The 60,948-nt window shown below is 46.4% G+C and overlaps 3 long non-coding RNA genes across 3 annotated transcripts; 1 reads left to right on the top strand and 2 right to left on the bottom strand.

Annotated features, from left to right (window-relative positions):
- Positions 1–401: 401 nt before the first annotated feature.
- Positions 402–29,161, bottom strand: LOC140640147 (uncharacterized). The gene is made up of 3 exons (XR_012036816.1): positions 28,897–29,161; positions 16,788–16,933; positions 402–701 (listed from the first exon to the last, which is right to left on the bottom strand). It is a non-coding gene; the product is annotated as an uncharacterized lncRNA (long non-coding RNA).
- A 2,414-nt stretch (positions 29,162–31,575) lies between these two features.
- On the bottom strand, positions 31,576–37,174 carry LOC140640143 (uncharacterized). Its single transcript, XR_012036812.1, has 2 exons — positions 36,044–37,174; positions 31,576–31,861 (listed from the first exon to the last, which is right to left on the bottom strand). It is a non-coding gene; the product is annotated as an uncharacterized lncRNA (long non-coding RNA).
- A 2,471-nt stretch (positions 37,175–39,645) lies between these two features.
- On the top strand, positions 39,646–55,713 carry LOC140640145 (uncharacterized). The gene is made up of 4 exons (XR_012036814.1): positions 39,646–39,858; positions 42,190–42,343; positions 48,988–49,251; positions 55,329–55,713. It is a non-coding gene; the product is annotated as an uncharacterized lncRNA (long non-coding RNA).
- The last annotated feature ends 5,235 nt before the right edge of the window (positions 55,714–60,948 follow it).

The raw sequence follows: 60,948 nt of genomic DNA, 5'->3' as shown, positions 1-60,948 counted from the left end.
ATATCAAGCTAGTGGGTTGCTGAAATAATGACAAAGTGCAGAGCCTGGGCTGACTTTGTCTCAAGCACTAGTCTCTGTGAAAGGAGTTAAAAAATCTATTCACATACCAAACAGATGCGTTTAGCCTCAGTGAAAACAAGTGATAAGGGACAGAAGACCTTGACCCAGGGTTTTGGGATTAGAGGTCCCAGCGTGTTGTCACTAGCACGGAGGTGTACGGGACTCTTGGTGTAACCTTTTCTGGGGTTTTAGATTGTGAGAGCTTGAAACCCGGCATTGACAGCAACAGTACATTTACGATGCCTTTAAAAGGGCGGCATCTACCAACCAAATAGAACAAGAGTCAATAAACTGATATGGTGGCTTAAGAAGAGAGATGACTAGTGTAAATCCGCACACTGTTCAGGAGTCTTAAAGTGATTTATTTAAAAAAAAAAAAGAAAAACAAAAAACCACCCAGATTCCTATCTGCTATAGTCAGGCAGGTTTGGAGACAATGAAAACTAGGTTAATGGTTGCTTCTAGTGGAAGGCTTGCTTAATTCTTCTGCTTTTGCCTGAGGATTTGCGGGTGAGGAGGGGTCAAGGGAGAGGTGACAGAGTTTTCCCGAAAGAGTGGCCAGGGCCATCATCATTGAAGTACTTCCTCACGCACACCAGGGTCAATTCCTTCAAAGCTCAACTCCAGTGGGTGGGTCTCATCTGAAAGACACAATTTGAGGAAACCTAGAGGGTGGGTCGTAAGATGAGGAAACACCTGGGTGGCAGGTTCTCGATAAGGAAACAATCCTGAGATACCACTGCGGCTGCTTTGCATGCATGACCTGTGGCCAATCAGACAGCCGCCTGCTTTAATAATCATCATCAAAATAATAATAATAATAATAATAAAAAAAAGGAATCACTTATCACCTAATTAATTTACTTACCAGCTGGCAGATTGGCAGAGAATAAGTGCCGGCAATGCACAATAATAACCCATTTAGAAAAAATGCAAAGAATGGAAGCCCAGAGAAGAGAAACTAGCACGGGCTTGCCATGTATGTGTAGCCATTCATGTGCATACAGTCTCATTTAAGTTTAATGACAATTCAGTGAAGTTGGTGGTGTGATTATTATTCCCATTTTGTCGACGAGAAAACTGAGGCCTGAGCAGGTTAATTCACTTGAGCAAGATCCCATAGCTGAAGGTAGAGAGAATTGGGTTTTGAATCCTATCTGATGATCTTAGATCCATATAACAGCCACTTTCAGATATGAAATCTCACTTGATTCTCAAAACCACTTATTAAGGCAGGAGATTATTTCTGTTTATAGCCTCAGAAGCTGAAGGTCATGGAGTTTAAGTGACTTGACCTAATCACAAGACCAGTATGTGGTAAAGCTGTGACTGCTCTGGGGCTTTTCCCACTGTGGCATGTGGCCTGGTCTCGAGTTCCATTCTTCATAACTCTAAGAAGATTTTAACGTCCGCCATTCACTCATTCATTTATTCATGAATTCATTTATTCATTTAATATTTCATATTATTCATTTATTACTACATTTATTCATGTAGTCATTCAGCTAATATCTGCTGAGAACCTGTCACAAACCAGGCATCGAGGGGAACAGAGAACGAATGAGATTTTTAAAAAGTCTCTGAGTAAAAGGATTTTGTAACCTCACCGTCCTGTGTCTGTAGTTGTGGCTGTCAGTGGAAATCTTCCGACATCAATGAGCTGAACCGTGTCTCATTCAACAAGCTGATACATTTACAATGGGAGAAGGCAAACAGCAGGCATTACTGAATCACAGACAATCCCGGGACACCTCACTCTTTAAGATGGACACAGTCATTCAGCAAGCTTTGGCTGCACTCACGGTGACACTGGAGTGGAGGCAGAGGGAAATGAGTCCTGGCCAAGGCTCCCTGGGGCCCACGTTCACACAGCACCCCCAGCCTAGCAAGCATTCCTGTGTCACTGGGTCCGTGGACTCCGTTGTGAGGGGGCCCTCCCAGGGACAAACTTCCTCCCCCTATCTGATTTCACGGGCCAGCTACTTCCTGAACAGACCCAAATACTTATCAGATGCCTACACTTAACGTCGGCCCGAGTCAGGCTTTATGGGCCCTACTCACCCATCTGCGCAGGATTACTTTTTCAAGCAGATTTCTCACATGCAACTACCACTACCACGGGGAAAACCTCGCTCCCCAAGTGACACAAGTCACCATAATATGTCAAGGGAGATCAGAGCCACTTAAAGATAAACGGGATGTGGTAGTTGCCTGCGAAGAGCATGCAGTTTCAGGTGGGCCCATGAACAAAATTTCATCCTGTCCATGTGGCCTGACATTTATTCATTCATCTGGGTCACTGTGCAGGTTTTATTAGAGCACAAGGTGGAGGGAAGCTAAGGAGTTTCTACAAGGAAAACAGAGGTGATCAAGGAATGGGGGGTTGGGAGGCAGGCAGGCCTTTGAAGAGAAAGTGTTGATTGAGGTATTCATTCAACACTTACATATATTGAGTGTTTTCCCTGGGACCTGGTCCTGCTCATGTTTACGTACCACCCAGTGCTTAGTAGGATCCTGTGAATTGAGGGCAGCACCAGGTCGAACAGGCTCTCTTGGAAACAGGGGTTGACCTCTGAGAAGGTAGAGACTGGATGGGGAGGAAACATGAATGCCTAATGCTAACCTCCACCTCCATCTGCAAGGGGTTTGCTGCTGAAAGGCACCCGGGAGACACTGATAGACACAGTTGCCCTCTGTGACAGGAAATAGTCTAAATTTTAGAGACTCGATTAGGAAACCCTTCACATTCTTTTTGTAAATGTTAATGGCACTGTTATTCATAAATGAGACCCAAACTTTTTTTTGTAATCTTTCACATTTTGCTCTCACTTAATTTTATTGTTTGGGATCTCTGCCTCTTTTTTCTTCTGCCTAGCTTCCCCTTCTTCTTCTTCTTTTTTAAAAGATTATTTATTTGGGAGAGATAGAGAGAACAGGAGCAGTGGGGAGAGGGAGAAGCAGGCTCCCTGATGAGCAGGGAGCCAGACGACCTGGGGCTCCATCCCAGATCCCAGGACCCAGAGATCATGCCCAACCACCTGAGCCACCCAGGCACCCCTTAGTTTCCCCTTCTTAAGTAGGACTGCTAGATTTAGCAAATCAAAATACAGTACACCAAGTTGTAATTTCAGATTAACGACAAATACATTTTTTAGTTTAAGTATGTCCCAAAGAATGCATGGGATATGCTTACACTGAATAATTATTTGTTGTTTGTCTGAAATTAAAATTTAACCTATGTGTCATGTATCTTATCTGATGACACTTCCCCCCTGCCTTCCACGCCTGAACCTCTTTGGGTTTATTTATTTGGATTTTTATTGCCCGTATCAGCTTGTCTCAGGGCAAAGAGTTTCCAGGTTTGTTATCTTCTGTGTGAAGGAGTGTCATGAGTTGTCTTCACCTTTCTTCACTGTCTGTCCCTTTGCCAGAGATTTCAGAAAATGATGTGTTTCTGTGGAGTTTATTTTCTCTTTAATTCTATGGAGGTCCATGTTCACATTTGCCTTTCCAAATAGGAAAGTGCTAAGTACATCAGATGTTCCCATGACCAGCTTCTGTATTTCTCCCATTCTTTCTTTTTTTTGGTGGTGGTGGTGGGGTCATCATTCCTCAGGTATTTGATAGAGACTTTAGGATGAATAACATTTGATAGTACCGTGAATCTAGAGGCAAAGACCCAAGGGGATTAAATGTCAGCAGGATGAGATTCAAGATTCTCTGAGGTTTCCTTCCTGATAATGCCCACATTAGCCAAGAACCAATGTTTCCTGGGCAGATAGAAGATTGATAAGGGCTGTAAGGCAGCGCAGGTCCACTCGATAGAATCCTTGAAGTCTGTGTATTTTGCCTTTTCCTGTTGTGTGTTGTTTGTGTTATATGTGTGTGTGGGATGTGTGTGTGTGTGTGTGTGTGTGTGTGTGTGTGTGTGTGAGTCTGATAACAATCGAATAAAACAACTGAGAGAGTAGAGGAGGTAATACAGGTAAGAAAGATAATGTGCTCCTGACAGTGCTTTCAACACAAGATACTACACAGTAGAGATGTGTTTGGAGGCTTAAATTATGATTCTTCTCTCTCTTCTGTTTTCCAAACCATGCAATATAGTTCTTGGAGTTTTTAAAAAAGATTTTATTTTTGGGGTGCCTGGGTGACTCAGTCAGTTGAGCACCGACTCTTGGTTTCAGATGAGGTCATGATCACAGGATGGTGGGATCAAGCCCCGAGTCAGTGTCCCTAGATTTCTCTAATTTAAAAATAAACCTGGGGGCAGCCCGGGTGGCGCAGCGGTTTAGCGCCGCCTGTAGCCCAGGGTGTGATCCTGGAGACCCGGATCGAGTCCCACATCAGGCTCCTTGCATGGAGCCTGCTTCTCCGTCTGCCTGTGTCTCTGCCTCTCTCTCTCTCTCTCTCTCTCCTCTCTCTCTCTCTCTCTGTGTGTTTCTCATGAATAAATAAATAAATCTTAAAAAAAATAAAATAAAAATAAACCGGGGGTGCCTGGCTGGCTCAGTCGTTGTGATCTCAGGGTTGTGAGTTCAAGCCCCGTGTTGGGGATACAGCTTATTTAAAAAAAAAAACCACACACACACATCTTTTGTTATTTATTTTTATTTTTAAAAGATTTTATTTATTTGAGAGAAAAATAGAAAGAAATAGGGAGAGAAAGCACGAGGCGGGGCGTAGTGGGAGAAGGAGAAGCAGGTGGGGCTTGATCCCAGGACTCTGGGATCGTAACTTAAGCCAAAGGCAGATGCTTAACCAACTGAACCACCGAGGTGCGCCTAAGTCTTTTAAAAAATAAAAATAAAACCAAAAATTTGAAAGTGTTCTTAAATATTCAATTTTTTAAAAAATGCAAAGTCTTGCTATTAAAATACCATTGACTATAAAAAGAAAACATGACATTATAAAATTATCAAAACATGTAAATGCTTTGTAAACCTCACATATTATTTTCTGAGTAACTGTTCCATGATTCCATGACGAAATGGTAGTGCTGCTGGAACTGGAACTCATGTCTGCCTGGCTGAAAACCCAAGCCCTTCCACTGCATTGTAGTAGAATGTACTAGTTGAATCTTGTAGGAGTGTGTCTGTTCAGAGTCTCAGGAGTAATAATCACATGGATTTCAACACTTCATTATTAAATTATGTCTCTATACTCTGAAAGCTTACACTGCCTACCTGCACAATAATTGATTTTTCACTATTGATTCTTCTGCACAAAATTTATAGGGCTTGTGAATAAGCCAGCAATGGAAAGTCAATTATAATAACAGCCACTGTTTCCTGGATGCCGCATATCAGGTGCTGAGATGACATTTTAATCTGTTTCACTAATTTAATCCTTGCAACAATTCTGAGGTCAGTTCTAGCCGCATTTTATGGGGGGAGGAAATGGAGATTCAGAGTAAGATCCTACAGCAGTAGGTCAGGAGACTGAGATTCAGAATGAAGAGCCTAGTTAGGTGCAATGTGTTTCCTTGTATGCTAATCCTTTTAAAAATTCCATCACCCCTACAGAGGGTAGTAACTCTCTGCATTAGAAAAGGAGAGTACTTTCCTCCCATCCTCCTTCTCTAAGCTGTGAGTAAACAGTTCCCATCTTAATAAGATCCTTAAAAGAAGAGAATGAGAGAGGACAGCTCAGGAGGAGTCACAGTCCGCAGAGTCGACTTAACCCTTTGGATGCCTGCAGTTCAACTCAGAAACACTCACTTTCTGAAGGAGCTTCAAATCTGACATCTATCTGATGCACCCTTTTAAACTGCTCCTTCCCTTGGAGTTTGTATTGTGAAGGTTGCAGAGGAAATCTGCTTCTTCATTTCGTCCCAGGCCTCGGGAGGATCATTTTCCATATTAAACAAAGCATCATACATTCCTGAGAATGCCTCTCCCACAGACTTGTTTTGACAACCAGGAGGGAAGATGGGAGGCCCCAGAATGGGCTGCATGAGAACCCAAGAGGACCTAGGAGAGCCCTTTGCAAAACACTGGTTGATTATTTCCAGCTCCCTATCAAGCTGCACTTCTCAGAGAGCAGCACTTATCAAAGGGGAGACACCTGGTTCTCTAATAACCTTCCCCGTGTCGGAGGTGTGTTCGGAGCCTTTATCACCCTGATGGTGACCTGCGAATGTCCATGCTTCTGGCCAAAGGTTTGTTTATGTGTTTCACCGAATAGGCTGAGCATTTATCAACCATTATTGGTATTTCATAACTGTTCCTCTTGGTGTCGTAATTAGAATTCTTTTTGCATTCTCAAATTTTGACATATGATTGTTTTTGTATGGGATACTTTGGTTTCAAAACCACTCAGTTTTCCCCTTGTGTGTGTGTATGGGCATGTAAAAAGGAGCTCAGGAGATAGGGTTCTCCTAGGACTTTCAATCACAATGCTTTCTTTCCAGAAAGTCCATTTGGCACTGTTTTGGTAATAGAGTCTATCAGTAAGTTATGGGTTTCCCTGCCTTTATATCTCTGTGGCAGGCATTACTTCCCATTTTATATAGGCGAGGAGAGATTATTGCTTAAAATCTTAGTGATTTTGCTTCCTCTCCAGAATAGCATTTTTATCGTCATGTAGCAAGAATATCTACACAGATTTATTTGGTAAAGATTCTATTCAAAGGTCTGGGTACTGATTAACACTGATTGGCCTACTGAACAATGGGTGTAACCTAGGCTTGATAAACCAAATAAGACCTTTGTCTTGTTTTGCTGGCTGGCAAAACTGCCTGTGCCATAAAATCCTTTAGCCTCCAAGAGGAGGCCAGGATTCTTCTTGTTATGACCTGGTTTTTATTTCTTGTCCCTGATGGGCAGTTACATCAAGGGAGGTGCGTGCTGATAGGAAAGGCCTTAAGGACGTGTGTGTGTGTGTGTGTGTGTGTGTCCTTGTGAGTGTGTAGATGTCTATAACATAACACACTTGTGCACATGCTCACAAACATACCACCCACTGGGATCCCAGCTGTGGGAGATGGGATGGTGAAGCAGCCAGGTGAACATGGATTGTTTGTGCCCACTTCTCGCTCCAAAGTATTCACTTCCTCTTCCTCACCTGCACTGGTCTGGGTCACTTTGCTCAGGTGGATGAAACAAAGGACTAAGGAAATTCCAGCTCAAGTAGTTTCCTGAAAGAGCTACTCTGGTATCCTCATTGATATCTGGAGGATAGTGAGTTTGCGTATGAGAATAGACTAACACAAACCCACCCCTCTCTTGGGAAAACTGCTTGGGCTTGTTCCAGAATGGGGTCACCAGTGTCATGCTTATTTCCTAAAAATACCTCTACTTGCTAAAAACTAAAAAAAAAAAAAAAAAAAAAAAACCCAAACCCCGAAATCCTAATATGCCATAGTGTAGGTTTTACAGCCCTCAGGATCCTCCCTGTATCTTTGCGTGTATCCTTGAGAGTGAGTTCCTTGCCCCAATTCCTGACATGGATCTGGTCTTCAAGAGGAGAGAGACCAAAAGCATTAGGAAGACCCCACTCCAGTGAATTTGATGCCTGTCTGTGGCTACTTTTTAGAATGTATTATTTGGAGGAACTGAGGATGCTTGAGGGAGGGGGACTCTCAAAGGGGATCAAGCTTATAGCTTTAAAATACCCAAAGGGCTGCCATGGTGAAGAGGAAATAGACTTATTTAAGGGTGGAAGGGTTGAAGTTTCTGGAAGGAGTATTTTGGTTCGATATAAGAACAATTGTCTAACAACCACCCAGCAATGAATGGAAAGCTTCCTTGAAGGTGCAGAGAAAGGGCCCAGTCTCAGGACACTGCAAGCAGAGGAAAACAGGGATGTTGTAATGTGGATTCCAGAAGTACATGAGGTTCAGCTGATGACCTCCAATGTTCCTTCCAGCTCTAAGATTATATGATTCTATATCTGTAATTTTCCATTTCCCTATTAAGAAGAAAATTTTCCACATTCAAATTTGTTTTAGTATTTGATAACGGTTGTAGGATGATTTCAGCTCTCGTTGCTCTAACATGGGGCTTACTCCTTTGCATTATGGCTTAGCAAGACATAAGCACATCAGTGCTATTTGTTGGACAGAGGAGATGGGAGTTTACTGTGGAGTGGGAAAGTGCTGGTTACATGAGTCCTACTTTGGAGAAGTTGAGAACTCCGTATCTTGTCTCCTACCCAGTTTCTTTCTTCCTTCCCTCCTTCCTTCCTTCCTTCCTTCCTTCCTTCCTTCCTTCCTTCCTTCCTTCCTTTCTTTCTTTCTTTCTTTCTTTCTTTCTTTCTTTCTTTCTTTCTTTCTTTCTTTCTTTCTTTCTTTCTTTCTTTCTTTCTTTCTTTCTCTCTCTCTCTTTCTTTCTTTCTTTCTTTCTTTCTTTTTAAAGATTTTTAAATTTATTTATTCATGTGAGACACAGAGAGAGGGAGAGGGGCAGAGACACAGGCAGAGGGAGAAGCAGGCTCCATGCAGGGACCTCGATGTGGGACTCGATCCTGGGAATTCAGGACCTCGCCCTGGGCTGAAGGCAGGCGCTAAACCACTGAGCAACCCAGGGATTCCTTCCTACCTAGTTTCTGAAATTCCTCCACCCAAAGGATATCTTATCCCAGTCTTGGGTGGTGGACACAACAAAAGCAGTCTGGAGCCTGACTGTTCATTATGTCTACTACCTCGACAGTTCCTCTATCATTCTTCCCACCCCCCACAATTCCATATCCTTCTCATGGACCCTGCATAATACAGATTTCCTCAGGAATCTTTGGAAACTCTTACCTAACTTGAGGACAGACTGAACTTTCCTTAAAAACTCTCTTTCAAGTGCTCCTTCCATTGAGCTATTATAAAGAATAAAAACCTTCTATTTAAAAAAAAACCCAAAGAGAAACACTAGCACTAAGCACCTATCAAATGCTAGATTAAAACTTTGACTTTAACTCTTAAGTGGAATGTTCTTTTGCTTCAACATAGTTAAATCTTTGCCTTGAAGCAAAGATTGGTTGATTTTCTTTTTCTTTACAGTTACTTTACGAATATCCTTTCTCTCTCTCTTGGGTTAAGGATATGTTGCAAAGAGAGTTCTAGGAGTTGAAAGTAAAACCTGATAATTCAAAAATGAATAAACTCATACAAACTGATTTTATATCAGTGTTCACTTCAATTAGTAGTGTATCAAGGATCTGAGATATAAAGACCTCACCCTTGATAGAATCCACTGGGGGAACCAACCCTCAGCTCTTCTAGTGATAAGCAAGGAGAGGTAAGTATTAGCTGTCAAATCCCTTTAGCTAAATTTCAGACGAAAGGCAACGAACAAAGGTATTCAACATAACTAGTCACCAGAGGACTATGAATCAAAGAGACCTTGAGATACGCATCTATCAGAATGGCTAAAACTGAAAACGAATGAGATATTCAAGTGCTGGGGAGGATGTAGAGCTACTTGCAAACTCTCATGCACTGCTGGTGGGAATGTAAATTGGTACAACCCCTTTGGGAAACTGCTAGGCAACATCTAGTAAAGCTAGAATGCCCACGATCCAGCATTCCACTCCTAGGTATATACCTAAGAGAAAGGAGTTCATAAGAAATGTGTACAAGACTGTATTTGCAGTTTTATTCATAGTATCCCCAAATGGGAACCACCACAAATGTCCACCAGTAGGAGAATGGATGAATAGATTGCAAGGCAGCCATGCAGTGGACTCCAACACGGAAATAAAAAAGAACAAACAGCTGAAATGACTGACACTGCAACATTTTTTGAATGAAAGAAGCCAGGCCCCAAGGAGTATTTCATTTAAAGAAAGTTCAAGAAGAAGAAAACAAATCTATGATGATGCAGAACTATGATGACTGTGGTAGGGGGTAGTAACAGGGAGGTGGGGTGAGGGAGATGTTCTGTATCTCAATCTGGGTGGGGATTTCATAGGTGTATGCATTAGCAAAAATCCATTACGCTGATAATTTAAGGTTAGTGCACTTGAAACAACGAGATACCACTTCATTCACTACCATGAGGAAAACAAAAAAGACAGTAACAAGTGTTTTGTTAGTAAGAATGAGCAGGAATTGGGGCACTCGTACATGGTTGGTGGGATTGTGAAGCAGTTTTTTTAGAAGATTATTTGGCAGTTCCTCACAAAGTTCAACATAGAACACCATATGGCCAGCAATTCTACTCCTAGGAATATACTCAAAAGAATTGAAAACATCTGTCCACACAAATACCTGGACATGAATGTTCATTGCAGCATTATTCACAATTGCCAAAAAGTGGTAACCACGTGCATGTCCATCAACTGATGAATGGATAAACAAAATGTGGTGTATCCGCATAGTGAAATACTCTTCAGCAATAAGAACAAATGAAGTATTAATATCTGCTACAATACGGATGGATCCTGGAAACATGTGTTGAATGATTCCATTCACATGAGATGTCTGGATGGTAGACAGAAAGTAAATTAATGGTTGCCGGGGGCCGGGAGAGGATGCAAGGAGGAAGAATTACTCATGAGTGCAGGGTTTCTTTCTGGGGGGATTAAAATGTTCTTAAATCAGTGACAATGGTTGCACATTTCTGTGAATATGGTAGAAACCATTGAACTGTACACTTTAGAAGGATGGCTCAGTCGGTTGAATGTCTGACTCTTGGTTTCACCTCCAGTTGTGATCTCAGGGTTGTGAGATGGAGCCTCAAATCAGGATCCCAGCTCAGTGGGGAGTCTGCTGGAGATTCTCTCTCCCTCTGCCCTGCCCCCCACTCACACGCTCTCTCTCTTTGTCATATTCTCTCTCTCTCAAATTAATAAATAAATAATTTTTAAAAGGGTACAGTTTATGGTATGGGAATTAAATTTCAATAAAGCTGTTTTTTAAAACAGATTAGTGCACTTTATTGTGTGTATTTGGACTTCGAAGAGAGAAGAATAAAGATGAATTCTTCGACTGAAAACAACAACAGGGAAAACCATGTGAGTTAAGAAAAAGAGAGAAGAGGCAGCCCGGGTGGCTCAGCGGTTTAGCACCGCCTTCGGCCCAGGGCGTGATCCTAAAGACCCGGGCTCCCTGCATGGAGCCTGCTTCTCCCTCTGCCTGTGTCTCTGCCTGTCTCTCTCTCTCTGTGTCTCTCATGAATGAATAAATAAAATCTTAAAAAAAAAAAAAAAAAGAAAAGAGAGAAGAGAACTGATTTGCTTGAACATCTTCCGGAAGTGCCAAGTACTTTCTGTATAGCATTTCGTTTAGTTGTCACAGAAGTCCAATTACACAGGCATTTCCACATGAAAAGTGAGGAAACTGTCTTCTTCAGTAACTTGCTAAGGTTTCCAAAGCTGGGAGTTAGGATCCACAGCTATTTATCCTCCCATCCTCTCCCCCTCAGATGCATTCCTCCAAGGGCTGGCGTTGGCCTGGGAGCTGATTTTGTCTGGAATACTCATGTGGCAGAAGAGGACCCTGAGACCTAGATGGTGATGTGGCTTCTATAAGATCCCACCGCCAGCTTGTGGCCGGGCTGCATTAAACCCGGAGCTACCAACGTAGGATTCTTCTAATAGCTGATAAAATTAGTAGCACTATATTAAGCCCCAAATCAAGTGGCTTTGTTTAGTCCAGTCATCTCAGAGACCAATCTGGAAGGGCTCAGTAGAGTGAAAATGTGTTCCCCTGGAGCCCAGAACTCCCTCCTGGGATTCTCACTCAGAGCATTTCTTGTATAGGCCATCCGGGTGTTCGCTTCAGCTTTATTTGTGGCAGGTTAGTGATCTATCACCAAAGGAATGGGTAAGTTAACTGTGGTGGGCAAATACTATGGAATATTCCCAGCTCTTAGAAGCAGGGAACTACAGGCACATTCCATGATATGACAATTTTCTTACAGCCAGAAAAGAAAAAAAAAAAAAAAGCAGGCAACCAAATGCTCCTTAGAGCAAACCACTCATAAATTAAAAAACATAACTCCCCACAAAATAATACCATATATTATTTTATAAGGAAATATGCATAAAGGCCATTTAGAAACACATTAGTGTAATAAGCTTTGGGGTGAGGACATTCTGTGGGCATGGTGATGCCTTGAGTAGAATAGCATGATTAACTCAATTCTTGACCTCTGAGGCCTTGGGGAAAAAATATTTTTATATCGGATATTTTATGGAGACAGAAATGTGTCTCCTTTATTTAATTGGTCGAGGCCTGAGTTCACCTAGAAGTATCTAAATCAAAATCTACGAACAATGCCTTTCGAAGTAAGGAGAAATTCCAAAGAGAGGGTGGTCCCTGCTTGGGTAGTTAGTGTTCTTCTGCAGATGCTGCTGGCCTTTCAAGGACAGCTCACAGGAGGCTCTTTCCTCCTTCCTGCTTTGTCCTTGACATTCATGACAAGATCCTCTTGAAGGCAAACAACCACACTGTCTTCCTCAGAAAGCCCACCAGCCTGGAAATGGGTTCCAGGTGAGGAAAATGAAGGTACAGAGTAGGAACATGATTTGGCTACGGCAGGTATTATGGAGCTGAGTTATCTCCAAAATTTGTAGGTTGAAGTCCTAATCTCTCGTACCTCAGAATGTGACTATATTTGGAGACAGGGCTTTTAAAGAGGTAACTAAGTTAAAATGAGGTCATTAGGGAGGGCTTTAATCCAATCTGACTGGTGTCTTTATAGAAAAAGGAAATTTGGACACATAGACCAGCGGGAGTGAGGGTAGGAGACATGTGCAGAGAAAAGCCATGTGAGGACACAGTGAGAAGACCTCCATTTGCAAGCAAAGGAGACAGTGCTCAGAAGAAATAAAACCTACTGACACCTTGATTTTAGACTTTTAGCACCCAGAACTGTGAGAAAATAAATTCCCATTGTTTAAGCCACTCAGATCATTGTCAGCTGCCAATAATTTCCTTACAAGTGTCACAGGTCTGAGTAAATCTGTAAATCTGTTTAATTCTGTGAGATTTTATGGCAGCCCTAGCAAACAAATACAGTAGGAATTGGCAGAGCTGAGATGTAGCCTCAAGGGATTAAAAACAAGACTTGGTCCCCAGTCCTCTGATTAGTTAAGTTGTCCTGTAGGTCTTGCCTTAGCAAAACTCTGGAGAAATTTTCCTAAAAAAGACACCTCCGGGGCACCTGGGTAGGTCAGTCGGTTTAGCATCTGATTCTTGATCTCAGCACAGATCTTGATTTCAGGGCTGGAAGTCAAGCCCCATCTTGGGCTCAATGCTTGGGTGTGGAGCCTATTTTAGAAAAAAAAAAAGACACCCCCATCTCTTGGAGGTTGGAAGAGCTGACTAAGGTGGATCTCTGAGAAGAACAAGAGATGTTCAATGAACTCACCTAGCCTCTGCACCCTATAGTTAGGGAAGCCTTGAGCAGTTGGCTGACAGACAGGGCACCTGGCAGTTATGAGTCCCCAGGTGAGGGGCAGTCATCATACTTGGTGAGAGACATTTGGCTGGAAATACCTCTCAACTGACAATAATTCCTTTTTTTTTTTTTTTAGGATCTCTTTTTTTTTTATTATCATTTTCTTTATTGGAGTTCAATTTGCCAACATATAGCATAACACCCAGTGCTCATCCCGTCAAGTGCCCCCCCCCATTGCCTGTCACCCAGTCACCCCAACCCCCTGCCCACCTCCCTTTCCATCACCCCTTGTTCATTTCCCAGAGTTAGGAGTCTCTCATGTTCAGTCACCCTCCCTGATATTTTCACTCATTTTCTCTTCTTTCCCCTTTATTCCCTTTCACTAATTTTTATATTCCCCAAATGAATGAGACCATATAACGTTTGTCCTTCTCGATTGACTTACTTCACTCAGCACAATACCCCCAGTTCCATCCATGTCGAAGCAAATGATGGGTATTTGTCGTTTCTAATGGCTGAGTAATATTCCGTTGTATACATAGACCACATCTTCTTTATCCATTCATCTTTCGATGGACACCGAGGCTCCTTCCACAGTTTGGCTATTGTGAACATTGCTGCTAGAAACATCGGGGTGCATGTGTCCCGGCGTTTCACTGCATCTATAGCTTTGGGGTAAATCCCTGGCAGTGCAATTGCTGGGTCGTAGGGCAGGTCTATTTTTAAGTCTTTAAGGAACCTCCAAACAGTTTTCCAGAGTGGCTGCACCAGTTCACATTTCCACCAACAGTGTAAGAGGGTTCCCTTTTCTCCGCATCCTCTCCAACATTTGTGGTTTCCTGCCTTGTTAATTTTCCCCATTCTCACTGGTGTGAGGTGGTACCTCATTGTGGTTTTGATTTGTATTTCCCTGATGCAAGTGATGCAGAGCATTTTCTCATGTGTTTGTTGGCCATGACAACTGACAATAATTCCTTTGCAAGTGCCACAGGCCTGAGTAAATATGTACATGAGCTTTTTTGAAAGACTGCTCACTCCAACAGCCCATTGTAGGGCTTTAAGAAGCCCAAGTTCAAAAAAAAAAAAAAAAAAGCCCAAGTTCCTTCTGCTATCAGACCAGAGATTATCGTTCCTATATCAAAGGCCTAAGGAAGGTTAACGAAGTTCAGGAGTGGAGGGGCTGAGTCTGGGTCAAGCCACAGGGCTGGGGAGGTCTCCCAGTACAGTACCGTACACCCTAGGAAAATGTCCCAGCAGAAAGAGGAGAATAAAGGTTACTTCCTGTGTCTTGAGTTTTAGCAATGTTGAGGCGAAGAAACACCCAGTATTTTTGATATAATTTGTGGTACCCACTTTCTCTCTTGTCAGTGTCATGGGTCTTCTAGGAGCCAGGGAGTTTCACTGGTAAAGGAGAATAGACACTGTACGTCTGTGTTTTGGGGGGATACCTTGTAGCAGTGGTTTGGGGTATATGGATATGATGGGAAAGTTAGGGTAAAAATAGGAAAAAGGGGAGTAGGGACCACTCAAGTTCCATTGGCTTCCCTGAAAGGTTTGAGAACCTCCTAAAACTTGGGCTTTTTGTCAACCAGCGGCAGGGCACCTTGGGGCTTGCCTTGGAGCCTCATTAATGCTCACAGGCAACACCTTTCCCACACTATTACCCTTTCGGCCCATGACAGACCAAGTCAAGTCCTATAGGATTTAAGACAGCCCAAGCCTGTCTGGGGCATCTGTATTTGTTTGCTTGGCTGGTCCAGTTGAAATACCAGTTGAAGAAGGTGTCTCAGTTTATCTTGGTTCAAGGATGTTGCCTACTTCCCATACCCATATTCAAGGCACCATGGCGAGAACCCAGCTAGACAGTCCTGGGGTTTCATATTCTATATCTACCACTTACATGGTGTGAAACTTTGGCAAACTACCTAATACTCGAGCCTCAGTTAGCCCAACCATAAAATGGGAGAATCATTTTGATTCTATAATGCTGCCAAGAGGGATAAGTGGAATAAAAATATAAAGTGCTCCTGGCACAGGGTGGGCATTTAAAAATATTAATTTCCTTCCTTTCACTCAGAGGAAGTTTGTGCCATTCATTCATTCATTCATTCATTCAACAAATGTTTATTTATTTATTAAAATTTTTTTGTGAGTAGGCTCCACACCCAATGTGAGGTTCCAATTCACAACCCCGAGATCAAGAGTCATACGCCTTACCAACTGTGCCAGATAGCACCCCTGCTCGACAAAGTTTTATTGAGTGCCAACTAAAAGGTAGCAAATGGTGCCCCCTGCACTTAGGCAACCTGGTAGCCTAGATAACCCTGCCTTAATGAAATGTTTAGTTGAGTGGGTAAAAAGCAAAGTGGAATCAGGTGTCAGGGAAATTGTGGCGTCATGTTTTCTCAGCCTTGTTCTCCAATGTCTTGTCACTTGGCCATGGGGCTAGACATGAGCATGATGCTCAGGGGAATTCTGTGAACCAACCTTGAGAACAAGACAGCGGTGACTCACAACAGGTTAGTTTCCGTCAGCAGCAAATGAAGGGCTGAGGACGAGGTCAGGGAGCCCAGCAGATGTCACAACAATCACCACCATCTCCTACTTATGAGGGACTCTTCTCCCCTTGCAAGCTAAGTGCTTTCTGGGCATTACTCAGTGAATTCTCACAGCCTCCCCAGGTGGCAGGAGGGGCGGAGATTATTAGAGATGAGGAAACAGGCACGGCCAAAAGATAAGTGCCTTGCCTGAAGTCACACAGCCGGCAGAGGCGCTTGACCCAGAATTGGGTTGCCCAACTTGGAGTCCATTGGCTCACACTCTGACCATCAGGGCCATGAGGTCAGGAGGCTGTGGGTGGCTGTGGGAGGTGGGGCTTGTGGTGGCAGGGCAGCCTTCCTGCTAGTTCTTCCAGGCCTCAGGCAGGGCTTCTAATTCTACACTGTATTCTGTTCCAGTGGCCCTGAGCGGTGCGTTCAGGGAGATTCCAGTATTGGTCTCTTCCTTGTCCCTTGATATTGTCCTTAGGATGTTAATGCGAGGGGACCCTAGAGGCAACCTAATCCAATCCTTTTGTGTTATTATGAGGAAACTGAGGCTCAGAGTGATGAAATGACTTGCTCATGGTCACAGAGATGGGAAGTAGCTGCACTAGGTCTAGAACTCAGCTCTCAGTCACCGCCAGCCACCCTCCCCACTCGCCACCAGGAAGGTTCCCAACAGTGGCCTGGTTCTGCAATCCCAGTGCTCTCTGTTGTCATCCGCCACTCCTGACATCCCACTTTGGAGTTCCAGGCCTCCGTTCTCCCAGTAAAGTGCCTCTGTGGGATTTCTCATGGAGCCCTGTCTACCTTGAGAAGCTGTCTTGGGTACTAGCTGCAGGATGGATACCTGGAGGGTCCCAGGAGGGGAGCCACAGGCTGCTCCCATACTTGCTCTTGTCCGCAGCACCAGCCCTTCTGAATCACCTTTCTTGCTTGAGTGCTGAGTGCATTTAGCACATGTGGGAATATTTTCCGATGACAGTAACTTCTTCTCTGCCGGAGATAACATCTGTGTTAGTAAACTCTTTTACCTACCAAGCTTGCCACTTTCTTCCACCACCCGGTCACATATCCCGGGGGCCTCCTCGGCTTCAGGAAGGGGCTGGCATCTTGGGCAAAGTGGTCCATGGCCTCTGTCTGCTGACTAGCCTGCCTTCTGGAGCCTCGTGGACCAGTCAGCCAAATTGCATTCTGGGGGCACCTGGGTGGCTCCGTGGTTGAGCATTTGCCTTTGGCTCAGGTTGTGATCCCGGGGTCCTGGGATTGAGCCCCACATCGGGCTCCCCGCAGGGAGCCTGCTTCTCCCTCTGCTTATGTCCCTACCTCTCTCTGTGTGTCTCTCATGAATAAATTTTTAAAAATCGCACTCTGTTTCACCCTCAGTGGTTCCCACACTTGAAGCCTTCTGGTACGAATGTGGGTAGATGGTTGTAGGTGGGAATGATCTACTTTTCTTTAAAAATTTTTTTTTATAAATTTTTTAAAAATTTTTGTTTATTTATGATAGTCACACACACACAGAGAGAGAGAGAGAGAGAGAGGCAGAGACACAGGCAGAGGGAGAAGCAGGCTCCATGCACCGGGAGCCCGACGGGGATTCGATTCCGGGTCTCCAGGATCGGGCCCTGGGCCAAAGGCAGGCGCCAAACCGCTGGGCCACCCAGGGATCCCTGATCTACCTTTTAATGCTTGTGTTTTGATCTCAACTTAGCATTTTTGGTGGTTTTTCGATCTTGTCTCTCTCTCTCTCAGGGTCCTGGGAGCAGGGACGCTTAAACTTTGTAGATCCCTGTGGCCTCATTATTCTACACTCACACGGACCTCACAGACACTGCTGCCGCTGGGAAGGTACCACGGAGGACTGCTGCAAATTGACGTCCCTGCCTCCCCATTTCTCTGCAGTCCAGCAGCCTGATCTCCACCATCCCATAGGAGCTTGCCGGGGAGGCCCTATGGCTCTGGTTCACAGGAAGGCAGGAAGGGAGGGAGGAAAGGTCCAGGAGCAGTGAGGGCAAAAAATCACTGATTCTGTTATGAAACGAGTCCCCTGTGGCCCAGAGGTGACGTTGTCTAGTGACACAGCTCTAGGATTCTACAGGCACTGATGGGAGACCTGCCCATGGAGCTGTGATAGAGCTGACAGGGTGGTGTAAAGGTATTGGCACTGGGGGCATCAGAGAGTGGGTGCGCTCAGCACATCCTGCTCAGTGATGAGAAGTCTGCTTTGGATGCCTTCTTCAGGTACTACCTGCCCCTTTGGGGTTATCTAGGCCTCTCTTCCTGATGCTGCAAGCAGTCTACATCTATCTCATCCATCTGCTAGCTCTGAGAACTGGTATTATTACTGCCATCTTACAGATAGAGAAATTGGGGCGCAGAGCAGGTGTGGCGCATGAGTGAAGTGAGGCTGAGAACGCAGGTCTGATCCCAGCTTGCAGGACATACTGTATCCTGTCCTGCCCACATTCACACCTAAGCCCAAACAGCAGGAAAAAATGGCTTAGGAAGGAAAATAGTGTTAGTCATCTATATGATGGTAAGCATAATATATATTGACTGTAAAAAATTTCAATGGTCACCAAATTTGGGATTCAGATTCCTCAGATGGGGAAGAATGAGTAGGGGTGAGTGGCGTCAGGATTGTCTGGGGGCATCAGTTGTATAATAGTAAGGCTTTCTGGTTTGGGTTTTGTTTTTTTTTGTGTGTGTGTGTGTGTGTTTTGGTTGATGAGTACATGGGTGTTATATTTTTCTTTTATTTCCTTTCTGTATATCTTAAATATTGTACACTAAACGCAAGTCACTCAGACAATCCCCAAAGCGTAAGATTATCGTTGAAAATGAAGGAATTTAAACTAGTATTTCCAAGACTGGGGGCATTAAGGATTGAAAGGATCATTTGAGGAGCCAGAAAGGGGTGTACTTCCAGTGAGAATGGAGGAAAGCGCTCTGGCAGAAAAGCAATCATGGAATTGATTATCATGAAGTAAAATAATTACATCAGGCTTTCTGGGGTCTATATGCACCAAGCACTGGGTTAGACCCTAAAAAATAAACACGTTCCTGTTCTCCTGGAGCTTTTACTCTGATGAGAAACAAAGGTAAACATAGATCAGTAGTCAGCAAAATCTTCGTACAAACTGGGCTGACGACAATAAGGAGGAGTTTAAGTAGAACTAATGTTGCAGGGGAGAAGGCCCCTAGGAGGAGAGGAGCCTCCAGTGGACCAATCTCTTGGTCCCGAAGGGTTCCTCTGTCATCTCTCACTGCACAGATTTGGGGAGCAGCAGAGCAAACTTGGGGAACAAGGTGAGGGTGGAGACAGAGCCGGTATGAGGAGCACCACGGAGGCCTAGAAGCCCCAAACTCGACCAGTCTGGTGCTGGTTCCGCCCTGGGTGTGCCCGGAGCCTGTGCATTATACTCTAATGAGGGGTTGGGCCAATGGTGGTGTATTTCTTTCTTTTTTTCTTCTTCTTCTTCTTTTTTTTTTTTTTTTTTTAATGAGGTGCTGCTTTGCATAGATAAATACTATGATTGTGATGTGGGAACCAAATGGCAGATCATTATGCAAAAAGCATTGGCAGAGGTGAGATTATGAAACCAGTTCTGCTCGAGGCCTGCTGCCTGAGCGTGGGAACTAGGAGGTGTCTGACTGTCTGCACCTCTGCTGGGCCAACTTGATGGAGACCGCCCTCTCCAGCTTGTCTCATGACAGCTGGGCTGGGACAGGAAGTGCTCCTCTTCACCGTGTGCTACAGATTCAGAATCCCAGAAGGGGGAAGCCGGAGGGGAAGGCAGGTGCCCCCCCCCCCCCCCCCCCCCCGTTGTCCCTACTGTTTGGTTGGTGGGACCAAAGCTCTGCCTTCCACTGATTCCTGATTGTGGGAAAACAAGAAGAGCAGGGGCTTTAGGTGTCCCACATTGGGCTCCAAGAAATCCTCTGCCTGGAAGGAGGCAGAGAATAGGGAAAGGAAGGATGACCTTGGTTCCGAGTGTATAGGCTGGCCTCTCAGCTGGGGTAGCCGGGTCTCAGAAGAGGAAGTGAAGACCTACAGGGAGATGCTGTTTGGGCAGCCAGAGACGAATACTCCAGTAGCCTGGAGAGAGGCAGAGAAGACAGACAGAAGACAGCCGAGGAGGGAGACCCAGGGCCCCAGGATGCAGGCAGAGGATGCTCCCGTGATGCCTCATGAAAGGGAGAGCTGCTGGAGTGGTCAACCAGCTAATCAACATAGTGCACACGGTTTGTGCTGTGATGCACCCATCCGTTTGCCTTATGTCAGGCTCAGAAAACCTGCTGAGGGTGAGCATTGTTGACAGCTCCCAAGAGGTCAGATCCAGGAGATACATAAAGCCAAGGTCAGCACTGCCAGAGGAGGAAGACATAGTGGCCTGCATCCCAGGTGTTTGCTGCAGTGAAGGCTGCAGTGAGAGCGCCCCCTACAGAGCACATCAAGGAGAGGCAGCCTGGGGAACAGGGAGCCTGAGGGTTTATCGGGGGAGGCAAAAGCCATCAATTCTTTTACTCAATCAACAACTATTTGTTGAGCAACTCATGTTTTCATGGAAGTGAAATCAGAATAACCTCCTTATGTTACACATCTGGAGAGCAACTAGAGTTTTCCTCTTGGTTTCCCCTGGTTCCTCAGCACACTGTTACAACATCAGCTCTGAAGAGGAAGTGAGACTGGCTAATGGTCTTCATTACATCTAGATCTCCCTTCCTATTTCTACCAGCTGAGCAGCTGGAAAGAGGGCAGCATGGGAATTGGGGGAGGTGGCTCCACCTTTCCCAAGGTCTTGGGACTCAGTGGGACGCCTCTGGATATTCCCTAGACATGTGGGTGATGTGGCAAGGAGTGTTAATGATGCAATTCAATTATGCCAGGCTGTTAATGAGCTAAGTGCTGTATCTTTATTATGCATCAAATACTGGAAGACATTAAGTACTTACAGTGTCCCGGGCCTTCCCAATACAGAAGAGCATGATTCTGTAAGAAGCTCGGAATCCTTACTTGCCCAACTTCTTAATGACCTGATCTTAAATTGATTCGTAAAACGAACCATGACTATTATTCCTAGGGCTCAAGAGAGTGAATTAATGGAGGATTACAGTATTCATGTTTCATGTCATCCCAGGAATGGTCTTTGGACCTTGTTCTACTCTGTTCTCCTTGTCAATTCCCACCACACCACTGATTCCAGTCCTGGGAATGAGTTCTAAGGAAATATTTCAACAGAAGCAAAAAATTGTATGTTCCAAGATGCTCGCTGCTGTTAAAAATGGGAAACAACTTAGCACTTAGTAGATATGAAATGTTAGAAAACCAGTTGAGTAGCTGATAGCAAATCTGTACATGGTACATTATACAACCACTAGAAATGGTAATGATAATGCCTTTGCAGAATGATGGAAAATATTTATTTGGCAGTAAGTGGAAAAAGTAGAATATAAGCAAGTATGTGCATTTTAGCAATCTATAAGGTATGCACTGAAGGCTGTTGGCAAAAGAGATAATTGTATTAGAATGGTGGAATGCTGGTGATTTTATTATTTTACAAAATTAGTGTTAATGTTAGATAATTTTAAAGCACTCTAAAAGAAGAAAAAAAAATACTACTTTAAAATATCATAGTAACTGTTCATGATTAGCCATTTTCCCTGACCCTCAAATTGATTCTCAAAGTGAGGCATGGGGTGACCTTGACATTATATTCAACATGTGGATTGCTGGGCCCTACCTCACCTGGGACCAGAATCCCTGGGAACTTTAATCCAAGAATCAGAAGATCAACCAGGCTGCAAAATGATTCTAATGCACATTCGTGTTTGAGAACCACTGTTCTAGAAGTTCTCAGAATCAAATTGTAAACAAATGACAAGAGGGAGATATTGATTTTCCCTCCTGAGAAGCAGACCGATTCTCTGAGAGCTAATGTGGTCAGGAATCAGTTCATCAATTTTTCAATTTAGCCAACTTACTTTAAACTTGTTTTAACAATAATCTTCCAAAATAGATTCTCTGTGAACATCCTTTTTTTTTCTGTGAACATCTGATTGCATTCTGCCTAAATATGTTAGTAACTACGCATTAAAAATATATTCTTATTCGATTCAATGTATTCTTCATGAATTTATTTCTTGCAAAATATTTTCATTAAATAACAGATTTAAAAGAAAATATATTCATAGGAAGAATGTATTGATATGAAAACTAAATCATTCTAGGTCTCTGAGCTTTTGACAAATGGAATATTCCTTAAATTGCTGTTAAGGGCAGCCCGGTGGCTCAGCAGTTTAGCGCCGCCTACAGCCCAGGGTGTGATCCTGGGGACCCGGGATCGAATCCTACATCAGGCTCCCTGCGTGCAGCCTGCTTCTCCCTCTGCCTGTGTCTCTGCCTCTCTCTCTCTCTCTCTCTCTCTCTCTCGTGAATAAATAAGTGAAATCTTTAAAAAAAAAATTGCCGTTAAGATAAAATATCCATTGAGAATATTCAAGGAGTTTTTGGAAACCCGTGAATTTAGTGAAATCAGAGTTGTCATTCAGCAAATTGATCCTTTGGGGGATTCAACTTTTGTTGAATTGACCTAGAGTCCTCTTGAAAAGCCCAAGGGCCTCTGGGCTATGCTGAAGTCCAGGAGGCTAAGGTTGGGTCAGCAGGCTGAGTAAAAATCTGGGTGCGCGAGGTCTCCTAAGAGGTCCTGATACTCACGCTGAGAGTCCTGAGGGGGTCAATGGTAGCTCTTCCTCTTTCCACATCCAGTGGGGGCAGGAGCCTGCCAGCTGTTTCATCAGAGACAAAGCAGCCCTTACCCCTGTTAGAAATATTAAGACCCATTCTATGGAGTTTCAAAAAGGAAGGTAATGGTTTGCAGTGGAATTGGAGAAGTGGGGACAGATTGCACTCTTAGAGGGAGCCCCTGTATGCCTTATTCCCCTCACTTAAGGTGGGACTTCCCCACTGAAACCTCCTTTCTCCCGCGGGTGATCTTCCTTTGTGACTCTGCCATAGCTTTGTTGCTTACACAAATTCACACATGACCACCATTTTGGGCTTCACCCTGACAGTTTAGCAGCTATTGAAAGAGCCCTCAAAAGGAGACTGTGCTGATGCCAATGGCCACAGAGAGTCTTAGATAATCCCTGACGACGTCAGCTTACATCTGTTGAGTGCTTTCCATATGAGAGTCAGTGACCTGCCAACTTCTGTGCACGGTATCACTTACACCACAGCCCTATGAGGGCTCACTACAGCCCTCAGTACAGGCCTCTGAGGCAGGTATTATTCTTATCCCTGATTTACAGATGGAGAAATGGAGACCTAGAGATGCTAGGTCATTGCTCGAGGCCTCACAGCCACTGTGCGATTGGCCTGAGCTTTGACACCAGGTAGGTCGGCTCCAGAGCTTCTGCCTCCTTTGGTTAGAGAGAAACACTCAGTTTTATTACCTGAAGCCCATCTGCTGCCAGTGTAGTCTTGAGGACAAATATTTAAAGAGAAAATGAGGAAGTGAAGGAAGAGGTATTCTCACAGGTGACCTGCCATGAGCTTGTTGACAGATTTTCAGACTTGGCCAAATGGGCTCTGGGCCTTGGGACCAATAGCAGATGAAAGTTGGTGATTCTCTATCGAATAAAAAAGGAATCCGTCAGCAATACAGGTCCTGAGGAACTCCTCTGAGTGTCATAGCCCAAGGGAGATGCAAATCACCCGACAAGGGCTTACTCTTGCTTTGTTGGGTTGCTTGAGAAAATATAGGATGTCCAGTTAAATTTTGATTTCAGATAAACAACAAATTTTTATTTTCATTTTACTTATTCATTTTCTTATTTATTTATTTATTTATTTATTTATTTATTTATTTATTTTTTACTTATTCATTTTTAAAGACTTTATGTATTTATTTGAGAGAGAGGCAGCATGAGCTAGCAGGGAGGACAAGAGGGAGGGGCAGAGGAAGACAGATAAGTAGACTCCCTGCTGAGTAGGGAACCTGATGCAGGGCTCCATCTCAGGACCCCAAGATCACGACCTGAGCCGAAGGCAGATGTCCAACCTACTAAGCCACCCAGGTACCCCAACAAATAAATTTTGAGTATAAGTGTTTTCCAAATATTACAGGGGATATACTTATAATAATGAATTTTATTACTTACTTAAAATTCAAATTTCACTGGGAGTCTTATATTTCTATTTGCTAAATCTAGCAACCCAGTTTCTTGGGGGAGTCAGCTCACAACCCAGGCAGTGTGTTAATAAAGACAGAGTGAGAAGTACAGATAATGGGGCCTTTGGAGAAGGGAGAGTTCTGGATATAAATCCAAGGAGGTTACACAATCTTCTGGGTTAACAGACTCACTGGAAGGCACTTTGTGATGGGATGGCTTCCTGGCAGAGCTGGTTTCTAAGGATAGAAGGGAAGGATCCAGAAGGGTAGAGAGGGGGGAAGCCTTTGAAGCAATGCGAGGACAGTAAGCAGACAAGGAAATGTCTAGAGAATCTTCATGCAGGGGAAGACCAGAGGTGAAAGATGGGTCTGTGGAGGGTCTTAAGTGTCCTGTAAAGGGATTTTGGACACTGTCTTTTGGACAAGGATGGGTGACCAATCAAAGTGGTATTTTAGGAAGGTTAATCTAGTGATGGCACAGAAGATTGGTGGGAATAGGGCAAGAGACTGGGAGTTGAGCGAGAGGTGATGAGGGTCCGTGGGAAAGAGTGACCAGAAGGACATTCCAAAGCAATGGCCTTGTCTTTCAGGTACAATATCCAGATGCCCATCAGGAACACAGGCGGCCCAATGTGGCTGTCTCCTGTCAAGTGGGAGATCTGGGCCCTGCTGGGTATAGAGGAGAAGGCAGCCATGGGTGCAGAATCTCAGAGGGAAAGTATTCATGTCCGAGGCACCCTCAGAAGTCTCTCACTACAGAAGATGGAGGAAGGGAGAGTGAGTGTTATAACTTGTTCCATTCTACCCACCCTCTCTGCAACACACATGCGCACACACACCACTGTTGCTTATTCGGTTTGTATAGGTTTCCAACAGAAAATGAACTCCTGTTTTAATCTCAGATAATATTTAGTAGGGATGCAATTTCAGCCTTGCATTCTATTGTTTGCTTTCCTGGAAGCCAGTCTTTTAAAGATCCATTCCACTCCCAAAGCTGTCACCAGCTTGGCATGTGACCCTTTTTCTGTGGGTCCTCCTGCAGCTAAGACAACCCTATTTCTTGTAAACGGTTTTGAGATCCTCTAAATATCCTGAAAAATATTTCAGCAGCACATAAGATCATTGCTACATGGCCAACTCATCCCTTGCCTTGGCCCTGGCACCCAGCCAATCCTGAAAAGCCCACTCAGCTGTTCTAGGTTTTCCCAGAAGAGCTACCTGGGCAAGAAAGGAGAGGCCCAGACATGTTGGAAATGGCAACTGTTCCAGCCCTTTCCTGGGACTGGGTGGGACAGAACAGACCCACAGGGGCAGGGCATGAGGGAGGAGGCTCCTCCAGCAGGCAAGGCCCTGGGTACCCTGGCTCTATCTGATCTTCTCCCTACCCTGGGGTGATTGAGGGCTGGGCTTACGGCAAGGGTGACTTTCCAGAATGGCCTGGAGCAAAGGTGTGGCCCCTGTGAGTGAGGAGGGAGAACATTAACCTCCCCAGCATGTGAAAGCAAGGTGTTCAAATCCTAACTCACCATTTCCTGCCTCCTGCCTGCATGTCTTAGGCCAGGTGACTGCTATCTCTTCCTCCCATTGGGTAGAGTGTACGTCTCAGTATCTTCCCTGCAGAACTGACCAAGGCCAAGGTGCACTTGCCAGGACAGCTTGACCTTGGCATCAAGGTGATCCAAACTTCAGTGGTAAGAATGGGGGGTGGGAGGCAATGTGCAAACTGCCCATTAATCCTCATCGTGCCAGCCACTTGCCCATGGGAAAGACTCAAAGGCTCACCTTACCCTCCCACCCCATTGCCCAGGAGCTAAACTGTGCTGCCCAGGGGTTGCACCCCAACCTCTCAGACCTGCAGCCTCTCCCTGTTCTTTTGGCAGCCCTGGCCTATGCATGGACTCTGTACCCCTTCCCTGATTGTCCTTCCTTCATCAACTTCTCTGCCTGGAGAAGTCCTTATGGGACAACTTGCTCCAAAGTCCTCTCTCCGGTGAAGCCTGCCAGTTTCCTCCTTTGACACCTTCTTCTTAGGGCCCTCTGCTATCTGGAGAGAGCACTTATAAACCCAATACTCTGGAAGCTCTGTGTCCCCAGTTTCCAGCCTTGTGCAAATCTCCACAATTGCTCCCTGCCATTTCCCTGACCCAGTCTGGGTCCACTGAATGTTTGGGGTCTAGCCTGGCTGGACTTTGAGGGTCTCTGGGAGACAGTGCCTACAACTGGGGCTTTGAGCTCTCTTTCCATTCCCAGTGGCCTCCCTGGAGGTGGGGTGCTGACAGAGCAGGAAGTGCCCGGGTCAGTGCCCATGCACACCACCTGTGGCTTGTCTCAGCCTCACGCCTGCCTTCTCTGGCTCATCTCTGAGGCACTGGGTTCCTCCTTTATCCCCCAGACTCCTCCACTGACCGCTCCCTGGCCTTTCTTGCTGAGTCAGCCCTCTGCTAATTGCCACCAGCTGGCCAGGCTGCCTTCCCAAGATGCTGCGGGCTGCCGGCTTGTGGAGGCTGACTCTGGGTGACTTGTGTGCTGGGGAGTTGACATTGTCTCCCCCAGTGAATGTTGGGGGAGATATCCCAGCCAGGCCTGGGGGTCAGGTGAGTTGGGGAGAAAGGCCCAGGAGAATGTAGGGAGATGGGGGAATGGGCCTGGGGGAGACTCAAGGGCCTCCCCTTCTACTGTCCATAGCCTTTCTTTACAGCAGTGGTTCTCAACGAGGCAGCGTGATTCCCTCTCCCCACCCTCACCTGCTTGGGGCATCTGGCAATGTCTGGAGGTGTTTCTGATTGTCACAACTGGCAGAGGGAGGGGAGAACTACTGGCATCCCACGTACAGAGACTGGAGATGCTGCTCAACATCCAGCAAAGCACAGGACAGTCCCCATGACAAAGTATTATTTGGTCCACAGTGTCAACAGTGCCAAAGTTGAAAAACCCTACTTTAGAGAAAAGAGGCTGGGGCTGGCTGGCATAGGGGCCTCACATTCGAGAGGTGGGATCAAGTAGGTTTTCATTTGTCTGGGGGATGACTTGTCCTTAGGGCACACATACAGTCTTCTCTCCCCCTTTTGCCCCCCCCCCCCCATGGAGCCATCAGCACTCTCCCTGCACTCACTCTGCTCCTTACTGCAGACCCCCCCCACCCCCATCCCTGTCTCCCAACAACTCCTGCTGGGGGCAATTTCTGCAGCCAGCAGGTATTAGATGCTGAGAAAACCTCTTACTTTCCTTTATTTTGCTCCATTATCAGCCCATAGTTTCAGAAGGACAAGGAAGCAAGGGCTTGCTTACTATTTTTCCAAAAACACTGTAGGCAAAGGAACATTTCTTTTCTTTCATCTCCTATATGATAATATTATTCACCACCATGCATTGATTGCTTATTTTGTACCTGGAACTTTCACACACGTGTTATGATATCATTGTCACAACAATGCTATGAAACAGCTATTATCACTCCTTGAAAAAAACCCAGCTGAGGCCCAGACTAGTTATGTAACTTGCCCAAGTCATGTAGGTAAAAGGGGTGGTGCTGAGATTGGGAGCAAGTCTTTGGTTCCCAAATCAGTAATTGGAACGCCCCCAAGGATTTCTCCCATAGGAAATCAGCATCACAGAGGAACTTTCTACATGAAAAGGACCACAGGGGCTCTCATTTCTGCCAGAACCATATGGGTACGAGGAAGGGTGACCAGGAGAGAGGCTTCGGGCTGCTAGGAAAGAGGAGGCTACCAGAGGACAGGACTGATTTCCGGGAGGGGTGACTAATGCTGCCGTGAGTCAGCCTGGGCCCCGGAAGGGTCCTCTTCCTCCTCCAGGGCCCCTGCTCCCTGGCCCTGGGGTTGGTCAGGTGTCTGGAAGGAAGGACCGGGCGCCCCCCCTTTCCCTAGGAGAAGTGGTCTCTCCAGGCCTCCATCCGGGGAGCTCTCGCTGGGCTGCTGAGTGCTGCCAGGGCTTGGAGGCTGCAGGAGGCAGGCGGTAAACAGGAAATGGTTAAGTCAGAGCAGGTGGAGCATGCCGGGTGCTGGAGCAGGGCAGGAAATAGCTAAGCGGCTGAATGGACTCAAAAGAATGCTCTGCCCTCCTCCCCGAGGCTTTGGCCAAGGGCTGTCCACCCACCCCTCCTTGCCCTGCACTAGCAGACACGGGCCCAGCAGCCGCCTGACCCCCCACTGCCCTCCTCAGTTCTGCTGGGCCTGGGAGGTGCTGGGGGGAGAGGGCCCAGGGAACTGGGAAGCCCAGCCAGGACGGGCAGGGCAAGAAGGAAGGGCTTCCTTCTCTCTGGGGCTGGGAGCTGGGCCTATCTCCAGTGGCCCAGGAGTGAGAGGGTGGTGCTGGGGGCTTGGGCAGCCTCCCAGGGTCCTAGAGGTTGTTTTCGTCCCCCTGGTTCTTTGTTTCCTAGAGGGAAGGCCCTTTCTACTGACTGGGGCTCCTACCCTGGGCTGAGCCCGCAGCCAGAACAGTGGCCTGGGATGTAGACAGAAAAGGCTGGATGCCCCAGGGGGCTCTCCTGCTCTCTGCTTTCCTCCACAGCAGCAGGTGTCCCAGAAGAGGGGTGGCACTATCCTGGAAGGTGAGATGAGGAACCTGAGGTTAGGGAAGTTGAGTAGCTCACACAGGGAAAGGGATCTGGGGTTCGAACCCCTCTTCTGCCTCTCTGTCCTTCCCCTGCTGTCCCTCTGCACCTCTGTGCCTCTCCTGTTCAGAGAATTTTCTTTGCTCTACCCCCGAGTAAAATCAGTGGTGCTCTGGGTACTTCTTTGACTCCTTTCTCAGGGGACTTACCCTTGTGGGCAAGCAAGGCTCTACTTCCCAGGCTCCTCTTGCAGGTGAGTTGTTTCTCTGCAGAGCAAATGGTCCCGTTGCTCTGGTCTTGAAGGGTGACTGATACGTTACTATCTGAGAGCTCTGGGCATCCAGGTATGAATACTCAGCAGGCAGGATTCCCTGGGTGCCTGAGAGCCACACAGGGACACTGAGATAGGCGTAGCCTATTCCTGGTGCCGGTTGTTGCTTGTTCTGCAGCACATGGCTCCTGGGTGCAGCTGTCTTGCCTTGGTAGGAGGAGAAGCTGTGCTTACATATTTTTCTGGTAGCAGTGGGCACCAAGGGTATCTCAGCCCCCCAAATAATGATAACCACCCAAGTTTATGGGGGTATTTTGTCCTATTTATTTATAGGAAGTATATATTTAAGTATGTACATGAATATATTTATACATATATTGATTCATGTAATCCCTACAGCAACCCAAAGAGGAGGTACTTTGATTATTCCCATTTTACAGGTGAGGCATAGAGAAGGGAAGTAACTTAACCCTGGTAGTAGGGCAGTGGTGGATTCAGGTACACTGAAATCAGCCCTGGGCAGCTGGCTCTGGCCCGCACTTTGGCCACTAGGCTGTATTGCTTGTGTGGGAGCCTTTGGAGGAGGCCACATTTATTCTCCTTGAGGTCTCTCATAAGATCCCTATTCTTTAGGAAAAATTCCTTGTCTTTCCAGAGTCAGAATTTCCCGAGCATCCTTCAATATATGTGAGGCTCTCGAGGTCTCTGATTAAGAATGCCAGAACAGAGAAGGAGAAAATAGGTGGAAAGCTCCTCAGTTCTCCCAGCTGGGCCATGAGCATGGCATCTTCCAGCTGCCACTGTTATGGGGCCCTGGGGAAATTCCACTATCAGTTCTGTTCCTTCAAGAGCTGTGTGTTGACACCAACTTTTTGTTAGTCCCTGGGCTGGGTACTGGGAGGAGCCAACTAAAGCAGACATATCGTGTGCCCTGGGGTGTTGGCAGTAGCAGAAGAGTGTTTTCATGTGTCTTTTGATTAAATGTGGTAGATACTCAGATAGAGGGAAGTGTGCAGGTAGGGAGCTCAGAAGCAGAGGACTAGTACTCAGGCAGCCTGGGAAGTCAGAGAAGGTATGCTGTAGGTGAACAGGCTGGACTGAGCCTTGAAGGAGGAAGAAAAGGGGTGGGCGTTGGGAGGCAGAGGTGACAATGCAGGCAAAGGCTTAGAGGCCTGCTAATGTTGGTGAAAGCAGAAACAGAAATACCTCAGCTTTGCTAGAGGCAGCAGGACAGGAGAGGACCTGGCGGGGTTGGCATCACAGGGCCAGTGAAGCCATATCAGAGCCCTAGAGCTTTGTCAGCCTCTGCCTCCTGGCTTGAAAGACCCCTGCAAAGAGAAAGGACTTGGAGGATGACAGCATAAGAGGTGGACTCACACTCTCTGGTTTTAAAAGTTCCTATGAAGCTGCAGTAATTGAGACAGTAGAACTGATGGAAGGATGGACATTTATAATAGTGGTCGTGGTAGAAAGTGGTGAGGGATATCCCTCACACAGTCAGCTGCATTTTGAAAAGTGCAAAGGGAATTCAATGGGGAAAGGACAATCTTCTTAAAAATGGTGCTGGAAAATTTAGACATCCATAATGAAAAAAAAAAAGCCATAGCTTCTAATGAAAAAAAATATCAGAGAAAACAAAAGAGGAGGTATGAAAGAAAACATAAAAGAGGGTATGAAAGAAAAAAACTAAAAGTAGGAAAGAAGAAAATGCGAGAGAAAATCTCTGTGACTTGGGTTAGGCAAAGTTTCTTGGTTATGACACTAGAAGCACAATCCATGAAAGAAAAATGGACAAAGGGGACTGACCAAAATTAAAAACTTTGGGTTTTCAGAAGACACTTAGGAAAATGAAAAGAAAAACAACCACAGACTGGGAAAAAGTGTTTGCAAAATCTGTATCTGACAGAGAGGACTTATATTCAGAATATATTGAAAAATTCCCCAGACTCAATAATAAGAAAATGAACAATTCAGTTGTTTTTTAATTTTTAAAAAAGATCTTATTTATTTATTTGACAGAGCACAAGCAGGAGGAGGGGCAGGGAGAGGGAGAAACAGACTCCCTTGAAGAGCAGTGAGCTGATGTAGAGCTTGCTCGCAGGACCCTAGGATCATGACCCTCGCCAAAGGCAGATACTTTTTTTTTTTTATTTTTTTTTATTTTTTTTTATTTTTTTTTTTTTTTCAAAGGCAGATACTTAACCAACTGAGCCACTCAGGTGCCCCAACAATTCAGTTTTTAAAATGGGCCAAATATTTGAACACACACTTCACCACAGAAGAGATGGGGATGGCAAGTAAACACATGAAAAGATGTTTAACGTCATCAATCACTAAAATAAAATGATAATAAGCATCCACTATATACCTTTAAGGATAGCTCAGATTAAAAAAAAAAAAAAATCACAACCCAGCAGCTGACAATACCAAGCACTGGGAAGGTTGTGGAGTGATCCAAACTCTCGTTGGTTGCTGGTGGGAATGCAAAATGGCCCAGTCCCTGTTGGAAGGCAATCTGGCAGTTCAGCGTGCAGTTTGGCCTACACTTACCCTAGCACCCAGCAATCCCACTGTTAGGTATCTACCAAGAGAGATGAAAACTGATGTCCACAAAAACTTGTATGCAAATATTTATAATGGCATTTTTCAAAATGGCCAGAAACAGGGGACAACCAGGACGACAGAAACATTCTTCCACTGCCGAGTAGATAGACACACTGTCATGCCATCCCCTGAGTGGGACACCGCTCAGAGAGGAAATCAAACTGCTGATCCAGGTAACAACATGGGCCAATCTCAAGTGCACCAGGCTAAGTGAAAGGAGCCAGACCCTGGTGACTTTGTACCACAGGATTCCATGAGCAGATACGTCTCGGAGACATCATGGGTTCAGTTTCAGACCCCTGCAATGACGTGAAAATCACAATAAAGGGAGTCAAATGAATGTTTTGGTTTCCCAGTGCATAGGAAGTTATATTTACACTATACTGTGGGCTATTAAGTGTGCAATAGCATTATGTCTACAAAAACAACATATACCTTAATTAAAAATGCTCGCCATCGTCTGAGTTTTCCATGAGTCGTAATCACTGATCAAACATCACCATACCAAATACGACAATAATGAAAAAGCTTGAGATATTGTGAGAATTACCAAAATGTGACCCAGACCACTGTTGGCAAAGTGGTGCTGATAGACTTCCCCCATGCACGGTTGCCACAAACCTTCAATTTGTAAAAAACAAAAAAACAAAAACCACACAATATCTGAGAAGTACAATAAAGGGAAGAGCCTGTATATGACAATCTGGAAAAGGCAAAATTACAGGAACAAAAAACCTAGTAGTTTTCAGGGCTAGGGCTAGGGCTGGGGACAGGGGTGGGCCGGGAACCCAGGAGAATCTAGGGAGTGATAGAACTGTTCTGTATCTTAATTGTGATGGTTACATGACTACACGCTTTGTCAAAATGCATAGAAGTGTATTTTAAAATGGATGAATTTTACCATATGTAAGTTATATCTTGATAAACCTGACTTTATTTCTTTTTTAAAAAGATTTTATTTATTTATTCATGAGAGACTCACAGAGAGGCAGAGCCATAGGTAGAGGGAGAAGCAGGCTCTCTGCGGGGAGCCTGATGTGGGACTCGATCCCAGAACCCCAGGATCACGCCCTGAGTGGAAGGCAGACACTCAACCCCTGAGCCACCCAGGTGTCCTGATAAACCTGACTTTAAACAAACACAGTGCACCAGGTTATAGAGCCTCATTTTATAACTAGGCTTTAGGCCTGGGAGTTGGGGAGATTCACATTTGGTCTAGTTCTTACGGCCATCCTGCCCCCTTGGAGCCCCTCTTCCCCCCGCTCGAGAAGCCTTGCTCTTTGTGATTTCAGAGGGCCAGAAGGGGAACCATCAGTGAACCCCTCCTCTGGGGGTATTGTCCCTGTTTTTATTAAATGCAAGTGCTCCTCGGAGGCGAATAACTTAAGTTTGAGGGAGGCCGTGGCAGAATGAGAGAAGGGAATGGAAGGATGGGAAGGGAAATGGTTTCCATGAGGCTGGAGAGAGTAGGGGTGGAGGAGTGGGAGGTAGGGAGGTAGGCCTTCAGTTTGGTTGGTGGCACTGCACTGTACCCATGCACTGTGAGTGTTTGTGGGGAGTATGGATTAGGGGCTCCATGGAAGGAAGACTGCCTCATTGCTTTGGCTTATAGTGCAAAATCCTCTTTCCCTACCTGGCCACCATAGCCTCTATCTGGGCTTCCTTCCCCAGCACCTTCCTCCTAATTATCCAATTCCAATTACGGGTTGCCCAGACAGGTTGGGGGATTATTTATTTATGGCATCTAAACACAAAAGACCTCAGCATCCTCTTGCTCACCCACATATTTCCACTCCTCTGGGTCCTTCAGGGTTCAGATCACCTTAGGCATTTCTATCCTGTTGGAAATTTCCTTGCCAGAGAGGAGTAGAAGTTCTGAGAAGGCATCAGGGCCCCAGGCTTCAGTGGTCTTGTGATGCAGATGATGGGGTGGAAGGATTGGTTGGGGCATCTGCTTGGCTTGTTTTTGTTTCGACAGCATTTTCTTCATAGGTGCATTCACTGTCCCACCACAGGGCCTTTGCACACACTCTTCCCTCTCTCTGGGGCTTCTCACTTTCTGAAGTTTAATTTAACCACCATTTACTATGCCTTACTGTATGCCTGGTATGGAGGATGCAGAAGGAAATAAGACTAGTCTTTTTATGGTAAGAAAGACTTTGGCCTAGGGAGATGGTGGTAACAACAGCAGCCGCAACAAACGCAGGGCCATTTAAGGAGGCATTTATGCAGACAATGACATTCAAAATTCAACAGTCCTAAATGCATGTCATTTCTATTAGTCCCTTTTTCTAAGTGAGGATGCTGAGTGAGGCTCAGAGAAGTTAAATCTCTGGCTGAGCTGGCACATGGCAGGGTTGAAACTTGAGTCTGTGCCTCTGGATCTCCAAAGCCACGTATATGACCATAGTATCATCCCACCCTCTCTCCCACATGGAGGAAAGCCACTGTCCAATTCCAGCTCCAACCTGCCAGGTCTTCAAGTTGATCTGCCATAGAAGGAATGAAAAGCCAAGAGCACCCTGGTCTATCCCAAGGGATGCGGGCTGTACCTGGAGATACCAGCCCAAGACTTGGTGAAGGGGGCTGTGCAGGGATGCACACGCACTGGCCAGCTGGCCCTCACCTTTCCTGCAGAACCCTTCTCACTCACTGTATTCACAGGGGACATTTTCCAAGGTGTGAAATACAGGACTACCTGCTCCAGGGACCGGAGCCTTGGGAAGGTACTCCAAGGATGAGCCTCCCTGGCTCGAGGCTCTTGGGCTCCATATTTTGGACAGAGGGAAGGCATATCCTTGATGTTGAGTCCACAGCAGACCCATAAGTCAAAGTCCTGGTTGGGCTCTGCTGTCTAGTAAACCGAAGACGATCATTCATGAATAATGTGGGAGTGATATATTGTGTAATAGGGCTGGTTGATGGGCTGAGGGGTGACTCATTTCTGGAGAGCTTGAATCAGACCACTGTTATTTCCTTTGGCTTCCAGTGGACCTAACCCAGACTCCTCTAAACACCTACCTGCCTCAGTCACTGAATCAGAGATGTGGGCCCTGGTAGGCTGTGGAGAGCTGTGACCTTAAGGCGGGCCGAAACCAGTTAGAGAGAGATGCTTCGAAGAGGTGATGTGACAGGCTTTACAGAAGGGCTGATGGGACAAAGTGGGAAGTAGGGGCTCTGTCCAGGTGCAGGTGATATCGAGACCACAGAGAGAGGGGAGTGCGGTGTTTCGGTTGAAGCCAAGAATGCTCAGAGGGAAAAGAGACAAAATCTGATCCCTGAGAAAGATTAGACTTTCTTTTTTCTCCCTCTCTACCCTCCTCTCAAGAGCTGGAGGGAGAAGAAGCCTAGGAGAAATCTCCTGATTCTTTGGAAAGAATTTGGAAAGGCTGTGGCTTGCTGCCTGCATGGTGGTCCTCTTGAAAATGTTCCTGAGAGAGACCTGACCAGGTGGAGCTCGTGAACTGAATGCCTGTGTGGGGCTGGGGCTCCACCGGCCCTAGGCATCTGGATATGCCCAGAGGAGCAAAGCAGGGAGACCCTCCTTCTGGGGTAGCTCCCTGAAGGCGAGGGGGAGGCTTCCCTTCACAGTGCCCTCTTCCATTCAACCCTCCCTCCCCGCTCTCGCTCTGGCCAGCCAGCAGTGGGTCCTGAACTTTGGGCAGAGTAAGCAAAAACTCATCAAGGAGAAGAGGCCCAATAGAGGGTGTGGAGGAAGATACTGGGAGGGTGACTCTGGCACAGTCATCAAGGGCTGAAGATGCCCATGGAGCCTAGAGGGGGGCAGGGTGAGAGGGACATTTGACAAACTGTGCAGGTGCAGGTGGGAGCTTCCAGGCCCCACAAAGTCAGTGCTCTCGTCATGGTTAGGAATGGTGCCTGGCCTTCAGCGAGCCCAAGATACATGGCCATTAGCCCAATTATCTACATTGTATAGAAAACACTGTACAGGGATTGACTCCTCCCGAGACATCTATAGTCATTAACTGAATCGCACCATTTTAGCCCTCAAACAGCCTTCGGGGAACATATCTACTGCCCGAAGCCTGTTGTTTTCACGTGAATTGTGCGAATGACAAGGTACTTAACTCCCAAGTCTTCATTTTGTTATCCATCTCCTCCGTGACCTCACAAGCCCCATGCCCAGGACAATTTGCTCCACACACAGCCCAGACTCCTCCTAGATGACATGGGCTGCAGAAATGGGGGTTTGCTCGCAGGGCTAGGCCTGGGGCTGATAGTTTGTCCCCCTCTCCAAGAGGAAGCTGAAACACTGACAGGGTAGGCTTCCTTGCTTTGGGGCTGCCCAGGCAACACCATATGTAAGTACTGCAAGGATCTCAGAGACCCTGGTCCAATCCCTTCCTTCCTGGAAGCTTCTTCTATAAGATTCAGCTTATTTGAATAAGCTGTGGCTGTTCCCACGCCTGCCCACCCCTGCATACCTTGCCAGGCTCTATGTACTTTGCCCCAGACTTTACCTGTCTCCTTCACCTCTTTCCTGAAGAGAGACGGTTCCTCTCATGTGTTGCACTGATGGGGCTCAGCAAATCCAAGGGGGCTGGAGCAATGGGTACTTTTTGAGCAAGGCCTCTGGGAGAAAAGCCTATCTGACTCAGTGCTTCCGGGGAGTGGGGTAAACAAAGGCACAGTCTGAGCATGGGTTGCCATAGGAAGAAGCTAGTGGGTGAAGGTTAACAGGAAGCTGTGGGCTAGAACACAGCATTCTACTCGCTTTTCCTACCTTGTTCCCTGCCTTACTCGGCCCCGCATGGCATGTGTCCTCTGAAACTCAGCCACAAACTCCCAGGTTCTTTGGCGTGGTGTTCACAACCTTGCCCACTGCCCTCTCAGGCCCCCCTGACACCTCCCTGCACATTCTCACCTGCTGGCCACACTCATCCACCTGACAGCAGTGAGCTGTGGGCTTGGGTGCTTCTGTACCTTTGCACCTGCTGTTCCCTCGGCCTAAAACATGCTTATTTCTCTGATAATTTTCTCATCTTTCAAACCCAAATCAACTCTCCCGGCCTAGAGTCTTCCCTGGTCCCCCACAGAGAGGGTAAGGCCATCTCAGGGAGAGTTGCCAGCCTCATTGAGGGATGGTTGACCTCCCTGCACTGTAATTAATCGTTGGCCCTCCTGTCTAATTCCTCTGCCAGAGTGACCCCCTCAGGAGCTCCTGCTGCATCCCGCAGTAGTAGGCACTCAAGTAGGTCACGTGAGCTGATAAATGAACAAATGAGCTAGTGGCAGCTTGAGAAAGGGAAACACAGGGTGTCCTCTCCAGAGTCGGCTTTGGGCGCTGCTTCGGACACTGCTTCTCCTCCTCCTGCCCTTAAAAGAAGTTCCTCAAGAAATTATGCCACCTGCCCGGCTCCTCCAGGGGTTTCTTCCTCGCTGCTAGCTTGTGGCTGTTCTGGGCAGTCCAGTGCAGGGTTTGCACATTTGCTGGGGACTTCTTGCCTGAGAAAGCCTGGGAATCTGGTGTGGGTTAAATCAGAGGCAGGACTTTACTGTCTGCAGTGAGATTAGAGAGTACATACACCCAGGGGCTGCAGCAAGAACAGACAGGAAGGTGAGATTCCCAGGTTTAGGGAGGATTCCTTTTCGGGGTGGGGAAACCATAAGGACGATTGATAGAGTTGAGGTTGGGCCTGGAGACCGTGGCTGGGGTGGGGAGGGAGGGAGGGAGTGAATGTATGGGTCTGGCAGTGGGAAGGGAAGGTGTGGGCAGGGTTTCCCTGAGAAGGAGGAAGGGAATGGGAATACAAGTGGCTCAGTGGCCCAGCCGGGTAGCAGCTGAATCTTCAGTGTCTGCAGAGATCTGCAGGGAAAGCTGGAGAAAGAAAACGAATCAAGGATGCCCAGGGGCCGGGACCTGGGTGGAGGGCAGAGTAGCTTGGAAGTGCTAACCGGTGAGGTTGCTGGGCGCGCAGGCAGAGAAGCAGGAAATTGGCTTTAGGACAGGGCCCGCGCTGGGAATGTTCTGGACATTCCCTCTCTTCCTCACCACGCAGCCAGGCTAGTTCCCTCAGGGACCCTGGCCCCACACAGCTGAGCGTGTTTCCCCACTGGCCCCCACTCCGGCCCTCGCAGTTTAGATACTAATAGCCCACGGCACCCCAGGAGGAGGCGAACGGGGATCCGTTTGCTTTTTCAGAGTTTGACCTCGGGGTAAAACTCTTCCCCCCAAATGTGCGGGTTTAAGTGAAAGCAGCGATAAATCAGCCCCTTTGAAATGCAGAAGCAGCTTGGGGAAGCCCCCTTTGATATGCAGCTTGGAAACGGGGCACTTAAAACCTGGGTTAATTCTCCGGCTTTATTGGAGGCCCAGAAAGGGAAGAGGAGGAAACCCAGGGCCACTCATTAAGTCTGGGGCACTTGAAAGGCCTGGGGCAGGGGCCGAGCGGGCGCAAAGAGATCACGGAGAGGCACAGCGGCCCTGGGAAAAGCGTCCCTGTCCCCGACAAACTCTAATCCTGGTTCCCACCCAGACAGATGAGACGTGGGGGGGTGGGAGGGCGGGGGGGGGCGGTGCAGCGGAGGGGCGGGCAGGCCCGGGAGAGGCTCCCGGGGATGGGGAGGCGGTTGCCCTGGAAACGGAGTGGGGGCACCGCAGAGGAGAAAGCCAAGGGCCAACCTGGCAATTTCCTGAAAGAAGCTGAGAACTCAAGAGAGTGAGTGTCACTCCCTGGGCAGCTCCTGCTCTGAGGCCCGCGCGCCGCAGCCCCTGCTTGGGAGCCAGGCTGGGGACCTGCCTGCGGCGCCTCCTGGCCCTGCTCTGGGCCCTTCCTTAGAAACATCTGCTCCTCCTGGCACTGCGTGAGGCAGGGCGCAGGGCGGGCTGAGGGCACCCTTCAGGCTCCGGTGGGGCTCTGGGGACACTCGGCTTCCACCATCTGACTCCAGAAGGGAGGAGAAGCCGAGTCCGGAGACACAAGGCACCAGGCGGGTGCCTCTGTGTCCCGGATTTCGGGCTGGTTCCCACTGCTATCCCCGCCGGTGACAAGTCCATGTCTTGGATGGGTCAGGTGGCAGGTTCCACCAGCAGCCGGGTAACTCTAGTGGGATTCCCTGGAGCTTCTGAAGCGTAGCACCCATGGCTGATGGCCGGTCCTGCCTCTTCCAAAGGGCCCCTGGCACCGCCGAGGGCTGTGGGTGGAATGAGCGGGAAACAGTTTGGTTGCTGCCTTTCCACCCCTACTCTGTCTGGCCTGGTTTTGTTGCGTGTTGTTCCTGTGCAGGGAGGTAGGTGGGTGGTGGAGGATGGGAGCGGAGAAAGCAGAAACCGTTTTAGAGCTTGGTTCTCCCATTTCAGACGGGCCAGGCTGGACAACAGCTGACAGGCTCTTGTCACCCCCCTTCCCCCCTCTGACCTGGGGGTGCTGAATTCTGGAAAATGCATTTATCATGCAGCTTGTTGCCCCACACAAATCCTGGCTCAGTGGGCTCAGGGTTTGCATACAGAGATGCTCGCAGTGAGTTTAGCAGCCAATGACAGAGGCCTTTTCTGAGCCCTCAACATATCTCCCCAATCCCTTCCTCATCATGGGAATCCAGAACCCATGGCCATTTGGAGTCTCACCTCCACATGCACCTCTCACTCAGATGCCAGCCCAACTTGGCCAAGCAGGGCCTCGGAGGGGCTGCCAGGATCTCCCAAAGCCTTTCCCTGTGTTAGAACAACATGCTTACAATTGCAGATCTATACTAGGTCTCAGACAAGGAGTCAACTAAATAAATCACAGAAATGACTCACTTTCAGCTCTCTTAACTCAGGGCAAGCTGAAAGCCTGTGGAAGGCAAGAGCAAAGCAGGGATTTTTCTGTCTGCCACTCCCTACCCCTGAGGGATGTGAGGGAGGAGGGGCAAAGGACCAGGCCCAGCTCCCACAGAGCTTGTGCCCATTTCCCCGGTCCTGCCTGGGGGTGACCAAGAGGAGGGAGGCCTCCCAGTGTTGCTTTATCATGTCTCTCCCTGGACTAATTACCTTTAGTTTCCAGATGAAATGAAATGACGGGAGCATTTCACCCGGGTTACGGCAGCAGGAGCTGGAGTACACAAGCCAGCTCCATGGTCTTCTAGAAGCCCAGGGCAGAGGCACCATTTTGTTCTTGCTTCCTCCCCAGCTGCAGGGAAGGAGGGGCTTGGGAAAGAGAGGTGGGGAAGTCAGGCTCACAAAATGCCTGCTTGGAAGCAGAGCCAAGGGGGATTAAGAAATTCAGGCAGGCCAACTGGAGATACAGTCCTCTGAAGGCCCCAAAGATAAAGGGAAAGATGACAGAAAAAGGAGGTACGTGGGTCCAGAGAAAGGAAGGCAGGAGAGGAAAGGCAGACTATAGTGGCCAGGGGGAAATGATCAATCCCGGTCAAAGGCCAAATCTGTATTATCTGAGGTGTTGCTGGGAAAAAGATTTGCTGTGGTGGTGGTGGTGATGGTGGGGTGTATGTGCATGCGTGCCTTTGTGTGTGCATGAGACAGGAGCCTGTATACCTACACACACACACACACACACACACACACACACACACCCCGCTATTAGGTAGGCCTGTGCCAGAAACTGCTGCATTCCTCCTAAACCCAAAGCCAGCCCCCTTTCCAAAATGCTTTCTCATTATTTGCAGGCACATTTTTCTCCACCACACTCGGCTCTTATTTCTCTATTTCTATATGCTTGCTGCAGTTGAGACTCTTCCCTGCTCTGTAATGCAACTGTAAAAACACCTGCATCTTATTACTGCTGCCTGGAGCCGGGCTGGGCTGGGCCCCTCTGCTCTCACCCCCTGCTCCCTTCTCCACCATGCTCAGTGAAGCAAAGCACCAGCGTTAACCCTGTGTGGCTGGGTCTCGGTCCTGGTCCTGGAGCCCTGGGTACCCTGAGGGGTGCAGACCATGCAGAAGAGGTGGAGATCCCCTACATCCCCGAGTAGACTTGGCAGGCATTTGGGGGACGGCCCTGGCTCCATGCTTTCCTTGTCCCAGACTTTTGATCTATTTCTCTTATCTCTGCTCCTCAGTTTCTCTCTCCATAATGTGAGAATACCATTTTGTCTTGAAAGGAAACCTGGCAAACTTCTAAGACAGACTCCTTGAGAAGCCTGGCCCTTTAAGTATCTATTCCGTCTTCTTGCCTTGAGGAGCCATTGAGACTAAACCATTCCAGAAAAATAGCTGCTTTCCTCTTTAAAATATTTTATTTTATTTTATTTTTTTTTTTTTTTTAAATTTTTATTTATTTATGATAGTCAGAGAGAGAGAGAGAGAGAGAGAGGCAGAGACTCAGGCAGAGGGAGAAGCAGGCTCCATGCACTGGGAGCCCGATGTGGGATTCGATCCCGGGTCTCCAGGATCGCGCCCTGGGCCAAAGGCAGGCGCCAAACCGCTGCGCCACCCAGGGATCCCTCCTCTTTAAAATATTTTAAATAAGGAAAGCATAAAGAATAAAAATGCCCCATAATCCTATCACCCTGAGAGTCCTGTTAACATTTCTTTTAATGCAATATGTGGACATGGCTAAAAAAATAATAAAAAAAGAAGCATAGAAGGTATAACATGAAACTTAAGTTTTTCTTCCCTCAAACCACAGTTGTTCCTTCCAAAGGTAATAATTATTAACAGTTTGTGTATCCTTCCAGGGAAAGAATTTGGGTATATACTGACATTTTTTTTTTTTGATTAAAAATAAGTCTGGAATTCTTGCCATGTCAGCACATGGAAATCCCCTTTGTTCTTTTTAATGGTTGCATATTAATTCGTGGTATGGCTGCACCATGGTTTATCTAACCAGTCTCCTAGTAATGGGCTCAGAGGCTGCTTCCAGTCTATGATCTTACAAACATTGTTGTAGTGAGGATCTTCAGACATACGCCTTGGGTGGACATGCATGAGTATATATCTGCAGGGAAATTCCTATGAGCACGGTTGCTGGAGCAAAGGATATGTTCATTTAGCATTTGTCTACTCTTTTTAAAAGGTGATTTTTTTTTTATTGCTTGTCTCCATTTTTCTTTCTTTCTTTCTTTCTTTCTTTCTTTCTTTCTTTCTTTCTTTCTTTCTTTCTTTCTTTCTTTCTTTCTTTCTTTCTTTCTTTCTTCTTTCTTTCTTTCTTTCTTTCTTTCTTTCTTTCTTTCTTTCTTTCTTTCTTTCTTTCTTTCTTTCTTTCTTTTTTTTTTCCAGGCAAACTCCAAGTCATCTATTAGAATCTAGCTCAAATTTTGTCTCCTCTGTGAAGCCTTCCCTGATTGATCAAGGAGCCTGCTGGATTCCCCTTCCATGCTTCCTTAGCTCACTTATCTAAGCCTTATTGTAGCTCAATTTTTAAAAGAGTTTGTTTTCCATACAGGACTGCAATATGAGCACATTGATGTCTTTTCTCTTGGGGCACAATACTTTTGTCTTTTTAAAATTTTTATTTGTGCAATTCCACTCCTGGGTATATTTTCAATTCCCACAAGAATTGAAAGCAGGGACTTGAACAGATATTCATTCGTACTCTCATGTTCAGAGTAGCAATATTCACAATAGCCGAAGAGTAGAAACAACCCAAATGTCCATGACAGGTGAAGAGATACAATGTGGTCCAGCATTCTCTCTTATCTGCTATTTTGCTTTCCCTTGTTTCAGTTATCTTTGGCCCATTGTCTGGAAACAGATGATCCTCCTGATGTATCTTCAGGAGATCAGTAGAAGCCTAACACTACACCACAAGGCCTTCATCATTCCCCTCACTTCGTCTCATCACGTAGGTGTTTTATCATCTCACATCATCACAAGAAGGGTGAGTGGTATAGTAAGATGCTTTGAGAGAGAGACCACAGTCACATAAATTTTATTAGTATACTGTTGTGATTGTTCTTTTTTGTTGTTGTTGTTGTTGTGATTGTTCTATTTTAATTTTAGTTGCTGTTATTAATCTTTTACTATCCTTAATTTATAAATTAAACTTTATCATAGCTAGGCATGTATAGGAAAAAACATACTATATATAGGGTTCAATATTATCTGTGGTTTCGAGCATCTGTTGGAAAGTATCCCCTGTGGATAAGGGGTGCACACAAATATATATTATACAGCATATAACATATAATACATAATATGTAACATATATAATTCAGTCTTAAAAAGGAATGAAATTATGACATATGCTACAACACGGATAAACCTTGAAGGTATTATGATAAGTGAAATAAGCCAGTATACACACACACAAACAAATATTGCATGATTCCACTAATAGGAGGTACATAGCATGGGCAAACCATAGAGACAGGAAGTAGAATGGTGGCTGCTAGGGGCTGGGGAGAGACAGCATGGGGAGTTAGTGTTTAGTGAGCGCAGAGCTTCAGTGTGAGAAGATGAAAGGTTCTGCAGATGCACGGTGGTGATGGCTGCACAGCAGTGCGAATGTACCTAGTGCCACTGGACCACACACTTAAAAATGGAGAGGATGGTAAATTTAATGTTATGCACATTTTACCACAGTAAAAAAATTGTTTCTTCATGTGGAAACATACCGTGTTATAGACTCAAAGTTCTTTGCAAGCTCTCTCTGTGGGTCCATCCCCTTACTTCAAGGCAACGCTGACCTATCCAGGATTGGAGAGTACTTATCCTATTTCCAGATATTTCCAGGGAAGGGAGCCCATTACATTATTAGGCAATCTTTTCCAGTGTCTCAAAACCCCAGACATTCTTGGTACCAGACCTTTCCTGCTGCACCTGAAGTTAATTTTTTCTTGGTCAGTAAGTGCTTTGTCAGGCCACTGACTCTTCACACACTCGAAGGCTCTTGTTACATCCCCCCCCACACCACGTCTGAGCTGAGGGCACCGAGTAACAGGCTTGTGGGTGGACTTCGAGGGCCTTGTGAGACTTCGTCTCGTGCTTGCATCTCATCAGCAATGATGGATGGAAGGAGCCCACCCGTCTCTCACCTCATTTGTGATGCAGTTTGTTGGGTACTAGAGCTTCTCTCTCTCTCTCTTTCCCCGGCTCTGCCCTCTGCACCCTTCTGTTGATGGCCTTTTGCTGATGGGGTGGAGCCCCCTCCAAGGACAAGAGTGGAACTGGTGACTCACCTCAGCAAGCCCCTTAGACTCTCCTGTGACTCGAGACTACATGGCACCTTCAACAGCTGTTGGAAGGTGTACTTGACAGGCATGTTCTCCACGGCCTGGAAGATGCTGACCTTGTCAGCTTAGAAACATCAAAGGGCTGATGAGGGAAGAACAGGGGCTGAGAAAGGCACCATCACCTGGGTGCCTGTTGACCGCAGGCTTACTAGGCCTGACACGGCTGAGAAATGTTGTCAGGAACTCAGAGGAAGTGGGAGCCTTCTCTGTTGTGAAGACCTGCCCCCAACCTCCTCCTGGGGCACAGGAAGGGGAGGGGGCGAAACTAGTTGGAGGCCCCACGCTCAGTGGCTCAGATGTCACTGCTACCACAAAGGGAAATCCGTGTGGGGGTGGTACTTCCAGAGGCCTCATTCACCTGCAATTCAGAGGATCATAACATCACCCCATGTGTTTGTGGGCCAGGCCTGTCAGCCTCGTAACATTAGTCAATGTGCTTGAGTTGGTGCTGACATGTCTGATTTCAGCTCATGGTTTATGTGAAGGACCTGGCCTTGAGAAGAAGCTGAGCCCTTAGGAGACAACAGTCCTCAGGTCTTGCAACAAGAGTAGAGATGAGGAAGGAGAGTCAGTCTAGTAACTGGGTTTTGTAGGAACTAGATCATGGGCACTGACGTTCATGTAGTTTGCGTGTCATCAGCTCGTCTCCATCTTTTACATTTCCTAATAAGCTAGAATGTGCAACAGAGTGAATTTCTGATGCTCTGATAGAATTTCCATTATGTTCAGGTGGTTCGAGGGCTGTCCTGTATCTACAAGCATTATGGAACTGCTAGTATTCATATTTGGTTGTTTTCTTTCTTTAGAAATCACACGTATGTGTCTAGTTAGTTGTTGTATTGATTCCTATCATATCTTCCCACCCCCCAGACTACCCACCCGAAGAGCTGGTTTCAGGAATCACAGTCGTGTGCTCCAGAGGTTTGAGAAAGATTGCTGGGTCTCATATGAAGAGAAGGCCTATATCTGTTAGTCACCACCAAATTCCCAGGACCTTGCATGTTGCAGGCCGTTAGAGGCTCTGATTCATAGCGGATAAATCTTACAGAGAGGAGAGAGTTCACTTGAGTTGCCGATATTCCCCAGCAAATCAGCAAGGAAGCCAGGAAGAGAAGCTCACAGGCCAGGTCTCTGCAGGAAGCCATGCCTGTCTTTTTATAAGCGTCCTGTGGATGGCTTTAGGTGTCAAGTAGCTCTCCCAGGGGAAGCAGTGGACAGGGCTGAGTCTTGAAGCCTCGGGTGGCTTTGAGACTGTGCTTCTGACAGGATGGGCAGGGCTCAAAAGCCTTGAAGAGCTGGAAAGGCTCTTCCTGCAGCAATAGGCAGGGGGAGGAACTTGGTCTTTGGGCTGGAGGCCCCTTGGCCTAGAATTGCCAAATGGCCAAATGTTAGGACCCCGACCGCTGGAGGTACTCCTGGAAAGGGTCTTCTTGCAGCCCTTGGAGCTGAGGCAGGGCTGGGCCTTCTCCCCTAAGACAGGCTCCGGAGAGGCCAGAGCCAAGGGAATAATGCATCCGTCTTGTTTCTCCCCTTAGGGCTCTGTTCTCCTTCTTAAGGAGAAGGCTTCCTACTTTTTTGTCAACTGGGTTCAGAAAGTCTCCTTCTCCATGGTCCAGACATTCTGACTGGACCAGAATGTGAGTAGGAGGGAAATTGTCTTTCCAAGAGTGCTCTGTGCTTGGATTGACTATCCCTTGTGCCCTGGGACTGAGAGCATGGGCCAGAGGCAGTAGTTGAACCAGGCATTAGAGCACCTTTGTCTGCTGTGCTTCACTTTTGGAAAGCCAACCGGGACAACACCTGAGCCTATAGGCAGCTCTGGCCCTTCCCTGGACCCTGTTCTTCAGACTTCCCTAGCGTCAGATGTCCTTCCACACAAACTCTCCTTGTTCAGTCTGTGGTCCAAACAGCCTGAGGCCTGAGACAACGGTGGTTTTGCTGAGGCCATCAGAATGTTCAGTCTGTGGCTGGGCTCATTCCACCTCACAGAACTGGTGTGGCTACCACAGGTTCTCTGTGGGACAATTAGCTCACCCACCCACCTCAGGTCCATCAGGGGACTGGTTCATTTGCCCTGCTGTCTTACCGCCCTCTCCCACTGCCCCTCCTCTGTGCCATCTCTCGCACCATGTCCTGCAGGGACCCTGACACCTGGTACACCTCATGGGGCCAGCTTTCCTCAAGCTCAGCTCCATTGGTGTGAGGAGCTGAAGGTGTTTTCTCTTAAGGATAAGTTGGGAGAGGGTCAGAGAGTGCTGAGAAGTTACGCCTGTTTCTTCTTTCTTTTCCTTTCCCCCTCTGGGGCTGACAGACCAGATTTTTTTCTTTTTTACAGTACATTTTGGCAAGCCCCGTTTTTTTTTTTTCTGAAGAAAAAAAAATAACAGGCATATTTTGGGCGATTACTCAACTGGGGTCCTTTGTGACAGGATATGCAGCTGCGTGACTAATGGAGCTGGCTTTCTCCTGGCTTCCTTCCCCTTTCAGAGCTCTTGTTTACTGCACTATACAAAAAAAAAAAAAAAAAAAAAGTCATAAGCTACAGATTTTTATATAAAAAAATGCCTGTGAGATACTCAAAGGCAATAAATCCTTTGGATATTCCATTTCTAGGGCTGCAGACTCCTCACCCTCTCCCACTTTTTCTTTTCAAATGCTTAAGCTCTTGACTCACGACATGTGAATCTTCTTCTCCAACCCCCACATCCCTGCTTTCTTCTGAACATATGTCCAGCAGATCGTGTGTGTGAGTGTGTGTGTATGTTTGTTGGGGGTGGGGTGTGGGTGGGGAGCAAGATGGGAACCATATTTTTGGTGCTTAACTCAGCAATTGCTAAAGGAAGGAATAATGACTTCCAGGGGCCTCGGGACCTTTTTTCCAAGGCCTGTTGTGTTTCCATAATTCTATGATAATTTTGTGGTGTAAGCAAAAGTTATTACAAAACATGGAACTAGCCTAATGAGGAAGGGTATGTTCTAAACAGGGAGGGACTGTCTCTTTATAGAGGAAGTCTGAATTTTGGCTGGCTTTGGAATTGAGAATCCTTGGCCTTCCCATGGAACTTTTGGAAGATATTCTCTCCAGCTTGTCATGTTCGACAACTGGAACTGGCCTTTTAGTTCTTCTAGAGATCAAACAGCTTTTTATTTCAGAAAGTGTCTGGCCTGTGGATGGGAAAAATGAACTAGCTAGTCAGGTTTGAAAGAGACAGATCGGTGTAGACGAGGTACACGATTTGTGGCCAGATGATGCGTGGGAGCCTCAGTTGGGATCTGGAGTAAGTCATTTAATATCTGTTGGTCTTAGTTGCTCTCGTGAAAATTAGGAGACTGTCCCCTCCCCCTAGGTGGCAGGAAAGGTGAGATGACAGAAGTCCAAGGCATGGGAAGGAACTGTAAAGAAGTATTCGGTGACGCTGCTTCTCTAAAGGGCCGCTCAAGCTTTAAGCAGGGTAGAGAGGCTTGTTCCAGAAGAGACTTCCCGATGGACGGGACAGAGGCTGTTTATACAGTGGCCTTGGGACACCATCTCCAGGGGTATTTCGGAGGCTGGTATTGCCTCCAACTTTGCCAAGTCCCTGGTCATCTTTCATGTGAGTCTCAGAATCCTAACTTTGATCACGTTCTTTTCCTACTCAGGGGGTTCTTGTCAAACCCACATAAAAGCACCACTAACCCCGTCTTGCCTACCTTTTCTGTGTCTGGCTCATCCTTTGCCAACACGCTGCCCCAGAGATGTGCACACTGGACGCAGTTTACTCTAACTTCCGGCCCAACATTTTCCCTGATGTCGCTTGGAGACCCCCTCCTTCTTTAGCTTCCTTCTATTCCTCTTGCCACTGCTTTCTGGTAAACCTTGCATATTTGTCATTTCCTAGAAGAGGTCACCTAAAATTTAGCTTTTCCAGGAGACTACACTGATTAAGGACATCACCAGTTTACCCTCCAGCAAACCATAGCAACTATATTTCTTTCTCTCCAGAGTTCAAGTCTAATGTTTTTGCCAAAGGCATTGACTTGATTGCACCACAGGGTAAACTGAGGTACCAGCCGGGGAACCAACTGGCCAGGGATAACATACCAAGTCCTTGACACAGACAGGAATAGAAACCCCACATCCTGATTCCACTTTGCCTGGAGTTTAAAGAGGCACCTTAGCTTGGATATCCCAGAATAGTTTCTCCCAGCCTGACCAGCTGTGAAGTGATATGTTGCAAGGGTTATTTTTTGCCTTGGCTTAACTCTTAAAAAAACACCCCAAACTTCCTAAAATCAGCCTAAGAAAATCCATCTCTCACAAAGTCGTTTGCTTGCCAAGTATAAACCTAGTATATTACATCATGGACGCCTTTGGGCCTCACTCTCAACTTACGGCGACACTCAGGTATCTGAATTAAATTCAGAAATCAGAGTTTATTGAAGGAAACAGATCATTAAGTCACTCCACTGGACTGCAGCCGTCCACATTGCTTATTTGGAGAAGCTGAACGTCGAATACTGTTCTCCTGATTCAAGGGGACTTGGAGTTATTCAACAAAGGGTGTGGCTATCCCATGGCGTGAGGCCTGTGGGGGCTCTTGGAAGAGGGAGGGGATGGCGGGGTGCTGGAGCTGCCTTGCATTGGCTGATTGTTAGATTTTCAGGAATTTTGTGAGCCAGTTGTTAAACAAGCCATTCTGAAAATGAAATTATATAAACCTACAATTGAATGCATTATATTAAAAACAACAGCCATAAATACTAAAAACAGATCACATCCTAATTATTTTGCTTCAATTTACTATTATCTATGCTTTTGAGTTACATGTCTCCTCCATCCATATGGTGGGGATACCATATTATAGTAGGCTGCTTACCATCTCTTCCCAACTCCACATGCAGTAATCTTACGTTGGGAAGTTTGAAATGGGCCACAGTGAGAATATTTATGTTACAGAAATTGGCAAACTCTACAAGCCAGGGCTTGTTCCATTGTTTTGTTGATTGTGTAGACTTCAGAAAGTGATAGAGAAGTTACCAACAAGGTAGATTAAATATAAAAGTGTGTCATAGCTGTAGCAGTGACATTGTAACACGAAGAATTGCAGTAATATTCTTCCAGTATCCAAAAATAATGATCCAATTTAGCAGTTGCTCCTGTCATTGACAAATGAGTGAAGTTCTGAAATTCATCTTTGTTGCTCCACTGTTGTTTTACTTATTATTGTAAGTGAAATTATCAACCAACATGCACGTCAGTTCTATATGTGGAAAGCTGATTGTTACACATTTACCATCCCCTCTTGGAAAGGTGTGTCTATGGACTGCTTTCTTGGGGTCCCAGAGGAATACCTGAAGCTCAACAGTAAGGAGCATGTCTGAGGGACAGCTGTGGAAGGAGTACTTACTGCTGGGAAGAGACCAACACAGACAATCCAGTGTGGAGTCAGCAGTCAGAGACGAGCCCATCGAAACAGGAATGTGGAAAATACACCAGATTTGCTAAATCGAAATGTATTACTGTGTACCAACAAGGCTAGATGGTAGAAAAGCCATAATGACTTCTACATTCAAGGTGAGGGTTAAATGCTGTATATTCACAGTGCTTTATTTTTTTTTAAAGATTTATTTATTTATTCATGATAGACACATAGAGAGAGAGGTGGAGACACAGGCAGAGGGAGAAGCAGGCTCCATGCAGGGAGCCCGACGTGGGACTCGATCCCCCGACTCCAGGATCGCGCCCTGGGCTGAAGGCAGGCGCCAAACCGCTGAGCCACCGAGGGATCCCCCTTCACAGTGCTTTAAAGGCCTTTTTTTCAAGGCCTTTTTATTATTATTATTATTATTATTAATTTTTTAAAAAAATTTATTTATTTATGATAGTCACACAGAGAGAGAGAGAGAGACAGAGACACAGGCAGAGGGAGAAGCAGGCTCCATGCACCGGGAGCCTGATGTGGGATTCGATCCCGGGTCTCCAGGATCGTGCCCTGGGCCAAAGGCAGGCACCAAACCGTTGCGCCACCCAGGGATCCCTATTATTTTTATTTTTAAAGATTTTATTTATTTATTCATGAGAGATACAGAGAGAGAGGCAGAGACACAGGCAGAGGGAGAAGCAGGCTCCATGCAGGGAGCCTGATGTGGAACTCGATCCTGGGTCCCCAAGATCAGGCACTGGGCTGAAGGCGGCGCTAAACCGCTGAGCCACCCAGGCTGCCTAAAGCCATTTTAAAATTAAAAAAATTTTTTTTTTTATCCATGAGTTCATGTGCCCACCAGAACAGAACCATGAGGTAGATGGGTAAGTTAACTATCAACATCGTATCCGTTTAACAGATGGGAAACTGAGGCAATGGGTGTCTAAGTGGTTCACCTGAGGTTATTCTCTCCACATAAATGGCTAAGTTGGTATTTGAAGGAAAAATAGAAATAGCACAGACTTTTGGGTCAGACACATCTGGGTTAAAGATCCCACCTGTTATTGATGTAACTTTGTTACTTTACCTTTCAAAATCTTTTCCTTTCTTTTCTTTTCTTTTCTTTCTTTTCTTTTCTTTTCCTTTCCTTTCCTTTCTTTTCTTTTCTTTTCTTTTCTTTTCTTTTCTTTTCTTTTCTTTTCTTTTCTTTTCTTTTCTTCTTTTCTTTTCCTTTCTTTTCTTTTTTTCTTTTCTTTTCTTTCTTTTCTTTTCTTTTCTTTTCTTTTCTTTTCTTTTCTTTTCTTTTCTTTTCTTTTCTTTTCTTTTCCTTTTCTTATAACCTACAAAATGAGGACAACAATGCCAGGTCACATGTTTGCAGTGAGGATTGGCTTAAATGAGATAACGGATATAAAAGAACTGGTACTTAGGATGTCATCAATAAATATTTATTTCTTTCTCCCTTCTAACATGATGTTTTAAAATTGCTTATGCTTGATTTTTAAATGCAGTGTATGACTCTTTTGGCTAATGTATTCATTTTTCTAATTATAACTTTTAGGTTTCAGTAAAATTATTCTACATAGTTTAGGCGAAATTAATTAGAAGAGGTAGGGGCAGGGGCAGGGGTGGGGGTGGGGTGGGCCTGGAAAGAGCTAGACCAGGATTTAGATTTCATAAAGGGCTTCTTCACTCCCTGGTAATGGGAAAGAATCCATACACGGTATCGAGTTCAGCAAGGCCTTTCTGTGCACAGGACCGAGAGCTCCAGATGGCCTGCCCCTTTCTGGTCCTAGGCTTCCATGTCACCACTGCCAGCCTCTTAGCCCTCTGTCCCCTGAAACACTCACACCCTCGCCACCATGCTTTGCCTTGGAGCAAAGACCAACCCCATAGGAAGCAGATGCCTCAGGCCATTCCTCATTTCAGTAGAGAGGCAGCCCAGCAAGCCCACCAGGACTCCTGCTCCTTCTGCCCGGATTTATCTTTCTTCTTAGCACTTCTCTATGCCATGCTGTGTAATTTGTAAAACTGTACCCTCTATGAGGGCGGGGCTTTTTGTTGGTTTTGTTTGGGACCTAGAGCAGTGACAGGGAACATGGAAACCTCTCACTTAAACGGTTACTCAAAGAAAAGAGTAAAATGGGCCATCACCCCACTCCCTGTTTTTTTTTCTTTCAAATAACAGTCCATTTGTTGATGGAGTTCCATGGACTCAGATTTGGCTCAGACCTCACGGGCATAGACTGTGGTGGCAGAGGGTGTTGTCAGAGATCTGAAGCAGAACTCCAGGAAGAGGTGGGGGTCCCTGAGGATGGTCTGCTGACTGTCCCACAGGGACTGAATGAGGCAATGAAGTTCTGTGGTTAAGAACGTGTTGGTTAAAATCTGGCCCCTACCACTTATTAGCTATGCAATCTTGGGCAAGTTATTTTCTCTGAGTCTCATTTTTCTTATCTGTAAAGTGTGGATAAAAATATCCATAAGGTTATGACGTGGATTAATGAGATAAAACATGGTGCGTGCTTAGCACAGAGCCAGGCATGGAGAAAGGGAGCCAGTATCCCTTACATCGCAAAAGAAGGTGGAAGAGGGGGTTTGTGCAGGGTAGATGAGCACAGCTGGGGGAGCCAGGAGAAGCCAAACGTGCTCAGTGCCTCGGCTTCTGCAGACACGGCCAAAGCCCAACCAGCCTGGCATGGGGCACTGCAAAGGGGCTTTGGAACAATGACACTGACCCAGGAGGATCTGGCTGTCACCGGCAGAGCCTAGCCAGACCCAGAGGCTGCTGGCATGACTCCAGTGACTTTGCTGGACTATGTATGGCGTCTAACACAACTTTCTCTCCTGGGGCAAAATAAGCACAAACTCACTTCAGCCCCTGGGAGAGTCTGTAAGGGGGCGGATACCAAGGCTGAAGCCATGCCCATGAATAAAGGACACAGGGGTTCTTGCAAGGTAGGGAGTTGAGGACAATGGGTTTAGAGCAGTAGGAGGAGAAATGGGCCAAATGGGGAGGATGGCCTCGTTTTCCTTGTACAAGACAGTCATGGTTTCATTCTGAAAGGTGGGTGTTTAGAGGGCATTGGGGGCATGAGGCATGGTGAAAGGGCAGGAGAAGACACTTCAAGGACAGGAAGTCACATGTATAGATGGGTCAAGTTCATGTGAATAGGATTGGGTGACAGGGGAGAGGGAATCAGGGATTGGGGGGTGCACAAGGAAGCTACAAGTCTGTGCAGTGTCTAGGCAAGCCCAGATAGACCTGTCACTAGGTGGACAGTCTGTCCCTGGATGGGCTCTCTGGGGCCAGCTGGATTTAGGCCCGAAAGTCCCTCTTCTGCTTGGCATTTGAAATGCCGTGGGTGCTCAAGACCATATGGTCTACGGGAAGATAGAACTGGAAGAGGGTCCCGCAGATTTAGTTTGAGGTTCCTGAAATGTCATTTTCTAGCTTTGACCTTGAGCCTCAGTCTCCTCAGCTGTGACACATGGAGGACCACTCCTGGCTCCTCCTCCTGGTACTCACTGTCAGGGGTTAGTGAGATGAAGCATTGAAAGTCAGCAGTCCTTCTCCCAGTTCTGTCTATTACTAACCCCTGGGCCTTTGGTTCTGGGTGCTCCTTGGACCACTCATTTCAGCAAGCCCACCTGGCTAATGCCACCCCACGAAAAGAGCAGAACTGCCCCGGTTGGTTCTGACCTCCCACTGGCCTGCCTGCAAGCAGAGACAAAGTCCCTGGACGCTGGGCCAAGAGGCTTGTCACTCACTCAATGCAGCTCAGGTGCTAAGCACATGAATGGATGCCTGCAAAGCACTCTGGGCTCTTTTTGGGAAAGCCATTGGAGTGAGACAAAGGATGCCTTCCCTCTCTGCATTCCTTAACAAAGCCCCCCCTGGCCTGCCTTGCCCTAGGAGCGCCCCGTGCAGGTGTGGACATGTACGCTTTCCTAGATGCTGGCTCAACCCCTGAAAGTGTGCAACGCAGGTGCACATTCCACTCTCCTGCAGCTACCTTTGTAACGGTGGGCAGGCCACATTTCCCTAATCTCCCAGGGTCTCAGTTTCCAGAGCTGCAAAGTAGGAGCCATAGATATTCTAAACCTGCTTGCTGGGAAATCTTCCAAAAGCTATTATGGAAGTTTTAGATTCTCTGGGACCTCTATGGGCCAGCCCACCAGGATGGGGCTCTAGCTTCTACTTACTAGCTATGTGACCTGGGCAAATCACTTTAGCCTTTCCGTGCCAGTTCTCTCATCTCTAAGAGGAAGAATCATGGTTGCATTTACCTCATAGGTTGTTACAGATGTAGCATGAGCTCATACATTTGAGTTATGAGTTAATGCACGAGTTAACACAAATGTATGAGTTCATACTGTAAATGTGCTTAAACCAGGGCCTGGCACATAGTAAGACTAATTATAAGTGATACATAATAATAACACTTACTATAACCCATTTTCCACCCCAGTTATTATTCTGGTCCCATTTTCCTGACTTGCTCACCATAGCCTGAGGGCCTGGCCCTGTTTACCCTTGGCTTGCTACTACCATGAGCACCCCAAGACTTGTGGAAGCAGTGTGTGGGAGAAAGGTTGCAAAAAGCAGGATGGGATAGAGGATTGAGAAGAGAATATGAGCTCCAGGGAGGGCCAGGGAGATGAGAAAGGCCTAGAAGATGGGATGAGGGAACAATGCCCAGCTAGGCCAACCTCTCAGAGGCTTGAGAGCCTGATGCAGATGCAGAGGGTCTGTGGAATTATTCCCACATCTAAGGTCCTGTAGCACCTGCGCTTTAGGTGAGTGAGGCCTCATCATTGTGTTCCTTTCGTGGGGAGGGAACTCAGTAAATGACTCTTTAATCGAACCACATGTGAAAATTAGTGTGCTAACCAGTTAGGGTAGTAACTGTGGCCTGGGGTGGTGCTGGGGGGAGGGGGGTGTGTGTTTCCCAACCCTAGGCCTTTTCTTAGCACTCCTATTACTGAGCTGACCCATCAGGGAATCAGGAATCCCCTAGACACTCAAGCCAGCTGGGAGAATAGGAGTGCTGTCTCATGCCCATTTGCCTAGACTCTGTGCCGCTTCCCTCTGTTCTTGCTTTCTTTCTCTCTTTTCTTTCTTTCCTTTCTTCCTTTCTTCTTTCTTTCTTTTTCTTTCTTTCTTTCTTTCTTTCTTTCTTTCTTTCTTTCTTTCTTTCTTTCTTTCTTTCTTTCTCTTTCTTTCTTTCTTTTTCTTTCTTTCTTCCTTCTTTTCTTTCTTTCTTTCTTCTTTCTTTCTTTCTTTCTTTCTTTCTTTCTTTCTTTCTTTCTTTCTTTCTTTCTTTCTTTTTCTTTCTTTCTTTCTTTCTTTCTTCTTTCTTTCTTTCTTTCTTCTTTCTTCCTTCTTTTCTTTCTTTCTTTCTTTCTTTCTTTCTTTCTTTCTTTCTTCTTTCTTTCTTTCTTTCTTTCTTCTTTCTTTCTTTCTTTCTTTCTTTCTTTCTTTCTTTCTCTTTCTTTCTTTCTTTCTTTCTTTCTTTCTTTCTTTCTTTCTTTCTTCTTTCTTTCTTTCTTCTTTCTTTCTTTCTTTCTTTCTTTCTTTCTTTCTTTCTTTCTTTCTTCTTTCTTTCTTTCCTTCCTTCCTTTCTTCTTTCGATTTATATACTTATTTGGGGGGAGGCAAAGGAAGAGGGAGAGAGAATCTCCAAGCAGACTCCATGCTTAGCACAGAGCCCAATGTGAGGCTTGATCCCATGACCCTGAGATCAGGACCTGAGCTGAAACCAAGAGTTGTCCACTTAACCGACTGAGCCACCCACATGCCCTACTGCTTGTCATTTCTAACCCATCCCATGGCACCATGTTAGGTTTGTGCCAGATACACTCCAAAGACTTGAAATCTCCTCAAACTATACCTCAGAAAAGCAGGGCCCCAACTCAGATGTTTTTAGATTCCCCACAGACTCCCTCTAGATGTTAATAACATCTCAATCCTGAAGATAGGATCTTAAGGAAGAGGGCAGGAAAGGCCTGCTTTGTCTAACTGCTGCCTTTCTTCCTCTCTCTCTTCCACTTTCCTTCCTGGTCTGGAAGAGCTTTCTGCATCCCTTCCCACCTGGAGGAAATTTCCTCAGGCTACCTGCTGTCTTTTCTGCACTATGACTTACAGCAAAGTCCCATTATTAGATTTCCTGGCTTTGTTCTTATTATGTAAAAAGAAGATTTTAAAATTTGGGAACCCTCTTTCCAGAAAGCCTCTAGCAACTCAATGAAGTCAGTATGGACCTTCAAGGCTGAGCAGTGGCCCATTGTCCCAGATGATGTCCCCTCCGCAAGAAGAAGCCATAGCAAGAGATGACTCACAAAGGAGAGGAAGATATAGTGGTCTAAGATATTTACTGGTATTATCCCAGCATATTGAGGAAATAAAATGTATCATGAGGCTATTTCTGTATAATTTGACAATTCATTTTATTCTTACATGTACAAATTTAAATAAATGGAAAGGGCATATGGCAAGTGAAAGTGGTCTTTCCTGCATGGTGGGAATAGACATGATTTTCATCTCTTTCTTTTATTTTTAAGATTTTATTTATTTATTTGACAGAGAGAGAGAGAGAGAGACAGAGAGCACAAGCAGGGGGGAACAGCAGAGGGAGAGGGAGCGGGGAGCCTGACGCAGGGCTCCATCCCAGGACCCCCGGGATCATGACCTGAGCTGAAGGCAGATGCTTAGCCAAATGAGCCACCCAGGTGCGCCCCCTTTCATCCCTTTCTTTTGGCTCAAGCATATTTTCTACAATTAATATGCTACTTTAGAGTAAAAATTAAAAGACAAAATGGATGATTTCTGATATTTTATATGAAATTTTATATGAAACACAAATAAATATATAAGAATATATGTGAATGAATGAATGTTTTATGAGTAAAGAATTCTATATATCTCTTCATTTATATAGTTAAATATTATATAATATATAATAATACACATAACATACAATATAATACATATGATGCATTGGTATATAGGTGACTATTCATAGAGATACTGGAAGGAAATACAACAAAAACTATCAAAAGTTTCCAGTTGTGTTTTTTTGTATTTCCCAAAGTTTTTTTTTTTTTTGCATTGAGCATTGATTACTTTTGTAATTTGAAGGAAAAAACAAAACAAAACCTATGTAAGTGTTTCACTTTGGTGAAAACAAAAATTGTCAAGTTATTTTCAGATCATTATTTTTGCTGGTGAATTTACCTGTTTAGCATGAAAACAAGCACAACTTTTTTTTTTTTTTCCTGTTAAGTAGCTTCTAAAAGTTAGGCTTAAACCCTGAAATTACTATGGGATTTGATGTTTTAGTTTGGCCAGCTCTGACTTGTTCATAGAATTGGTCAGCGTGGTCAGGTGGACTGCGGATTAGCATCTATGTTTGTTTACAAACAGCAAAAGCCCACACAGTAGAGAATGTTCTGGACTTAATTTCCATGCAGGAGGTGCCTGTTTTGTAGGTGTTGCCTGTCTGGAGGGGATGTATGGGAGATTAATCAGAAACACTACTCACAGTCCAAAGCAAGCAAAAGGTGAAGGCTGGTCTTGGGGGTGAGGGGTGGGTGAGATTGCATGGTGGCTGTCCAGGCCCCTGGGGAGAGCAACATGATGGTCTCATGGTTATTCTCCATCCCCCATGACCTATGGGACTTTCCTGATGCTGGTGTAGCTGTTTGCAATTTGTCCTTTGGCTGATACTTTCTAGATTGCTAGGAGGAGAAAACACTGATTTCTCTATTTGTATTCTGGGGAATATAAATAGCAAAGTTTTAGGTTCCCACCCTCTGTTTATGAACTTTTATCCAATACATAAATGGGCTCCAGAGGGAGAAAGAAACATCTTCAGTAGGTGGATCTAGACTGTCTGGAACCTCTGGACCTAGATGGGTCCATCTGCAAACAAGGACTTAGTGTATCTCCTCCCAGTCCCATCTCCCATGGAATTTTCTGAGGGAACTTCCTCTCTGCCTAGAATTTTGAAATTCTCTGATGGAAGCTTGGTGTAATGGCAAATGTCCTTTTGAAGCCTCAGAATGTTTTCCACTCTTCACCAATCAACCTTCCACAAAGCAACTTTTAAATCCTTCCCTAACACTAATAAGGATTGAGAAACAATAGAGGTTTCATGCTCTTGTCCAAATTGCATGGAAAGTTCCAGGGGCTACGGGAGGGAAGGATGGGGAGGAGAATAAAAACAGAACATCACGGTCTCAGGATGTCCAGCTTAAAATATTAGCCTCTGAAACTCACTGCTTCAAACATGTCACCGAGTCTGTAAATACCATCCTCCTCACCCGGGGTCGTAAAGCTAACATTGTTTAGCTCTCTGGCTTTGCGTTTATGGTCTTGTTTGATTGCAGGACACTGTTCACCCGACCACTACCTTCCATGCACCTCTGTGGGATTCTAGGACCACCAGGGACTGCCTAGAAAGGGATTCCAACTTGTTACACCGCTGCCTCCAAGAAGGGACCACCTGGGCACATGCTCATAGCTCACTGAACATTTCTATACTTTTTCCAGGTTATGCATCTTTCTGATCCTTAACTATCTTTTTGCATAACCGATCAAATCTGTAAGTATTGTCTAAGGCTCTATAGTACTCAGAGCACTGGGGAGGCATCCTTGGAGCCCACATTCTGGGATAAGGCTGGGGGACACACAGACTCAAGGAGACAAAGGCCAATACATCTGAAATGGAGAATATGCGATAATCTTCAGTAAAGAGATAAACTTTATTTGTGCGTGTGGTAGACAAAAAGAGCCATGAGTGGAGAAGGAGAGGACATGGGGGCTCCAGGCTTCCCAGAAGTTTGGCTGAGAGTCAGGGGAGAGGGGAGGGCAGGGCTGGAGCTGGATCTCCGGAGATGGGCAAAGTCTAGATAGATATTGTAAGCAAAGGGAATGGAAGGAGCAAGGACAGAGAGCAGGGATGGAGCAGGATACGGGGTGGATTTGTAGGTCTGGCCAAGGTGGAGTTCTTGGGGGAAGGCCTGGGGTGGAACTGGCTGGAGCAGTGGTAGCATAGGGCTACATCACGGAGGGCTTTCAAAACTTCTTTTTCATTATAAGTTCCCATGCACTCGTCTCCAGATAAAGACATGTTGCCAGCAATGACTTGTCCAAAAATCTGACATTTGCTCCAGATCTCTTCCTCTCGTCTCCTCCCTCATACTGACCCACTAGTAAGCCCCCAGGCACTGACCAACCCTGGACAGGTGGTTTGCCCGGTTATCATGGGTGCCTCATGGACAGTCCAGGCAGCTTTCCCTCGGCAGGGAGCTTCATTCTGCCAACAGAGCTGGACCGGGAAGGGCCTGGATCGAGGGTTTGGGCTGTGTCTCCACAGGCTACCATCTTGGGAGGGCCGATAGCAGACGCCAGGAGCTGGCTGGCGGCAGAGTGCAATCTGGTAGCCACTGAAGAGACCCCCATCCTCAGAGGGTCTGTGAGCCCACAGACACCTGCTTGGCTTGGCTCGCCTTCGCCGGGAGCATTTCCGGCAGAGAAGAGCGGGAAATGGACTGGCAGCTGAGAGCTGACAGTGAGAGGGAAGAAAGGGTCTTCAGTGCTGAAATGAGATATTTGTGAGCCCCTTTCTACAAACAGAGATGTGTCTCAAGGGTCACTTGCCTGAAGCACTGCAGTGGGAGGTGAGGGTGGAATGGACCTGTCAGTGCAGCTCTGCGTGTGAAAAGGAAGAGTAAAAGGAGCAACTGGCTGGGAAGGTGAGGTGGGCCATAGATTGAGACAGGATGTGAGGGGTCAGGATGGGAGAGGGTAAGGCATTGCTGGGGTTTGCTGGGGATGGGGCACTCCCAGGGATGGGAGCCATGGCAGCAGTTCCATACAGACCCTTTCCATCTCTGCACTCGCGGCCTACTGCCTTCTACATGGGTTCATGAGCCCAAGAAGCAAAAGTAACACACAAGAAGGCTTTTCAGCAGAAATGCCCCACAAACAAAGACTTACTGCCACCAGCAGAGCTGCAGCAGGGGAGGGGGGCACACTTGCCACTCCTCCCAGCCTCATAATCATGACTTACTCACTCAAAGACTGTCCATCTGTCCATCCATTCGGCCAAGCCCCACAGCCCCATGCTGATTTCCTTTGGAAGAGCCCCAGCTCCTGGAGAGGCCTCAGCAACAGCAGGGCCCACGGACCGCTCCAATCCCAAACTTCCCATCACAGGCAAGAGTCGGCCTGGTCCATGAAAGTTAAAATAACACACTGGCTGTTTATGAACAAGAGTCCTCAATAAAGTCATCGTTGGTTCTCCAGGCAGCGTGTCTAATCTCCTCTGGCTGCCTTTCTGGGCCTGCAGCTCCTGATCTATTTTGGTCTTTCTCTTCTTTGACTCATTCTAGGACTTCCGTGCCATAAATCTGAGCCCCCTCCAGTGCCTGGTCTCACCAGCAGGCAGACAATTCAGAATTAGCGGTGGTCATGGTTGTCCAAACTGACAGGCAGGGAAACTGAGGCACAGCAGGCTACAGGGCCTTGTCTTGTCTCCCACAGTGATCCAGCAGCACAGCTGCCAGCGAGGCCCAGGGTTCTGGCTGGGACTTTTAACACTGGAGCTTATAAGGAAGGCTGGGGGCCATGTGAACTGCCATAAAGCTCTTACTGGGCCACACTTGGTACAAATCCCAGGGCTGGGTGGCAAATGGGACGGCAGTGTGTGTGTGTGTGTGTGTGTGTGTGTGTGTCTAGCAGGCTTGATGGTGGTGTTTGTAATCTTCTCCATTCCTGGAATTTGACAAGCACAGAATAGAGAAGGACCAGAAAACCCAAAATAGTGGAGATGAGAGAACAAAGAGCCTTCCCAAAGCCATGGTTCAAGCTGTGGGTAAAATGTCTTCCTGTTTCTCATGCAAAGCCCCTACCGCTGGGCCCAAGGGGCTGGATGGGCTGGTTTGGCCAGTCCAAGGTCAAGACTAAACTCCTGATTCCAATTCCTCCCGCTGCCCCAGGCCTCTCTGGGTGCAGGCTGACGTGCTCTAGAGAGGGGAGCAGGGGTGGGGGTAGGGGAGGTGGGCAGGCTTTTAGGGTTTCAGACACTTTCTAGGTGCCTCAGGGGACCTACATATTTCCTATGTAAAGTTCAGTCTGTTTGCAATTAGGCCTCTCTTCTTTGCTTATTTCCGGAGAGATTAAAAATAGCGAAATCAGCTTAATCTGGGACTCTCTGAGATCAACAAGGCCACTGTTTCCAACAGTATGAAAATACCAAGCAGTCCCACCCACATTCATGGGTCACACCGCATGGCAGGCCTGGTAGGCTTTCTGTAATGACGGAACTTGAAGTTGCATGAATTCTCAACAGATAAGGCTCTGTTTTTGGACCCCAGCAAGGATATTTTCAACTAAAATGGAAGGGATTCCACACTGTTTTGGGCCTGGAATCCTCTCTTTCCTTCTAAATGAGCTCAAAGCTGTAACTTTTCAAGAAAAATCACTTTGATTCAATTACTTCACCAGTTTTAGGTGAAGGGCACAGAGTGGATCCTGGGCAGCTTTAGATACAAGGGTGCTGCTCCCAACCTGTCATGGCCAGTGCAACAAATGTCTGAGGCTATTTCCTCAGAGACTGGGAGACATGTCACTTATCCTCAGTAGCCCTGGGGAGGAACAGCCCCCATCTGTGAGCTGGCTCTGGGCTGAGGAGGGCCATAGGCCAGAGGAATGCTCCCTTCAATGCTCTACATCAGTCAGAATGGGGATGCTAGACTGCTATAACAGAGAACCTCACATCTCTTTGGTTATGCCATCTGGGACTGTGACGTCAAGATCACTGTAGTCAGGGGAGACAGGACTG

The sequence above is a fragment of the Canis lupus genome, chromosome 9, assembly GCF_048164855.1.
Source record: "Canis lupus baileyi chromosome 9, mCanLup2.hap1, whole genome shotgun sequence".
In the NCBI taxonomy this organism is placed as follows: domain Eukaryota; kingdom Metazoa; phylum Chordata; class Mammalia; order Carnivora; family Canidae; genus Canis; species Canis lupus.
The sequence above is the reverse complement of the archived record's forward strand: the minus strand, read 5'-3'. Positions and strand labels throughout refer to the sequence as shown.